The sequence below is a fragment of the Juglans regia genome, chromosome 4 (assembly GCF_001411555.2).
Source record: "Juglans regia cultivar Chandler chromosome 4, Walnut 2.0, whole genome shotgun sequence".
Taxonomy (NCBI): domain Eukaryota; kingdom Viridiplantae; phylum Streptophyta; class Magnoliopsida; order Fagales; family Juglandaceae; genus Juglans; species Juglans regia.
The window spans coordinates 11,789,412-11,861,500 of record NC_049904.1 but is presented as its reverse complement, the minus strand read 5'-3'; the positions used below and the strand labels follow the sequence as shown (position 1 = coordinate 11,861,500).

Genomic DNA, 72,089 nt, shown 5'->3' with positions numbered 1-72,089 from the left:
CGAAATCTCATGCCCTAAGAACTTTACTTCCTTGAGCCAAAATTCACACTTGCATACAAACTATGTTCCTTTAATCTCACTAGCACTTAAGCTGAGATGTTGCCTATGTTCCTCTATTTGAACCTTCAATGCCTTTAATTCTAACGGGGTCATACAATATGATGTTCTATTTGTGGCAGGTTCTAGATCTATAACGGACTCTGTTTCTTTATTAGGGGTAATACTGGTAAGCAGTCTGTGAACCTCAAGAAAATCCTCAACTACAGGTATCCCATAAATCTCCTTATCCCTACTGGTGTCTTCAACTATCAAAGCTAGATAGGCTACAATGATGTTAGCGATCAGTTTCTAAAACTAAGATCAAAAGGGAGGAATAGACTTTATAGTTCCTCCCAAAAATGGATCCTACCAACTTCAAGTGAGTCAACCACAATCTCTTTCCTCCAGCAATCTATCTTGGGATAGTGTTTAGATAATCAATCCATTCCTAATATCAAATTGAACCTCAATAGACCAGAAATAATAAGATCTACTTCCTAATCCTTCCATCTAGACTTAGAGGAAAATTCCCAAGGACTCGGGTACACTTGACTGTACTTACATAGGGAATTATACCTACTATGGTCTAAGGTAATGATTCTACCGGCAGGTTACTCGTTCGTCGCTGACACAAAAGACCTCGTCGTGCTAGAGCCAAATAAGGGACATGTTGTATAGAGCCAAATAATCATCATCTACCATCTACCTAATAGCCAAATCAAAAGGACTAACTTCTATAGAAAGAGAGGGTACTTAAGGAAAAATACCAATAACGACTTCCGTTTCTTCAACTCCTGGTGCTTCCTCATCCATATCATCGGGGGTAATAGCGTAAACGCAGGCTTAGGCAGGTGGCCTCTGATTCAGCTTGTTACTAGGGTTAGGAGCATTTCTGCCTCCTTGTGTACTCTAAGGGCATTCCCGAATCATATGGCCAGGCTGACCACATTTGAAGCATACCCCCAATACAAATTTGCATTCTCCACTATGGACCTTTCCAAACTTTTGATAGGTAGCAAGTGGGGTTGTCATAATACCTTTGCCCTTGTTGCCTCCATGTATAATCTTTCTTTTGACATTATTTCCTTCTGTAAAGAAGGAAAAAGTCCTCTTTCGCTCAAGGTTAATCTGGGCTACCACACTTCGTTGTTCTACTTCAGTTATTGCAGCCACGTTAACCAATTCCTATAAATTGTTGATGTAAAACCCAGCTACGTAACTGTGAATTCTGGGTCACAGTCCTCCTTGAAACTTCTGAGCCTGCATCTTTTTAGTGGCGATCAGATGAGGAGCAAACCTTCTCAGCTCCATGAGTTTTGCAACATTTTGTTCGACTGAGAGATTGCCTTGCACCAAAGTGGCAAACTCTTGAGCCTTCTGGGTCTTCATTGATTCAGGGAAGAATCGATTATCGAACTCCTCTTTGAACCTATCTTAGGTCAAAGCAGTGATATTGTCCAATTCTCTTATTAAAAGTTGCCTCTTGGTATCCCACCAGATACCAGCTTCTACTTGTAGAAGATGCCCTGCATACTGTACTTTATGCTCCTTCGTACAACCGTTGATCTTGAAGGTCTTCTCGAGATCTAGTAGCCACTTGAAGGTCCCATGAAATTGGGGTATCGGTATATCAGAAACTTTTCATACGATCACCCATAGTTCTCCTGCCATTCAACCTGTGGGCATTGTTGGTTTTGCCTCAAGATCACTTCCTGTTGCTATTTCATGGTCTCCATCATCTGACGAATTGCATTCGCCAAGTCACGTCCTCCATCAAAACATCAGTCCTGATCCCATTGGGCATTGGATCCTTTAGGGTTTATTTCCCTTCTTTCACGTGTCATGCTGCTTTAGTTCTCCAAATCCTGTGAGGCACATGTATCAGATCCAGTTCCTACTGCAAGATTTCAAGCCTAGCAAGTCTATAGATTAAATCCTATACTCTGACATATTGTTCCTAAGGACATGCGGGTTTACCCAAAGACGTAATTGTTCTGATACCACCCTGTGACGCCCCCAACCTCCGCTTGGGATGCTATGGAGACATAGAGCGTCGAGACATGTAATACAAGGTTACATACCCCATACATGACAGTTAATATACAATACATGCTAGTATGCAACTAGCAGTATACAATAATCGCAGCAGAATATGGGTGATTAGTTATAACTCATGCCAAAATGAACTAAAACATTCCAATAGCATTAATAACCATCATAAGTTCAAATTAAGGATATAATTTTCTTAATACAAAATACTTAATTCAAGTTCCATGGTTAGATCAACTATTTTATACGCTCTGAAGTATGAAGATGACAATGCTTATGAGCATCAAAATTATATATAATCTTCGCTCATGGTCCGACTCCTCTTCAACCATCTGTATCCAGCGGTCCTTCTTGTTCTTCCTCTACTAGTCCTGACAACTTCTATCAATCCGGGGGGAATGATAGTGGGTCCACAAGGCCCAAGGGTAAGATTTACTTGAAATCTCAGTAAGTTAAACAATCAACTTGCACAGAGATAAGATATGCATGATTAATGATAAACATAAAATGCATGCAATCATAACATTTTTGTAAATCCCCATATGCATCGTAAGCACTTGCTGGTAACCATAGCACAACTCATGTTGATACTACTTCTTTGTCTACATACATCATTCTCAATGCATTGATAATATAACATAATATCATTATAACATCATAACATATATACCCACCAGCATTAGGTGTCATAACATTTGACTTCACTCTAGCGTTCTTTAAAAATAACTCATTCGAAGCCTGTTGACTGTTCTTCATCAACTCAGGGGTTACTACTCCATTCTTAAACACTCAAGAATGGACAGAAGAGTTCCACTAGGATAATTCTCCATCCTAGCCTTTGAGGTTGTGGCAAAAATTATTTTCATGCAATGCTTTAAAAAATGTATTTCATGACATGTGCATATGTAACAAGTTTTCATGTAAAAATGACATTTATATGCAATATGCTAAAAATGGTGAAAATCTCACATGTCATGTAAACAAGTAATCAAATGTTCAATGCTGTATTATATGATGTTTCATACTCAAAATGACATTTAATATGAATGTTTTATACAATAATTATAAATAAATTATCTAAGAGTAAGTTAGGAGCTAACTTACAAACTTCCCAAGTTTGGAAATATCGTAGTGCATGTAATCAAATTTATACTAAGTTAGGATTTGTACTACTATGGAAGACATTCATAATCAAAAGGTTCAAAAATGGGTATTTATAAAAATACCCCTAAACTCTAAAAAATTGCCTCTAAGGCCTTAATTTTTCACTATTTGCAAACATATCTCAAATTCAACCAAACTTCATGGACCTCATAGTTTTCATATTCTAAAATCATCTATACTCTTATAAATGTAAAATTTAAAATGGAACTAGCTCAAACATACACAACCCATGGCATGCACTCTAGTTGACGCTTAAGTGCACTTTCAACTATTGATCCCTATGATTGCATGCATATACAATTTTCTTAAATCATAAATAATCACTATTGTCCTTAATGACATGATAGAGGCTAAATCTTAGGTGAGAAAGTTCATCCCAACACTTAATCATGGCTTAAAACCTTAATCTTCATTAATTATCCATTAATCAAGCATGATGCTCTTAGCCTAAATCACCAAGGCATGCTTTCAAAATTCACCCAAAACATTTATTTTCATTCTTATTCCAATCACAAGATCTTCTAAATGCTCATTGATCAAACCTAGGTGAAATAAATCAAAACTTCATAAAATAAGCATGATTTAATGAAAATCGTGCATGCTTAATGATCAACACAAAGTAGAATTAAAACCTATCATGACCTGTTTCTAATCTCAAAATCAAACCTTCAATGATCATTTTAAGACATTAACAAATCATATCAAAATATTCTAAGGCATGCCATAGCTAAAATTTTCACTTAAAACAATTTAAACACTTAATCCATCCTTAATGAACCCGATTTTGAATTAAGCATGGTAACTCATCTAAACTTAACCAATTTTTATTCTAACACTAGAAAACAAGACTTGACATGCAAACTAAGATCTAGGGAAAGAGAACTCACAAATTCCGTGGCCCACTCAAGTTTCCAACACAAGAACACCAAGAACGCAAGAACACTCAAGCTCACACACACTTTTCTGATTTTTTTCTCAAGAACTAAGGGGGAGGTGGCTCTCAAATGCTCAAGAGGAGCCAGATTTAAGGTGTGGAGGACATGAGGGGGTGAAGGGGCTTTTTATAGGCAGCCAAAGGGGAGGAGACGTTGGCCTAAACCCTTGGGATTGGGTGGTGGTGTAAGGTGCTAAGATTTCAAATTGCCTTCATGAGCTTGTGTCATCTTGTGCAAGGGTAATAGTGGCCTAAAATCACCATGACCTCATCAAGTCAGGTGCTACATTGAGTCTAAAGAATCTAGTCCGGTCGTGGTGCAGAAAAAAAATAAAGAAAAACAAACCATGGGGCTGACGGGTTCAAGGTGGTTTTCCTTGGACAGATTTGATCATGTCACTTGACTCATCCCTTTGTCTCTTCTTCAAGGCTGATTTGTGCAAGTGTAAGGTCATTTCTTGAAGGCTTTTTTAAGTGGTAGAAGGTGGAAGGTTTGTTGCCATGTAATCATGAAGGTGCAGCTCAAAGAAAATGATGCAATGTAGGGTGGTTGATGAAATGGAGTTGTGCACAAAGGCCATTCGGTTTTGGTGCCTTCTTTGGGTGGAAAGACCTGGTCAAAGGCTCATGATGGCCTCTTGGAGGTGGCGTGGGGTGGTGGCTTAACCATAGCAGATGGGAGGTTGAAACTCAACCAATTCGATTTCTATCCAACTAGCTTCCTAGGTGCAATCAGTTTTGGCTATTTGGTTTGGTTTTTTAAACCAATTTCATCCAAGGCTTAGTATGGGTTATAAGGGATTATATGAGGTGTTAAAGGACCATAGTGACCTTCAGAAAAAGGTATAAAAAGATTAGAATTAAGGGCAAAACATTCCATGCACACAATGGGCACACATTTGTGCCAATTGGTGTAGTTTTGGGGTTTGATATGTCATTTCCTCTAATGACATGTGTGAAGGTTTATCTAGGGTCTTAGTATGATCTTAGAGTAATATAATTGAGTAATAAAATAAGAAAATTTCAGATCAAAAGGTTAAAAAGATTAAGAAAGAAAATTAAGCTCTAAAACATGGTTTAAATATCACTAATGTTGGGTAAATTGATTAATGGTCTTAACCAATTTTAAAACTTAAATTGGGTACTTAGGGTATAACATGGGTGTAAGAAAACTCATGGTATGGTGTGTTGGGCTTTCAAATTAAAGAGTGAAATAGAACAAAACAAGGTTTTGGGCCTTGGGGGCTTAAAAGGGCCATGAGTGTGAGTGGGAGTTTCATGGGCTTTTGGTGTGGGTTGATGGGAGGTCTTTATTCCCAAATTTGAGGACTCATCTAAGGCTTCAAAGGCCTACCAAGTTTGGGTCTAAAAGACAAGTTTTCCTAAGGTTAGGCCAAAGCCTTCACTCTCACCAAGTTAGGCCCAAAGGCTTCAAGCCTTCTATACATTAGGCTTAACTTCTAAGTTCTACAGGAAATGTCCATATTCTTAGAGCTCCCAAATTGGTCTAGAGCTTATGGAACATATTCTTAGCTCATCACATCCTTAGTGAATTAGAGGCCCAAAGTCTTATGTTCATCAAGTAAAATCTTAAGTCCATCAAGTTGGGCCTAAGGCCTTAGTATCTCTCATAAGCCTTTATACCCAAAAAGTTTGAGCCCTTAATAAACCAATCTCTTGGGCCTTTCTTAACCCATCAAAATTTTAATCCAAATTACTTAGCCCAATAAGGTGGCAAAATCTTCAATATGTCATTTGTCATTCTAACATTGACCTCTTGGCACCTTTCCTCAAAATTAATTATGCACTAAGAATTCTCTAAAATAATACTACTAAACCAATTAAGATCCAAAAATCTTCATTTTTTTCAAAATTAATATTGCACTAGAATCTTCTAATAATTCTTCTAAACCAATATATACAACATTTTTGTCAACTCAAGTATCCAAACTAACTCTCATTCTCAAATAGTCAAACTCCTAATTAGCTAGGATTAAGGCTATTATGATCGAGGCCTAATGAGCTTTTTAGGTGGGGTGTTACATCTGGCGTTTCATAAGTCACAAATCGGGTCAAAAAAAATTTCTGGGGGCAGCCTCATTGAGACTCCATAAAAAACTGGTAATGAATCATTGTCAAGTTAGGTCATCAAAACGGGCCGCGACAAAACTAAATCAGGCTCGACAAACCCAACTTCTTATTTATAATGCATGACAATACTAGATCTCATATCACTTAAGTATCAACAAGATCATAATAGCATGTAATTTAAAGTTATGTAAAACGTATAATCATAGATATTCTATTAACACATGCAGGCTTTAACCGACCAGTCCGGTCTCCAATATTAGTTGACCGAAATAAGCATCCAAAAACTTTCTCCAAGGAAAACATGTAATAATTGTAAGAAAAGGGACCTCATTTACAAATTCCAGATTCTTAAGGGTCAATTGCAATATGTTGATGGACATATAAAGGCTCATTTGGATACATAAACTATCTCACCTCATCTCATCTCAACTCATCTCATCTCATCATTACAATTTTTTTAAATTTCAACACAAACTATAATAAACAATTTAACATTTTCAAATCTCAAAATAATAATAATATTAAAAAATAATATTCTAAAAATATTTTATTCAACTCATTTAAAATCATCTCATCTCATCTCACTATCCAAATGAGCCCTAAGTCTAGTTTGTAGAAGCCCAAACGAAGTTGAAGAGGATTGAAGATTACTTTTGGAAAGTATTTTTAGTTGAATGAATATAAGTATTTTTAGAAAAATATTTTAACCACGATGAGATTTAATTAAAATAAACTTACAAACTAACATAGATTGACGTGGTAAATTAGATTGTAAAATTAGTTTTATTATAAAGTATATCTAACGTATCACAAGTCACGTCAATTTATAAGTTTATTTTTTCAAAATTTATTGCATTTCTCATATATTTATAATCAAATCCTATGGTAGAAAATTGTGATCCCTATGGATCCCACATCTGAAGCTTATAAAACATAAGATAGGTAGCACAAGAGGTGGCTCGGATCAACTGGATTGGTAGGGTACATTTCTTTTACGACCAAGAGTGCATGGAATTTTGTAGGTGTAGTAGCTCCAAAAGTACAGTGGTCGGAGTGGATATAGCATGCTACTTTGCCAAAGAAATTTTCAATTTTGATGTGGAAAGCCTTATCACAAAGTCTAACTGTTGCTGAACGTATTAGGAGAATTGGAATTCCATTGTTGTAATATCTCGCTCCTTCATTTTTATGTACGCTCCTTCTTTTTGACATAAGCAACTTCGAGGATGGAAATTATGCAACAGTCTACCATTCTCTCTAACGACTGCAAGCCTCGTTATGCGTGCCAAACCTCGATGACATGTTTTCAAAGATACTATGTGATTTCTAAAGTATGCCCAGTGTTTTAAATGCATTGAAAATATTTATATGGAGTATTCCAGTGTTAGTGAACTAAGTTTGATTTTAAATACAACAATTATAATATTTTTGAAGAGCTCTAAAAATATTATAATTGTCGGAAATCATTTTAATATTATTATTAAATGATTTCAATTATTTAAAATATTATGAGATTTAAATTATGTTGAAAACTCTAATTAATCTAATGGTTTTATTCTTTTAAAGATATTAAACGAGACTTCATCATTTTATTAATGATGAAGGAATATTATTTTATAAACTAAAGTTTAGTTTAAATAATATTCTACCTTAATTCCTCTTAGTGCTTTTAATTAAGTTAATGTTTACGCATTTTCAAATCAGTATCTAAAGCTTATCGTTAGATCGTTTTGTAGATCCCAAGACGAAGGGGATCAGGATTAAAACCCAGACCCTCTCTCTTTCTCCTTCACTTTTCCCTCTCCTCTCTCTCTCCTCCCTCTCCCTTACGTCGCACGCTACCCTCTCCCTAGTCGATCCTTCCCTTGCTCAGCCCAGCGTCGCCGCACGCCACCTGGCCTCACTGCCACCACCACCGCCGTCTCCTCACGCTGGCGAACTCCCACTGGCAAACCCAGCTCCCACCTTGCAGCCGTTCTCCCCCACGCATGGACGCAACCTCTCACGCACTGTTTCACCATGCGCAGTGCCTAACACCGCTGTACGCAGCCACCCAGGCCACCGCACCTCCACCACCTCACACCGACGACCACCCCTTATGGACCTAGCCACCACGAAACCCCCATTTCCCTCTCCGTCACACGCACGCACCTAACCCATAAATGGGTTTCGCACGGCTTCAAGGCCACCGACGACCCTAGTGTCGCCGTGCGCCGGTTCCAACCCCACCGAATACCACCACGAGCTCCCCCTTCCCTTCCCCTTCCTCCTCCCCTTGGCCCGAAGCCCATAGTCCCTTTCTCAGCAGCACAGAGCTCCTTCGACGCACGGGTTCTCCATAAACACGGTGGAGCTCCGCCTCCCACAGCCACTGCACCACCACCAAGAGCTTCCCCTTCCACCGGTGACCTCCCCTAGCCACTCCCAAGTCCAGCCGAGCCGCTCCCTCACTCTCTCTCACTCTCCCACTGTTCCTCTCCACTTCACAGCTTAGATCCGCCGCCGTAGACCACCGTGGCGCCACCCTTGTGCCACCACAAGTTCTACCGCACCTCCCTCAGCTCCTCCATGGCCAACCATGACCAGCCGAGCATCCCTCCGAATTCCCATGTCGAGACCCACGGCCTTAGCTCCTCCACGAGCCGTCATGTCTCTAATGTGTGCCACCTCGGCACCACCACGAGACCACCACTCTAGGACCACGACCCGACCCTCCTACGCTAAGACTTGCACCTTTAGTCACCTCCAATGGCCAAGACAACCACTGTACGTGGATTAGCCACCACATACGACCCTTCCGATGTCATCAACTGTGACGGATAACGAACAACGCACGGGTTAACCCTGACGATGGTATAACCCTCTCTCCCTTGTTATTTATGTTAAATGTTAATTAACTGATTAGGTTGTGGACTGTGCTGTTAGTATTGTGGAGTTCGTTGTATTGTGATATGCTGTGTAGTGAAGTGTTGGGTGTAGTTGGAAAGTGTGTTGTGAAGTGTTGTGGACTATACTATGTAGTGTGGTTGTGGAATATGTGTTATAATGGTGGCGTGGTGTCATGTGGATTGGAAGAGAGTGTGTACTCTCGTGGCGTAGTGTGGGATAAGGAGAGTATATGTAAAATATACCCTCCTGGCGTAATGTGGAATGGGAAGAGTACACATGGGGTGTACTCTGTCTGGCGTAGCGTATATGAATGGAGTATATGTGGAGTGTACTCCATGTGATGGAGTGATGCACCATATGGCGGGTATGCCGTAGTGGTGATGTAGCGTAGCGTGTGTGAAGGGAGTACACGTGGAGTGTACTCTATGAGGTGAAGCGACACACAATGTGGCGTGTCGCAGAGATAAGAATGATTAAGTGATTGATGGGCATAGAGTGTGGTGAATAGTGTCGAGAATTGTGAAACAGTGTCCCGAAGTAGTTATGATGTGGTCTGTAGTCTGAGGTGACGAGTGTCACCGTGTAGTTGACTCATGGCTGGGAGTATGGGTGAAGTAGAAGAACAAGTGTAAGAGTGCGCAGCGGAAGCATGACTAGGGAATGTCACGAAGTGACATGGTTACTAGCAGGTGTGCTTATGATGGGTGAGGAGTTTTTGTGAGAATAGTGTAGCAGGAACGTGACGAGATGTCACACTGTGACAGGAGTACGTGAGGGACCGTACTCATGATGAGTTAGGACTTGTCGTAGAAATGACGTAGTGGGATGTCAAGTGATGTGACATGGTCATAGTGTAGCTTGGGAGTCGTCTCGAGCTATATGACGTGACGTAAGGCGTAGTGGTGAACGGAGTCTTGTCGTGTTAAGTGTTTGGATGAACTGTCATAAGGGACGGGTAGCATGAAGAGTTATGCTAGCCGGGTTAAGAGAAGGTTAGTATCGGAATATGACGCTTGTCCTTACGAGTAGATGATCAATGTGTTATATGTTGGTCTCAAGTGATAAAGGAGTAAGGTACATGTGTAATCTGGTGAGACATATGTACCGGACGGATTCACCATATGTAATGGGTACTCTATCCTATGCACAGTTACACGGTGCTTAAGCCTCAGAGTTGGCTTAAAGCCATGTGGCTTATATGGATGGGAATGAGGATTTAGTATGGGCTAAGATACATGGAGGCAGTGACGAGTGTATTGTTAGGATTGTGATGCGTGATTACGTCAGTCAGAATCATGCGTCGAAATGTGGTCAATAGAAAGAGTAAGACGGAAGTCCTAGTGTCTTAACCCTGAGGTGAATCATGGGTTCACTTTAGTGGATGAGCACTCAAGGTAAGAACATCGAGTTTGGAAGAAATAGGGACCGTAAGTGGTCCCCGAAGGTCTTAGCATAGTAAAGGGTACGTAAGAGCACGAGATAGAAGGAGACTGTTTCAAGTGAAGCATAGTTCTACTTCTAGTTTAAGTTGCTTATGCATTAGATAGAGAATTACATCAAGATTATGTGTATGCATGTAGGTTGTCATCTGACACGCACATGAATGGACTGCATGATATGAAAGTAGCATGGAGTCTAGATACTCTTCTAGAGTTTTCTAAATTACAAGAAATGAAAACGAAACGATTTTTCTTTACGACACGAAAGATGTTTTACAAAAGCATACTAAGTATAAGTGTTCAAAGGTATATGTATGTACGACCCTCCTTGGCAGCCCTTTTTTAGGCACCCAATAGTATTAATTGTACGCATGTGAATGGATGACTATACACAGTATCTATTGTATGTATTTTCTAAGAAAAGAAAAGAAATGTCGAGGCATGTGCCTCTAGCTTTAAACTGATGCTTTAACTGATGCAAAAAAAGTGTTTTAAAAGGTCCCTATGAACTGATGTTTTAATGCCCCTATGAACTAATGTTTTATGGATGCCATGAAAGACAATGTTTAATCCCATGCTTTTAAATGATGTTTTCCCCATGAATGAACTGAAAAGATAGAGCTAAAATGAACTGAAAAAGAACTGAAAGGACCAGACTGAATGAAAGAACTGAACGTTTAATGTATAAAAATACGTAACGGCCATATGTACGAATGCAAAGGGTACTAATGAAACGGGCAGATTGCAATGCCGGGTAAGTAGTACTGGTAGTGCACCCAGTGCTGCCCCTTGACTGAAAAGCGATTCCCAACCCGTGGCCACTGGAAGAGTCCGGGTCCAAAGGATGGCCGCTAACCCCACACACGAGGCGTAACAGTGTGTACCAGCCAATAAAAGTGATAAGAAAAAATGTATGAATGCATGAACGCATGAATGTATCGAATTCTTTAAGAAATCAAGGCACTGACGGGAGAAACGTTTTACGAAGATAAAATCTCATTTTTAAAGAAAAATCTCGTCCAGTGATGTTTTCAAACGAACGCACGTATGCATGTATGCATGTACGTATAGTATGTATGGAATGATTAATACATGAATAAAAACCTATGTTATTATATTTTAACTGTATGAAGTAATGCGTACGAGTTATCGACTCATTTTAGTTTTTATGCATGCCCCTCCCCCCCACAGGGACTGAATGAACTGCACGCGTCAGGACGGATACGGCCCATGGGGAAGAGCACGGAACTCTAGGCATGAGTATTTAAATGTATGAAAAGCCTTTTTTATTATTAAAATTGATGTTTTTCGATGTAAACCTTTTTCATTCTAAAAGTACATTTTATTTTATAACGTAGAGTCTTACACCCTGGGTATGGAAGTAAAAAGTTTTAAGTCGAACGGTAATTCCTGTCGTCTTTTCCAAAATCATTTTATAAAAAGTCCTACTACAAAGACAAGCGTTACAATTGTTCTCAAAATGTGAATGCCATTCAGAGGGTGATTTTGAAGATTTAAACCATGTTTTATATGGGGGGAAAATTTCTACGGCTATATGGAAACTTAGCTCAATTACTCTGGGTATTCCAAATGTGGCTAATCGGTCATGGAGAGATACGATTGTGGCCTGGTTTTGGCGTGCTTCTAGATCATCGTAGGTTGGTAATTTGCTTGGTCTAATTCCAAGTATCATCACTTGGAATTTGTGGTGTCGGAGATGTTTGGCTAGAATGGAAGGAAAAAAGGAATCCATTGATTCTTTGTGGCATTCTGTTAAATACTGGATTAATTGGGTTGGTATTAAGTTAAAGGCCGGTTCTCGGTTGGGGCGAAGGTATTCTGAGGTGCTGAACTTGCTGCAGTTGTCGGTTAATACAAGAAGTAAAGATAAACTCATTGATGTTTCTTGGCAAAGACCACGTCCTGGGTGGTTCAAATTAAATGTGGATGGTAGTAGTCTACATAATCCAGGTGAGCTAGGTGTTGGCGGGGTCCTGCGTGATGAATACGGAAACATGAAATTTGCATTTGCTGCTAGCACGGTTATGGGCTCTAACAGTCAGGCTGAGATGATGGCTCTTTTGATTGGAATTCGGAAATGCAAGAATATGGGATTTGATAATATTATTATTGAGATGGATTAGCTGTTGGTAGTCAACTGGTTTAAGAAAGGAAAATACAGTTTATGGTATTTGGAGGATTTTTGGGAGGAAACCAGCCGACTGTTATCAAGGATGAATTTTCAGAATCAACATGTTTTTTGAGAAGGAAATATGGCAGCAAGTTTTCTTGCTCGGATGGGAGGTAGTGGCTGCACTAAGGACTGGTTTAGACCAGAAGACATACCTTTCTTGCTTAAGGGTATTATGCGCACTGATCGAAGTGGTTTAGCCCAGCTAGGTAAGGTTCATTGATGTTTCATTTGTTTACAAAACTAGCGGATGCTTTCCAAAGCAACCTATCCCTGGACCATTTCACAAGCCCCCTTTTCAGGCAATTCTCTTCTTATAAGTTTGTTCGTCCTGGGAAGAGCATAGGCCAGATCAAGATCCATTTTCCCAAAAAAAAAAAAAAAAAAAAGACAGCAACAACATTATTCGGTGCATTCCATCGGTACACCACTAATATTTTTCTCAGTTTTTTCCCTTTTCTGTAGACCCCACCTCTCAATTTTTAAAATTAAATTTTATCATTTAAATAATATGAAATATATAATTTACACACTAATTTAATAATAAAATAACTCCTATATTTAATATTGAAAAATTTTATTCATCATTTTTACACGTTATACACTACACACTATATTTATTTTTATTTTATTTTTTATTTTTTTCTCTTACCAAATATGTGATGCATGGATGGTAAGTAGAAGAATTCAATTAATTTAAGAAAAATAAAATAAAAACAAAATTAAAATTAAAAAATAAAAATATAATATATAATATGTGAAAATGATAAGTAGTAAAGCTGATTGATTTTAATGAATTTCACACGTTAGGTTTATTTATTGAATGTGAGAGGTGCTGCATCCATTCGGGTTGATAAAAATAACATTTACTGATGCCCTTATAAATACTTATAACGTGAGTAGCCTTAGTTTGAGTATTGAAAAGAGCAATGCTAGGTACAGTCTCCACTTGGGGACTGCATGTGCAGGCCTAGGCTATTTTAAATATTTTCAGAATATCTTACTATTATTTATTATTTTATTATTAATTTTTACCTATATTTTACTACTATTTATTATTATTTAATATTCTATCATTACTTTTTCATTATTTTTTTACTACTATTTATAGAATACTTGAGAATAGCTCACTATCCAAAAACAACCAAATGAACAATAAATATCATAGAATATACTCTCATAAAATCTTGATCTTGATAAATCAATAGATAATCTGACTATTTTGTAATCAAAATATGTAAATTTGTAGTTAATGTGACATTTTTCTAGGGAAAAGTAAAATTTGGCATATCTACGTGCAAATATTTGGCTAGGGCTGAGTAAAAATTCGACAATCCGACTCTGTTCCGGCTCCAACTTGTCGGAGTCGGAGTCGGAGTTTTTTTCCTCTTGGAAGTCGGAGTCGGAGTCGGAATCGGAATCGGAGTCATTGATGAACCAACTCCAACTCCGCTCCTATCCGACTCCGACCCTCTGCCTCTGCCTCCGATCTTATACATATTTTATAAAAATATGTGTTTTTCTATATATTAATTATTTAAATTTTATACAATTATATCTTATATAGTTGGTTAAATTCAATAATATACTAGTTAAATAATATATTTATACTATAATATATAGACTAAATTGACTAATGATAGTTTAGTATATGGCTATATGTAAATATCATACTATTACAAATTTACAATATTACTACCATGTAACACTAAATTACTAATGTATAAATATAATAGCATGTAATACTAATGCATATATAATATATTATAAACAATAAGATGCATAATAACATCAACATGTAATATTGTAATACTAATGGATAAACACTAATATATAAATTTATAATAACATATATACTAATGTGTAATAACTAAAGTATTATTCATATAAATTTTATATAACAATATCTTGTATTAATTTTTTTTTTTTTGACTTAATAAATTCTCAACATATTCCTTTTGATAAATATATTAATAATTCTAATATACATTAGTATAATAATTAGATCTATGGCCTAATACTAATACTATTAGTAAACCACTTTAAGCCTAAATTACTATATAAATCACTATAGTATTAATTACTAATACTATATTACTATATGATACTATTAACTATAGTCTATAGTGATATACTAGTATTAGACATTAGTATACTAATACTATCAGTGATATAGTTAGTATAATATTTATACTAATACTATTATATAGTTATACTAAATTAATCACTATAGCAAATTCTAATATATAGTTATGCTAATTACTATAACTAATACTAATACTAATATAGTAATACTAAATCACTATAATTAATACTATTATAGTTATACTAATAATAACTATATATAGTATTAATATCACTATTAGTATAATATATAGTATTAATAATAACTAATACTAATATAACTATTAGTATAACTAATATCACTACTAGTATAACTAATATTAATACTAATACTAATATACTAATACTATTAGTGTATTACTAATATTTATATATATTAATATATATCAAGTATATTAGTGTATTACTAATATTTCGTATACGGTGCATTTTTTTTAATATTCATATATAATAGTATATATCATATATATTTTTTATGAATCTTCATATATATATATATATATATATATATAATATATAAAATAGATTCATACTAATTAGTATACTACTATACAATATGGAGCCGTTCTTATTTGTTAATAACTTAATAGTTAATCGTTTAGGGGCCGAGGGTTCCCGAGTTCCCCCCTCTTTCAATTTCATCTTCAATCTTCAGAATCTCAGCCCTCCCTTCTCTCGCGTAGCCCTCCTTCGCAGCTCCTCTCGCACAGCTCTCTCATGCAGCCCTCTCTCGCGCAACTCCTCTCGCATGTAGCCTTTCTCGCAGCTCCTCTCTCGCAGCCCTCTCTTGTGCAGCCCCTCTCTCGTGAAGATGATTGACAATTTGACATATTGAGCCTTTGAAGTTTGAGTTACTATCCAAAATACTAAATGCTTCATGCTGAATTCTGTTTCCTTTTCAAAGACAACTCTGCTATCTACTTCTACTTTGTTTATACCATAGGTCCATATTTATTTAAATTTCCGAGACCTTAGTTCAAAAAAGCTAAATAGATCCATTCCTCCTAATAGGCTTTTTGAGAATATTACAACTATGTAAGATTTTGCATCTTCCAAATAAGATGTAATATACATACTTTTTATGTTTGTTTAAATTTATTTTTCATATGATATTAAAGTTGGGTTGTTTTCCTTACTAATATTTTCATTTTTTTTTTAGGAACAACTTGAAAGTTGGAAGTTGGAACATTTAGAAGTTTGTAACATTTAATATATTTTGGTTCATTTGTTGGGTATTTAGAATATTGTAATTTGGAAGTTTGTAATTTATTTTATTTTGGTGCATTTGGAAGTTCGTAATTAAATATCTAAATATTGTTAGGAACATTTATTTTGGTTGGCTCTTAGAACATTTTGGATTTCTTTTGTTGTTATAATGATGTGGATATCAGGATATAGATGATGGGAGTACATGTAAAAATATGACTTTCTTTTTAATTTTTGAATGCATGTTATTGTAGTAGTGGTAAGTAAATATTATTATAATGGGTGTGGATGATGGATGGTAGGTGTGGTCTATGGATGTTTATTGTAGTGATTAATATTTAGTTGGATGTGGATATCAGGATATGGATGATGAGAGTACATATAAAAATAAGACTTTCTTTTTAATTTTTGAATGCATGTTAGTACGTTACTTGTTTTATTTAGTTGTATTTTTTGTTATAATAAAAAATTTAATTAGTTCAGATTGTAGTGTTGAGAAAATTGAAATAGCCCACGATTTTTTTTTTATATAAAAAAAGTGGGTTAAATATGAAGTTAAAAAAAATAAAAATAAAAAAATCCGACTCCACTCCGACAAGTCGGAGTCAGAGCGGATTCTGTACATCTCGGAGTCGGAGGTTGGATTCGACCTCCGACAAAGTCGGAGGTTGGGCCCTCCAACTCCGAAGTGGTCGGTGCTCAGCCCTATATTTGGCATTTATATCTTGGGACGAATATCTCCTCCCAAAAAAAATCTGATATTTTTAATTAATTTATTTCATATTTATGCGAAAAAAAAAAAGAATATTAGATGTTAATTTATTTAATCCTAAATATGTTTTATTCTTTGTAAATCATTTATATATGCTCATTGATTCATCATGTAAATCCAAAATTTTTAATTTGATTTATTATGTTATATGTATGTTTAAATTAGTTTTGAATATCATAATATGACTTTTCATGGGTCATTTTCTTTACCTTTTATTTAAAAAACTTAAGTTGAATAATACGGAGAAGCCAAAAACTTTAAATCAAAAACATTGTTGAGACTAGGTTTCAAAATTAAATTAAATTGAACAAACTTTTCAATTTTTAATATTTTGAGATAAGGTTTGGAAACAAAATAAATGACGACTTTCTTATAAATTATTTGTTAGTCTATATTGAGAATGAATGTGATAATTAATTAATGATCTTTATTTATTTATTGAAAGAACATAGAGATCAATTGGCATGCTAAATATTTTTATTTTTTATATTACATTCAAACTGGAAAATTGTTATATGCTTATGCACTCTTTTAAGTTATTTTTTAATGTTTATTATATACAAACTTTTATATATTCTACGGCCCCCCTACATAAATCTGGCTTCGTCCCTGTTTATATCATATGACATTGAATGCAATTGGATAACGGAATTATGAAGTTTAGATTTAGATTCGTTTGGTAATTCAATTAAAACAACATACAAACTGCCAGTTTGATAAGCCGAAATGAATAGTATACCTAGTAAAATATTTATATAGCATTTAAGTTGTAATAGAAATTTTAAAATTTGAGTATCACAAATCAAATCTTACCATATGTAAATAGTGTGCTCTACATCCCACTTGATAATAGAATAAGTCTCGTTTGGATGATTTTAGATGAGTTGAATAAAATATTGTTAGAATATTATTTTTAATATTATTATTGTTTTGAAATTTTAAAAAAAATTGAATTGTTTATTATATTTTGTGTGGAAATTTTAAAAAGTTATAATAAGGAGATGGGTTGAGGTGAGTTTCAAATCTAAACGGGGCCTAAATCTTTACTCCAAATAAAATTTTTTTATTTAGACCCCGTTTGGATTTAAAGTTGATTTCAACTTATTTCATCTAATCATTACAAATTTTTTAAATTTTCACACAAAATATAATAAACAATTCAATTTTTTTAAATTTCAAAATAATAATAATAATATTAAAAAATAATATTCTAACAATATCTTATTCAATTTTTAACTTTTATTTCAACTCATCAGTCTCATATAATCTCAACTCACTATCCAAACCTCACCTTATGGCTACGCGCCTTTTGAGTCAAATTTAAACATTGAGTTGGAAATAAAATGATGATATTATCCATATTTATCTCTTTATACTTAAAAGAGCCTATCGGCAGATGAACATGAATGAATAGTGTACACTTCTGTCTTCCACTTATGTCCCTGATCTGTACAACCTCACAACAATCACAGCAAGCATAGACCAACCTCACCGTAAATCGCCTCAAAATCACCGTAGGATGATCACAAAATCACCGTAAATTATCTTAATTCTACAAAATCACAAAATCATACTAATTGTACAAATTCACAAAATCACAAAATGAGAGATGTAGAGGCTCGACTGGGCATGGAGGAGTAGGGGAGGTGCCGTGGAAGGCTGGTGGTGGCATGGTGGGCTGTAGGTGGCAGATCTAGGCCGTCGTGGTGTTGCAGTGGTGTGGGGTTGGCTAACTGCGGTGTTACGAGGAGAAACTCGTGTGTGTAGAGGGGCTGCGTGGGTGGGGCTAGGGAGGAGCTACGGGTGGTGGGTTCCATGGAAGTGGTCAACCATGTGAGGGGAACTCGGTGGTGGTACTTGGTGGAACTGGGGTTGAGCCGCGATGACGCAAGGGTGGAGAACTCGTGCGTTGAGACCCATTTCAAGTTGCTCTTGTGCGGCTAAGGGAGAAGCTACCAAGGGGCTTCGATGGTGGGGTTTGGTCGCCGGTGAAGTGGTTGGTGACACCACAAGGTGGCACATGATGACGCTGGGCTGCTTGAGGAAGGAGATCGAGTGAGAGAGCAGGAGGACGTGGCTGCTAAAGGGGAAGGAGAGAGAGGGAGAAAGGGAAAGTGAGGCGAAAATGTAAGTTTTGAAGATTTTAATCCCAATCCTTCATCTTAAGTCCCCAGATTTGATCAAACAGTAGAAATTTAAACACTGATTTAAACTAATTTAAAATAGATAATTAAAATATAAATACCATATCATAGATAAAGTATCAAATTTAACTTATAAAATACTAATTTTTCATCATTAAATAAATGATGAAATTTTGCTAAATATTTTTAAGAAAGTAAAACCATATAAATAATTAGAATTTTTAACATAATTTAAATCTAATAATATTCTTAATTAACTAAATTAGGCAAACGTCCTTTTTTTTTTTTGAACAAGTTACTACTGATTCTCTATTAAACCAAAAAACCATAATACAACATCGAGAGTTTAGAACTCAATATCATAATTATACAGATAAAAGTCATTCCCGCTATGAAAAGACAATAAGGAGAGGGGAATTTGGATTAGGAAAATATTGCCATAGGCTTGCGTTGTCGCTGCCCATTGCGCCAAATCATGCATGCATCGGTTTTCAGACCGATGAATTTTCCTAGCTTTCCATGCTTCAAAAGAGAGGAGAAGATGCTTTTTATCCTTAATGATAGGCCTTATGATCCAGTCATCTTCATATGTAGAATTAATAATGGTTGTTATTGTGGTGCTTGAATCGCCTTCTAGAATGATTTTTTTCATCCCCAATCTTTTTGCTTCTGATACTACCATCAAGGTTGTCCTTGCTTCACTGAGATTTGGATTTACATTGGCAATGCGGTCCGTGAGTGCAAAGATGGTTTCCCCAGAATCATTCCAACACAAAGATGCAATACTATTGCCTTGATCTTTAACTGCCACGTCAAATTTAATGAGAAAAAAACTAGATGGGTGATCTTCAGCCTTCTTTGACTTTTGAGTATCAATTTTTGTCCAAGCTGCTAAATGATGATGAAGAGAATTTTTAACAGAGTCAACAAAATCAACAGGAGAAGGGGGTAAGGATCAGATTGTAGACTTTTTTATTTCTTAGTAACCAAAGATGATCCATTGTTATTGTAGCAAAGATTTGAAAATGATGAATGTCTTCCTCTGGAATTTTTAGAAACTCAGAAGGATTGAGGATATTTTTTATCCAAGAATTAAAAGGCTGCCCTGCAAAGGAGGATATGTCAAGTGGCCATTTTGAATGGCTCCAAAGAACTCTAGAATAGATACAATTAAGGAAAAGATGAGTTGTATCTTCAGCTTCAGTGTTACAAAGGGGACAGACCTTTTGATCTTCGTTAAGAGGAATGACATTACTAATCTTAGCTTTGGTGGGCAGAAAATTGTGGCTGACTTTCCAAAGAAATAATTTCAGCCTATCTTGCATTTTTAATTTCCAAAGACTTTTCCAGTTCAAAGGTTGATTGATTGGAGAGGAAATATTATCATCATTAACCAGAGCAGCACATGCAGACTTGACAGAAAAATTCCCTGAGGAGTGGTAAATCCATTTGATTTTGTCCTGAGTCTGATGAAAATTGTAATTTGCCAAAGGGATTTTTTGAATTTCTCTTGACGAGTGTTCCGAAAAAAGTGTATTCAGAATGAGGATATTCCAACGTCTTGGGTCTTCTAAGATAAGTTCAGAGACAGTCATGCTATAATCAGGAACAAAGGGAATGTTAGCATTTTGTTGGGGAATATGGCCAGAGATGGAAGGGATCCAAGGGTCAAGCCAGACTTTGGTGGAAGAGCCATTGTTAATTTGGAAACAAATTCAATCTCTTTGTTTTAACAAACTCTTCCAAAGCCATGAATCAGTTTGTTTGGGAGATATTTCTAGGAGAGACTTAAAGCCTAAATATTTTTTTGAAATAGCCTCTTTCCAGAGACTGGATGACCCATTGATGAGAGACCAGGCATGCTTGGTGACCAGAGCAGAATTGAAGAGAGACATATTTTTCAAGCCAAGGCCACCCATTGATTTGAGAATACAAATGGATTTCCAAGCTTTGGGAGTAAATTTCTTTTTCTCATGATCCTCATATCTCCACCAAAATCTACGGAAAAGAGTATCCATTTGTTTGGTTGTATTTTTTGGAAGCTAAGCGGAGGACATGACATAGGAAGGGATAGAGCTAGCCACTGCTCTAATGAGGACATTTTTTTGCATCTTGAGAAAGAATTTTTTATTTCCATCCTTGGAGCTTGGTATGTATTTTCTCCATTAAAGCAGTAAGAAAGTTCTTCCTATTAGGCCCATTCGAGCGGGGTAAACCCCCAAGTATTTAGAATTTGGAGGTGAGATTCTGAATTTGAAAATGTTTTGAATTTCTTGAATGGAGACCCGAGTGGTATTTTTATTGAAATGGAGGGAGGATTTACTCACATTGATACATTGGCCAGACCAGCTATTATAAATCTCAAGACATTCAGAAAGATGTTGAGCATTATGTACGGTGGCTGATCCAAAAAGGAATAGGTCATCTGCAAAAAGGAGATGAGAGATAGGGGGAACACCTCTAGAAAGTTTGATTCCCTTGATGCAATTAAGCTGTTCCTTATTAGCCAGGAGTCTTGATAGGACCTCAATTCCTAAGATAAAAAGGAAGGGTGAAAGAGGGTCTCCTTGACGAAGGCCCCTTGTTGGAAAAAAATGACCTTGAGGAGATCCATTGATGAGAATAGAATAAGAGACTATTGAAATGCATTCCTGGATCCAAGAAATCCATTTATGGCAAAAACCTGCATGTTTTAAAATTTCTAGGAGGAATGACCATTCCATTGAATCAAAGGCTTTTGCCATATCAATCTTGATGGCCATGTGACCGAGCCTGCCTATTCTTTTTTTCATATTATGAAAGATTTCCTGGACCAAGATGATATTATCATGAATAAGGCAGCTAGGAATGAAGGCTGCTTGACAATGGGAGATAATATTGGGGAGGACAGATTTGAGCCTGTTGGCTAGAATTTTTGCTATTATTTTATAGCAAACATTGGATAAACTAATTGGCTTAAACTGGTTAATCTCATTGGGATTATCAACTTTAGGGATCAAGACCAGATTTGTATGATTGAGTTCTTTTAGCAATTTCCCTTGGGTGAAAAAGCTTTTAACAACCGCTATGAAATCGCCTTTAATGAGTTCTTAGAAAGTTTTATAAAACATACCCGTCAAGCCATCCGGGCCAGGAGCTTTTGAGGGAGGGAGATTTTTTACGATGGTGTAAATTTTCTCCTCATCATGGATTTTGCAAAGAAAGTCGTTTTCAGCAGCTGAAATTTTATTGGGAAAAAGATTTTCAAGCTCATTCGACTAAGTGGGATGAGAAGTGGAAAAGATTTTTTGAAAATGCTCCTGAATTTTTGTGGAGATCAAATAGGGGTCAACTGTCCAGTGATTCTTACTCAGCTTAAGACAATCAATGGTGTTTCTTCTGCGTCTAATTGAAGTGGTGGCATGAAAGAATTTGGTATTGAGATCAGTTGTGGTGAGCCAAGTTAATCTCGATTTTTGCCTCCAAAGAGACTCTTCCCTTAAAAGCATCTCATTAATGTTTTCTTTCAAATCAGCTTCCAAATTAAAAGAAGAAGATTGGACTTCTTGTCCCTGTAAGGATTGCAGTTTAGACATCAAAGCATTTATTTGGAATTGAATGTGGCCACAGCTGTTGTGATTCCATTCCCTGAGAGCTTTTTTGGTGGCTTTGAGTTTTTTTGAGAGAATAAAAGAAGGGGTACCATTAAAGGGAGAGCTCCAAGCTTCCTTGATGATGGCGAAAACAGAATGATCACGAATCCAAAATTCTTCAAACTTGAAAGATTTTGGTAAGCTCTTCTTATTAGAAGTGTCAAGAAGGATTGGGGCATGGTTAGAAGTGATTCTCAGAAGGGTTGTGATTATAGCTTGAGGAAAAAAATTTAACCAAGAGATTATGGCTACTCCTCTATCTAGACACTCACAAATATGATGATAGCCATATATTATTGGACCAAGGAAATTTTGGTCCAGATGATCCAAGATCCACAAAGCCATGCTTATCCATGAAGAAATTTAGATCGTTCAGTTTTGAAGAGTTTCCAAGAGGTTTGCCCCCTGACTTTTCAGATTGAAAGAGAATGGAATTAAAGTCACCTATTGCAAGGATGGGACCCGAAAAAGATGAGGTAATACTGGCCAGGTGTTTCCAAAATGATTTTTTCTTTCTATAAGAAGCAGGGTAGTAAACCAAGTTTAACAACCAAGGAAAATGACTTGGATCAGAGTACACCAAAACAGAGATAATATTACTAGAGATATGAACAATTTCTATATTGACACATGGTCGATACAGAAGCAAAAGACCCCCCCCCCCCCAATTACCAGAAGGAGGGGAAAATACATAGGAGGCATAACCTAGCCTATTCACAATATTATCACAGTCATTAGAAACTAATAAACATTCTGAAAGGAAAATAATATCCGGATTAAGAGTTCTAATATTAGCCCTAAGAGATCTGATTGCACGAGGACGAGCTATTCCTCGACAATTTCAGGCCAAAAGTCTCATGGTTCTTCAGGTGGCATTGAGACCCTGTCACATCAGTCATTGGATTCAAAGGAAAAAGATTCATAGTTTGAGATTGGACTTTGTTACCCATTGCTTTCAGATTCTGAATTTGATAAGGTGCATAACGAACAATTGATGGGTTTCTCTTCCAATGCTTTTCTTGGTTCCTTCCCTTACTCGATTTTCGATTAGTGTTCTGTGGGACAAGTGCCTCCTCATCTTGTTGCTGGACTGCTTCTTCTTCTGGAGCTAGGATTGGGACCGGTGGATCTCCCAATTTAGGACTCAGTAGACATTGATTTTTAGGGGGGGACACTCTTCTCTATGGATGAGCTATTTCTCTTCTTCATAGTCTCAATTTGGGATATGGTTGGGTGGAGCGGCTCAGATTGGGAAGGGTTTAAGTCAAGAAACTCAGAGGGAGCCATTTGTGCTTCGAGGAAGGCTTTAGTCAAAGATTGAGGAAAGTCAATTTGGGAAGGACTTATCTGGTGATTTGGGGAAAGGATGTGAGTAGGACTCAACTGAATTGTACTAAAGGCAAAACATGCCTTTCCCGAAGGGCTAACAAGCAGCGAAACGTTGTGGCTCAGATTATGAAAATCTGATGGGCTTTTAAGCTCTTTGAGATGGGTTATGAGATGTTTGATGAAAGAGGATTGGGTTTTGGGCTCGGTAGATGGGCTCTTTAAATGGACTCGGGGAAGAATAAGTCATGGGATTAGAAACAAGACCAGTGGGAAATTGGTAGATATTTTCTAAATCAGGGGATTGCTCTGACATCAAAGTGGACACGTGGTCGAGATGGGGTATCTCAGCCAGCAAGAGTGATGGGGGGACATATATCATTGGGTTGACATTTAATGAATTGCTGCTCACCTTAAATGGTTATGACCGATCTGTCTGGATGTTTTGATTGTTGCCACATGGAATCAGGAACTTACTGTTTGGTTATTTGTTCATAGCTTACTTTTGAACAGTATCTCTATCAGAGATTTTGCTACTGCAACTTGACTTTGCTGAGAAGAGATTCTTGATACAAAATTCCTTTTGCTGTCCAGCTTATGTATTGATGATAATGGCTTTACCTTTCCCTAAGTGTTCAACTAGATTCCGTGTTTTTCCCATCCTAGTAATAATCGGATCTCCATATGAAAGAGAGTTAGAGGGCTCTTGGAAACGAACTGGTGGGAGTGATTTTAATGAGCGATTCATTTGATCCAGTGTGGTTAGAGTCTGAAGGTTTGGATATTGCATGTCTCTTTTAAATTCTTCTAGTCGAGATTGTCTTCTGGACTCTTGAGAGTCCACTCTCATCCATGGACCAAAAATTGGCTCGTCAGAGGAACTGGTGTAAATATGGCAACCTTGTTGAAGGTGCCCAAGTCTCCCACATCCATAACAAAATTTAGATAATCTTTCATATTTGAAACCGAGTTTTGCAGGTTGTTTGTTGGTTCGGGGCAGAATAAATCCTTCGTAAAGTGGCTTTTCCGTGTCAATATCAACTCTGATCCTAAGGCATTGTTTAATCCCATTATTTGGAAGGAAGTTTTGGTCTATTTCAAGTAAAAGCCCCAAGACTTGCCCAATTTTAACAGCGTTGGCTTCCATCATCATTTCTAAGGGTAACCCATAGATATGAATCCAAAAGGCCGAATGCGAGAGATCAATTTCTTGGATATTAAGACGAGGTGGCCATTCTTTCAGCACCATGTGAAACCCTTTAAAATTCCATGGCCTCTGAGTATAGACTCTGTGTTTATCAACTAGAGTGGAAAAGGTAAAAAGGAAAAGGTTTGGTGCCAAATCCTCTATGGTGAGACCGATTGTGAAACTCCAAACAACATGGATCGTTGAGTGTAAACTCCACTAAGAAAATCTTATAATATTATAATAAAATACCGCACGAGGGCCACGATAAGTGACCATCGAAAACTCTAATGTTGGTGGTCATTAATTTCTTTTCTTTTTTTTTTGTTTTTTTGTTAAGTTTAATGTTAATTTTATTACAAATCGCTAATCGCCATTTTATGTCTCCCTCAGGACCTGAGTTATTTGGGTTGAGAAATACTTTCAATTTATTTTATTTTATTTTATTATTATAATTTTTTTAAATTTTTATATAAAATATAATAAATAATTTAATTTTTTTAAATTTTAAAATAATAATAATAGTAAAAATAATATTCTAATAATATTTTATTCAACTTTTACTTAAAATCATCTCATCTCATCTCATCAGATCTTACCATTCAAACAGCTCATTAACTTCCAAATCAGATTTAGTGGCAACTCATGACAAAAAAAAAAAAACAAAAAAAAAGAAAATTTATATTGCATTCGTCACAGATTATAATATTAGCTTGGCTGCCTATAAATAACTACCATTAGATAAATATATAAATTCATTACTTACTTGTCTCCCACTCACTTCCTCCTATATACCTTAATTTACACCAATAAATCATATAATTTCAACATCTTTGACCACATGACTCTTAAACAAATACTAATGTTATCTGTTTATTTTGAAAAAAATCAGTTATGTTAAATGAAATATCACCACCAGCTGTATACTACATCTAGGGAAGGTAATTTATGTCGACCTAATTAGGTTCGGATCATCATTTAGTCAACCCTAATCAGACTTCAATAATTATAAGATCTCGTTTGTTTTCACAGATGAAATGAGATGAGATGAATTAAGATAAAAGTTGAAAGTTAAATAAAATATTATTATAATATATTTTTTTAATATTATTTTTATTTTAAAATTTGAAAAAGTTGAATTATTTATTTTATTTTGTATGAGAATTTGAAAAAATTATAATGTTTAGATGAAAATAGTTATGAAAACAAATAAGGCAGTGTGTGGATCCAACTCGGATCATAAGAGTTCATGTTGGCTTATCCTTCTTTTAATCACTTTCCAAATTGTAGACATATTGTCAAATTAATCTACTTCAATTACATCATTACTCTTTATTTTTTCATTCCATTAACATTTAAGGGTAATGCATGATTCACTAAATACTTATTTATGGAAAGACTTTGTGAAGGTTTGCATTATTATTTGTGTGAAAGTTTATACAATCAAAATTGCATATGTTTTGAATGGTTTATCAAATAAAAACATGTCATCTGAGATGACTTGCGTGTTAAACTGGTTGACCCGAAAATGACATGATTACTAATTGGTTCAAATCGATTCATGTTGGATTGATTTAAAAATGAAACGATAATTACTCGATTTAGTCTTATTATTTTGTGTTGGATTTTGAGATGGTGTCAATACTTGTTAGATCCACACCCAATCACATATTTCCTACACAAAACAACACCTCCACTAGCTCCACCCAAGCACATATTCCTACACCAAACAACACTTCCACTAGCTGCCCCCAAAACGTGTCTTGTTTATAGTCTGAAAGCATAGTCTAAACTCCAACTAGAAAGTATTAAAATCACAGAGTTTTGTTCTCGTTAAGATTTATAGAATTAAATATTATCTAAGGTGAAATATTATAGAATTAACCCTTTCTTTAATTATAAAATTTAAAATTTAAAATTTATTTTTAAATTTATAAGAATTATTGCATCCAATCACATGGATGCAGCAAACCAAATTCAGTCTTGTCGCATTGACAACCTTCGACAAAAACAACTGTGTCTGATGTGACGTCGTTGTACCATTTATTCTCCTCCCTCTTCCACTGCTCTCTGCTTCTACAATGGCGGAACAGCCGCAGCCTTTACGCGTGGAAGATGACGGGAGAGAACACTCGTCCTCGTCGCCCCGGTGGCCCACCACATTCACTCTTCCTCTCACTCGCTACGCCACTAGTCTGATCGCAGCCGACCGCTGTCCGGTCCTCCTGGCTGACAATTCCGAGCCCGCATCGGAAGACCTCAACTCCGGCGACGAGAGCGGTTGCAGGTACTACTATTACTTCTCCTACTCGAAACCTATTCTGGTGCTGGACCTGGTGTGGAACTTGGCCTTCCTAATCGTCGCCGTGGTGGTGCTCTTGTCCACCTTCGAGGAGAGGCCGTCCACGCCTCTCAGGGTTTGGCTCTGTGGCTATTCTCTGCAGTGCGTTTTACATGTCTCCTTTGTCTACCTTGAATATCTCAAGCGGATTTCTTCTATTCATGATCGTGCCCCTCAGTCTCCGCTCCGTTCACCCTCCTCTCTCACTTACACCAGGTATCTTTAACTTTTTATTTCCGTTCCATCCTTTTCATTTTCTTCTTATGCAATTAAAAATTTATTATCACCGAATTTTCATTTTTTTTGGGGGGCGGGGGGCGTGGTGTAGGATAGATTCGAAGCTTTTAAAGATAATTAGGCTGTGATTTGTTCCTTTTATTTGGTTGTTAATAATTACTGAATTGGTTTGTTAATAGTTTGTTGATTTCAAATAGCTTGACAATTCATTGTGTTTTACTGTTTTTTAATTGCATCACTTCTTCAGATTAGAATTTTCTATTTTCGTTCAGTTCCCATTTCTTTAATCCTCCATGTTTCATATTCTCTCACTACTTATTTTTCAACTTCCCAGCTTTCCGAGTGCATATAGGGCTGTGTGTGTGTATGTGTTGAGATCTTAATTCGCATTAGCAAAACTAAATGACACATTATGTTGATATAAGAATGTTGAGTTGATTGGGTTTTAGCGTAACAGTAGGGTAGGATATAGTAGGAAGAACAGACAGCACTGATGATTTCTCGCAGATTTTGTAAATTGTCATGAGGATAGTTTTGGTAACTACCCTATAACCTCAATGATCATCTGGAGAGTAAAGGAAAGATGAGGAGGGTGGGGGAGAATGGGGGAAAGAGAGGCACTTATCACGCCACTCTTGTCTCAGTTTGACATACATGATTGAGTTTGCTTCTACTTCCGTTTTTTATATGCTAAAATGGTGTGGGCAAAGGTGCAGTAAGTTGACATTGTTATAAGAAAGATAATAGATATTCACTTTGTTTGACGAATTTGCCTTCCTTTTAAGGAATTTTATGAGGCTTTACTTTTGGGTTTGAGATGGTGGATGGATGCTCTTTTTAGTTCAATATCGAGTGATTTTGTCTTAACGTATCTTGATTGTCGATGTGCTGAATTAAACACATTGTGGGAGAGGCAAGGTTCCATTATTTCGAGACGAAATAAAAGTTCTTCTCTTTTTTCTCTTCAATTTGCAGATGACTTTCCTTCAGTGATGCTTATAATTGTAATTTAGTATGCGAGTTGCAGTGCAGTCTAGGCATATAAGTTACATTGAGATATATGGCAATAGTGGGCATAATAGTAACAGTGGAAGAATGTCGTGGTGTCTATTATTTATGTTTTATTCTTGTTTGTTCAGCATTCTAAAGAAGATGGAGTCAGTAAATACAATGCTATCTTCCATCTGGTGGGTGTTTGGATTCTATTGGATTGTTATGGGCGGCCAAGAACTTCTGCAAGATTCTCCTCGCCTCTACTGGTAAGAGCCATCATGCTAAATTACAAACTAAATCTCCATGGACATTTCTAATAGATTTATTTAACGCACAGATGTTTGTTATAGATGAAAAGTGGACATCCAACAAATCTTCTTGGATGCATTTCTCTTAATATGAATAAAGTCAATGAAGTTTAATGCTATGTTGAAACACTTCTTCTCTTGGTGTGTCAACACAAGAATTTAGGATTTTTCTCTTGTGGATTTTGTACATTTTTTTAATCATCCTGCAGATGGGGCTTCAATTTCCATATCTGTAGACAAATAAGCCTGGCAGAATTCTCTTGAGGTCATTGTAGTCAACCGCTGTTTTGATTTTATGGATCAGAACTAAAGAAAAATACCCCTGCTTCCATTTCACTTTTTACATGCCCAAGTTCTGTTTCTGACGCTGTTTCACTTTTCACATGCCTGTACACACAAAAACCCACACCACACCCACACCATAGGAGCAGGCTTTGTGGATGCTTATGGAAAAGCCTTTTTTTTTTTTTTTTATCAGTGAATAAGAACTTTATTAATGAGAAAAGTTGGCATAGCCCAAGTACATTGGATACATAAGAGCAATGCCTATGCTTAGTTGTCTAGAGATACAGGGCGATTCATGAAATGATCATGCCATTAAATTCTATTACACTCTACCAATGGAGTAATCAGTAAAGTATTAAGAAAAAAACATTCTAAGCTCGTCCATTGTCCGTTCGCAATACCTCAAAGCTCCTTTGATTCCTCTCCATCCATATGCACCACCATAAACAAATTGGATTCATCTTCCACATAGCTGCAATTTGAAGATTACCTTAATTTGTATGGTTTATTATTATTTTTGGGCTATTCGGGCAAGTAGGGCGGGTGTAACGCCCCCAAACGGACCTTGGTTGGGAGGATTATCAGAAAAAACATTTACGCTAAATAACAAAATTATATTTTAATCAGTAATCAATATTTTCTTAAATCTGACTGATATTGTTTCATGACAGCAGAAGTTCAAAAAGGGTCCCAAAATTAAATAATAAAAATTCAAGATCATTAACTGAAGCTGTAGTTTGTCGCCTGTGCAAAGTATGCATTCTAACAAAAGAGAATTACCAATAATCCCAACTATGATATACTTTTATCTGTTTGTACTAAATGGGAACAATGTGCATGACTTTTTGTCTTTAATTTACCGTTCATAAAATGTAGTTAGGTGTTTCTTTTGTATGCCTCTTGTGTACACAGGCTATGCCTATTCCATTCTTATTTATAGAATTTATCTGTTACTTATAAAAAAAAATGATATACTTTTATCCGTGTACTGCATAATTTCCAAAGTATAAAGTTTTACTCTCATGAAGCTATGTCATCAACCATTCCACTATATTATTATAATGTCAATTTAGTAATATATAATTAAGTTGAACTTATAAGAATAAAAAATAACATATCTGATTCAATTACGAATTTTATTTAAAATTAATATTATTAATGGAAAATAACATATAATAAAGTTATTATTTAAAATTAGTAGTCTTTTATTTTCCTAATGCTTTTTTTTTTTTTCCTTAACTTTATGTTCTTTTACTTTGGCACACTAAATAAATAGCTTATGTATAACTAAACTAGCACTTCTAGGTGATACTTTTGTATATGTCCCATATGTATACTATGGCTCTTACCTATTGGTATGATCAATAAAATTTTGTTTACTGATCGAAAAATAAGTTAACTCTCGACCTCTCTCTCTACTCAAGCAAAATTTGTGAGGTTTTTGTCATTTACATATAAACAAAGAACAGTATGGGTGTATAGATCAAGGTTTCACCGCCAAAATTTTGAAGATCTAGATGCTATTATTAACATTGTTTTAAGTGTTCAATTTATTGTATGATGCATTAAGATTTGCTAACCTAATTACATAGAGTCTTTTTCATTTAATAAATTGAGCTATTCCTATTACATAGATTTGCTAACCTAATTACAAAACTTGTAGGTTTACAACTAGTTTGTTTTAATGTTCAACAAACATGTAGAACCCTCAGTGATGTGCCATGTTTATGATCTGCAGGTTAACAGTAGTTTTTCTAGCCTTCGATGTGTTCTTTATCATCTTTTGCATTGGGACGGCATTTATCATTTTCTTTGCTCTCTGCTGCTGTATTCCACTTGTAGCATTTGCCTATGCTATGACAATAAGACAAGGCGCATCTGAAGATGATATCAGATCACTTCCCAAGTATAGATTTTGCCAGGCCAATCCACTTGGGACCTTCGACAATGATAAAATGAAAGTAGCTGGGACAAGGATGGAGTCAGTGAACAGTAACTATACAAATGAGCGTCCTCTTCATCCTGAGGATTCTGTGAGCACCAATATATCTCATCCTCTGTTTTTATTCTGTTTTGGAAATATCGTATGTTTTGCTTCAACATTTTATCGTTTTTTATTTTTCACCCATATTTTCTACCCAGGACCAAGAATCTTCACATGATCCATGCAGTAACAATTTTTGAATCTGATCCTCCCTGCTAGTCTTAATTTAAGTGTTCCCCTATATGGATACATGAATAGCTTATTGTGGTACTTGGATTTGATTAGAGCTATTGTCTCTTTGATAATGCAATTATGAACTTCATTTTTACCGGTTTTCTTTTTGCTTTATTGGTGCATAATTTCCTGGGTGAGAAATTTTAGAAGTTAATTTACATATTTAGTTTGAAGCTTGATAGCTTTTATATTTCATTACCATGCACATATGGATTTCAAGATTTCCACCATAACAAAACCTGATGGCCTAATTAACTGAAGATGGTTTTTGCTAGTGAGATCATGCATTTATTTTGGGTTTTTATTCATTGATTAAAACAAGATGAGCAGATAATTTTTTTTTTTTTTTTTTTTTGGGGGGGGGGGTGGGTGGGTGTTAGTAATGTGCATGTAACCTCTAGTGTCCATGATCTTCTTCTTTCTATTGTAACCTCTAGTTAGGCGTTCTTCATGTACACTTCCTATGTACCTGAATTTTGCCTATTTCTATGAATATAATATCTTTGATTACCTATAAAAAAAAAAAAAAAAAAGGAATGTGCTTGTAATATTGATCCGAGAAGTAATAGTGGAAGCTTTTGGAATATTGCTTAGGAATGCTCATGTGTAGTTAAGAAATGGGAAAACTACATTGTTTGCTGGCATTTTTCATTATAAGTGAAAAGAAAAGAAAAAAATTATGGACTGGATTTGTATATACCAATCACTTGATTAAAAACTTCAAGTGGCAGTTGACATATCATACAAACTTTTTTCTTTCTTTTCTTTTTATTTTTTATTTTTTATTTATTTTTTTATTTTTTTACATATCATACAAACTTGATGAGTTTGATGAGTGCAATGAGAAATAATATAATACTTAGATGTGCAAAAATTATTCTAAATTAATACTGCTTGATTCATTGATGACGCAACTCATTATTCGATAGTGCATACAATAATGATAGCATAGAAAGGAAAGTTCCTTTTTTCTTTCAAGTGCTTTGCTTGTTGCATCTGCAAAGTTTATAGTACATTCAATTCAAACATGGGGTTCTGATTTGATTTTCTGTTTAAAAGGTGTGCTGCATCTGCCTTTCACAATATGTAGATGGAGTGGAGCTCTCTACCCTTCCCTGCAACCACCACTTCCATTGTGGATGCATCAGCAGGTGGCTCCGAATAAACGCCACTTGTCCTCTCTGCAAATTCAATATCCTTAGGGGTGATACTTTGGTTTGATCGTTTTCCCTGGACTCCTGATTTCACAAATACACCAGGGCTGGAATCATACATGGTTCCAGTTCCTAAAGCCTCTTTGTAAATTGATTGCATATTCAAGAATAGTTTACATTCATATTGTATATTTTGTAGTTGTAGCCAAACAAGCTAAGAAAGCAGAAAAATCGGTCACTAATGAATGCCATCCGCACTCCAACGATCTCATGGAAAGTGCTAAAGAGGTGCAGGGTTTGGCTAAATTTTAGGTTCCGTTTGAATATAGAAACGATTTTATTTTTATCTCATTATTATAATTTTTTTAAATTTTTAGTAATAAATAATTCAATTTTTTTAAATTTTAAAATAATAATAATATTAAAAAAATAATATTTTAATAATATTTTATTCAATTTTCATCTTAAATTGTAAGGTTCACTCAAGGATCTGCTGTAATTCTAGTAATTCACTAGAAGTCACAACCAAACACAGGAAAGGAATATTTTGATTAAGAAAGGAATAAGCAAGATTCCATTCGAGGGATTCTCAACCTCCAAACACAATTCTTTAAATGATCAATCAAGGAAAACAAAAGCTCAACCAGCACTGTTTATATACACAGGTTGAGATGAAGGAACCCAAAACGCCAACAACAAAAGATAAAACGCAACTATAAAATCTACAACATTCAAAACGTCCCGTTTCATTAAACTTCGTTCATGAAATGCAGCTGCTTGCACGTCGAACGACACCCCACATTAAGCTTCCAAACTCCCCGTTTTATTGAAGGCCCCATTCTGTTAATATCATTATTACTTCCCTCAAATTGCTTCTGCACCCAACTCCTTCAGCCTTCATAAGGATACTACAGTTCTTCAAGGCCAGCCACAAGGCACCTGTGACAATCCCTCCTTCTTCAAGACCTTGCCCACAAAGCACCCATGACAAATATTAAAGGATTGTACCCAGTAAATGTGGATACAAGGACCTTAACTTCCACAGAGATTCTCAAGAACTATGTTCAAGAGAAGTACCTAACCATTTTATCAAGACTTCAGTGGAGGCATGATTGCCTAACTTCTTTATCCTTTTGTCTAGAATCAACTCAGGTTCAGGTTGCACACTGGCTTCAGCATCTACTGGTGGTAATGTTGGTAAAGGAGAGATCTGGTCACCCAGCTTTTTCTTCAAAGAGGAAACATGAAAAACATGATATATTTTGGAGGAAAAAGGTAAGTCCAACTTATATGCTACTGTCCCTATTTTTTGTATAACTTGGAAGGGGCCATAACATCTCGGAGCCAGTTTCATATTGTGCCTCATAGCCACAGACTTCTGTCTATAAGGCTGTAGCTTCAGAAAAACCCAATCCCCCACTTGGAAAATTCTCTCAGACATTTTCCTGTTAGCATATAATTTCATCCTCTCTTGAGTCTTCCTCAAGTTTTCCTTCAAAAGGGACAATACCTCCTTTCTAGATCTCAACTGGTGATCCACTTCAGCATTTGTAGTAGTGTCTGGAATATAAGAAATCAACCGAGGGGGTGGAATTCCATACAAGGTCTGAAGGGGTGAAAAACCAGTGGATGAGTGTACAGTAGTGTTATAACACCATTCTGCCATTAGTAGCCACTTACTCCAACTTTTTGGCTTAGACCCCACATAGGATCTCAAATAACCCTCCACACACTTATTCAAGGCTTCAGCTTGACCATCTGATTGTGGATGATAGGCTGAGCTAAAAGCCAAAGTGATTTCCTGCATTTTAAACAATTACGTCCAAAAAAGACTAGTAAAGATTGCATCTCGATCAGAGATAATAGTCTTTGGTAGGCCATGGAGCTTGAATACACCAGTAAAAAAAACCTCAGCTACTTTACAAGCTGTATAGGGTGAGCCAATGGGAAAAAATGCCTAAACTTTGTCAATCTATCCACCATAGTCAAAATGACAGTCAATCCATTTGAACTAGGGAGACCAACAATAAAGTCCATGGCAATATCAAGCCATGGACTTTGAGGAACAGGCAAAGGTTGAAGTAACCCTACAGGAAGTACAGTTTCATGCTTATTCACTTGACAAATATGGCACTCCCTCACCAATTTTTTAATATCCTTCCTCATGCTGGCCAGAAAAAATCCATCTTAGCCTTTTGTAATGTTTTATGGTAGCCTACATGACTTGCTTCTGGACTGTGATGAATATGTTGTAGTACTTTAGCATGAAATGGTGATGAAGGAACTATCACCAATTTCCCTTTCCTGAAAAGGAGACCTTGTTGTAAAGAGAATTTCTTAGAAACTTGCTACCTTTGCTGCAAAGCCACAACCAGATTAGTTATGTCACTAGAAAAAGCATAACTTTGTTTAAGTTCTTCTAACCACAAAGAAGTGGGAAATGAGATAAGAGCCAATGTAGCTGAATCTTCTTCAGACTTTCTGGAAAGTGCATCAACAACTTTATTGTCCTTGCCCCTTTTATATTCTACACGAAAATCATAACCCATGAGCTTTGAGATCCACTTATGTTGAGCCTCAATGGCCACTATTTGCTCCAACAAGTGTTTCAAGGCCTGTTGGTCAGTTTTGATCTTGAATGACTGACTCAACAGATATGGTCTCCATTTCCCCACTGCACACACTAGTGCCAAAAATTCCTTTTCATAGGTTGACAAAAACAATGCTTTTCCTTTTAATGCTTTTCTAAAGAAGGCTATTGGCTGTCTTGCATCAATACAGCTCCCAACCCCACCCTCAATAGTAAACTCCTTAGAAAAATCAGGAAGTCTTAATACAGGGAGGGCTTGCAACAGCAAATTTTAACTCTTTAAAAGCCCCTTTAGCTTCAAGAGACCACACAAAGGAGTTCTCTTTCAGAAACAATGTTAATGGGGTAGCAATAGAACCATAGTTCTTGATGAACTTTCAATAGTAGTCAGTAAGGCCCAAAAATCCCCTCAATGCTTTTACTGTTTTGGGAACAGGCTAGTCCAACATAGAAGAAATCTTTGTAGGATCTGCCTTCACTCCATCTTCAGAAATAATATGTCCCAAGTAATCTACCTCAGTCACCCCAAATCTACATTTAGATTTTTTTGCAAATAATGTGTGCTGCTGTAAAAAGGATAAAATTGACTTCAAGTGCTCCAGGTGTTCACCAAAATCTTGGCTGTAAACTAAGATATCATCAAAGAAGACCAAAACAAATTTTCGAAGGAAAGGTCTGAAAACATGATTCATCAATCCTTGAAAGGTGGCAGGTGCATTGGTAAGCCCAAAAGGCATTACCGAGAACTCATAATGACCCTCATGAGTTCTAAATGCTGTTTTGGGAATGTCCTCTTCTCTTACCCTCATTTGATGATAACTTGATCTAAGATCAAGTTTAGAAAAGAACTTAGCTCCATAAAGTTCATCAAGTAACTCATCAATGACAGGAATTGGAAACTTGTCCTTGATAGTTTCTTGATTAAGGGCTCGATAATCCATACACATTCTCTAACTACTATCAGTTTTTTAACAAGCAAAACAGGTGATGAGAATGGGTTTTGGCTTGGTCTTATAACACCATTTGATAACAGGTCATGCACAATTTTCTCAATTTAAGATTTTTTATAATGAGGATACCTATAAGGTCTCACTGAAATTGGTGCACTACCCTTTTTCAACACAATCTGATGGTCAAAGGGGCAATCCCACTGGTTCCTCAAACACTGAGATGAACTGCTGCAGAACTTCTTCCAATTTAGGCTGAACTTCCACTTGCTTCACCTCAAGTTCTGTTGCTACCAACTGCAAGAACCAACCTTGCTTCCTAACAGAAGAAGCTTTAAGCACATTAACACCAGCTTCCCAATCAGTTACATGAGACATAAGACCTTGCAACACCAGCTTCTTCCCATCCACTTCAAACTGCATAGACATATCAATGAAGTTCCATTGGATAGGACCCAATGTTTTCAGCCACTGCACACCTAAGACAATGTCACAACCCCCCAAAGTAAGAACATGGAAAGGAACTAGAAACTTAGTTCCTTGGACAGTCACCAACTCTTCACATCTGTCCTGACTAAGTATTTTAGTACCATCTGCCACTTTCACCTAAAGAGCCTCATCCTTAATTACCTTTAAATTTGCAGCTTCTACCACCATTGGATCCAAAAAATTATGAGTACTCCCTGAATCCACAAGAATCTCAACAGAAGTTGAGCCAATTTTCCCAAACAACTTCATAGCATTATTATTGATGCATCCAGAAATGGCGTGGATTGAAACCTCTAACTCCTCAGATTCTTTCTCACTTTTTTCCTCCAATTCTGGTACCAGATGTGCCTAAGAACTATCAATTAAGTCCTGCTCAGCATTTCATGCCCCTTGTAAGTAATACACCCTCGGATTTTTGCAAATATGGTTGGGATTCCACTTTTCCTCACAATGATAACATAATCCCTTCCTCCTTTTATCATCGATCTGAGAAGAATTTACCTTCTTTAAAGGAAAAAAATTCTTTGGAGCTTTATTAGCTAGATCAACAAGTGCCACCTGATCTACTTGCCATTTATCAGCATAGTGATTATTTGGCCTCCAAGATTTTCTTGAAGACATTACATGCTCTTCCTGCAACTTAGCCAGACTGAAAGCAACCGCTAGGTTTAATGGATTAAACATTTTTACTGGTATGCGAATTTCATCCTTTAATCCACTAATAAAGCAACTCATTCTATGCTTCTCAGACAAACCTTTCAACCTATTAGGTAAGGTCTCAAATTGTGATGTGTACAAACTAACTGAAGTAGTTTGTTTCAACCAAATTATAGCCTCCATTGGGTCATCAAATGCAAAGCCACTACTAAAGACTCCCATGAATTAAACTGTCCAACATCTAAGACATTTTGGTACCACACCAATGCCTCACCTTCCATATGGTGTGAAGCCACCATTAACTTCTGATGGAAAGGTATTTGAAAACAATCAAAATACTGATTATCCTTAAAAGTCCAATCAGTAGGATCATTCCCACTGAAACGTGGAAAATCCAATTTAACACTTCTCTGAAAGCTACCTCTCTCTTCATGATGTCTAAGTTCATGAGAGACTTCTCTATCTCTACGAGTATTAACATTCATAGCATCAGCCAAAGATTTCAACATTTCTGAAACTTGATCTAACCTTTTTGTTATACTAGAAATTGCCTATTGATGATGCTCCAATTGTTTCTGCATGACTTCTTGATGTCGTTGAGAACCTTCAATCTAACCTTTTAATGATGCACGCGTGCCATCTGCCATCAGAATCACGATTGCAAGGATCGACTACTACTGATACCATTTGTAAGGTTCACTCAAGGATCTGCTATAATTCTAGTAATTCACTAGAAATGACAACCAAACATAGGAAATGAGTATTTAGATCAAGAAAGGAATAAGCAAGATTCCATTATGAAACTTGCAGAGAATCTTCAAGGGATTCTCAACCTCCAAACACAATTCTTCAAATGATCAATCAATGAAAACAAAAGCTCCCCCAGCACTGCTTATATACACATAGGCTGAGATGAAGGAACCCAAAACTCCAACAACAAAAGATAAAACACAACTATAAAAAACTACAACATTCAAAACGCCCCATTTCATTTAACTTCATCCATGAAACGCAGCTGCTTGCACGTTGAACGACACCCCACATTAAGCCTCCAAACTCCCCGTTTCATTAAAGGCTCCATTATGTTAATACCGTTATTACTTCTCTCAAATTCCTTCTGCACCCAACTCCTTCAGCCTTCATAAGGACACTTCAGTTCTTCAAGGCCAGCCACAAGGCATCCGTGACATAAATCATCTCATCTATCTCACTATCTAAACGGGGCAGAGTTATCCCTCTACCTTTGTATCTACCTCTCTTTTGTATCTGCCTATATAACTAGAAAAAGTCTAGATACAGTCGCCTGGGATAAGTGATGGGTAAGAGTTGTTGACATGGCAAAAAAATTGAAATGCACCGTTTTGTCCCCAACACGAACTCTCCCTCCCTCAGTTTTCATCTCCCTCTCTGCATTTCCATTCCTCTCTTCTTCTTCTCCATTATGCCGTCCTCTCTCTCTGTTTCTCTTTTTCTCTCTCTTTCCATTACCAAACTAGCCCACATCTCTCATTGCATTGCCGTCTCCATTTATTCCTCTCTTTCTCAACATGGTCTCTTTCTCTCTCTGCCCCGGTTTCTCCGTCTCCTCTATTAGTTTCTCTCTCTCTTTTTCTTTTTCTCTTCCCCTCGGCCTGATACCCTCACTATGCCCCTTCTCTTAGCGCGGCGAACACCAACAATAATAGCAAGGGTAAACAAAGATGAGGAGCTTCGCCTAAATGAAGACGATGGCTGTGTGGAAATATTTTTTTTTAATTTCTGTTTATTTTTTATTTCCTGGATGTAGATCTTTTTCTTGATTTGTGTTCATCGAAATCAATTTTTTGTTGTTGGGTTTCTCAACTGGATGTGAAATTTGTAGATCTCATCGAAAAGTGTTGGATGTAGATGTGGATGTTCGAGTTGTCTTGTTCTTCGATTTGGTAAAAATATGCGATTTCTATTATTGGAGCTGTTAATGTAGATATAATTTGAAGAAGATTGTAATATCTTCAGTCCCCTATTTGGGATTTTTTTTCCTCATGTAAGGAAGACGATGGTTGGGTGGGGGGAATTTTTTTTTTTCATCTATTTGTTTGATTTTTGTTCGTCGGAGTAGAATATTTTTTTTGGGTTTCCCGTTGGGAGGCTTCAAGGGAGGAGGCACTTTGAGGGAGGGAGGCACTTTGAGAGGACTTCGGCTTTGAGGGAGGGAGGAATGGAAATGTAGAAAAGGAAGATGGAAACTGAGGGAGGGAGGGAGAAGAAGAAGAAACGAGAAGACAAAGCACAAAGGTGATATATTCTTGTTGGTGGCTACAAAAGGCAGACGAGCCAACCAATTCCTCTATATTCTGGTTTCAGCCTTGTTCTTGATCTTCTTGGGGATATCAATCACCAGGAATGACGAGGAAAAGAAGACACCCACCAACGAAGAAGATGACCTCTCTTTGCGTTTCTCTTCTATTTTTATTTTGGTCTTTTTTTTTCTTTTATATTTATTATTATTATTTTTTAAAGTCATTTGCACACTGCTTACATAGGGCGACTGTACATAGTAGGTTTGATATAACTAACACACATGCACGCACACATGTGTAACAGTCCCCGAATGAAGGACATGGGCTATGGGCCTTGGGCTAGTTTAATTTCATTTACAATTTCAAATTCAACATGTATTTGAGATACAAGATAACTAGTGAGCCTTAGACCTTAGTTTTATTTTCTTGCATGCTTTTAGTTGTGTTAGCTTAGGCCATGTAGGGGTCATCTTCCTTATGTATGAGTCAAGGGCCCAGGCCATGTAGAGGTCATCTTCCTTATGTATAAGTCAAGGGCTCTAGGTTTCAGCTATCCATAAAGTTATTGAATATTCTTTCTCTCTCTTTTATCATCTTCTTCATTTCTTTAATGGAGGTGCTCCCCTCAAAGTGAGCAGTTTTTGTGTAATTTTGTAATGGACTGCAATACTCAGATGATGGAAGAGATAGAAGCATGAAGGCACTTAATGATGGATAAAGTTGTTAGTTAATTCTGTTAGCAGTCTATTGCAAGTGTCGTTTGTATGCAAATAGAAGTAGTAAGTGCAACATGGTCGTTTAGTTGATAAGTGAATAAGTGAAACGTGCGTTTTAATACAATTGTAAAACGATGTCGTGTTGTACATTCTGTAACTATAAAATCAGATTCAACGAAGAAGGAAATACAGAATATTATTCATGCAGAAACTCTCTCTTGATCTTCTCTCTTTTCCTCAATCTCTCTCCTTCTTCCTTATTCTTTACATCATCTTCTTTATCTTCTTACTTCTTTCCCTCCACAAGCTTAGTTGATAAATTGGGTCCATTACATTGGGATCCAGAGCCCATGGCAGAAGGCACACGTTCTTATGCTCAAGTGGTTGATTCATTGAACCAGCTTAGGCAGCAGCATGATTGTCAACAAAAACAAATCGAGGACACCATTGCTATCTTGGTTCAACAGCAAGAAAAGACAAGCCTTGATCTAGAGAACCAATATAAACAGTTTACAGAAATTTTGCAATAGATTTCCCAAAATTTCCCTCAATGGTTCAGTGGGTCAAGAGGAGGCTGCAAGGAATGTGAATGGCATGCCACATTTTGACAGGAACCATGACACACAAGGTAGTGGGGATTAGTGGGGATGAGGCACCCTTTCGAGAACTAGTTGACAGAACCATTTTAAGGGGCATCAAGATTGAGTTTCCAAGATTTTTTGGTAAGGATCCTTCGATTTGGGTGTATAGGGCTAATCAATATTTCTTGTACCACCAAATGCCACTAGGGCAAAGGATCTTTGTTGCCTCCTTCCATATGGATGATGAAACATTGGTGTGATTTCAAGATGCCAGTGAAGCAGGAGTCTTTCATTCTTGGGAGGATTTGACCCAAGCAATTCAAGTAAGGTTTGGCTTATCTCCTTATGATGATCCAATGGAATCTCTTACAAGGTTGAAGCAAGTGGGATCTGTCACAGCTTACAAAACAGAATTTGAGTTAATCTCAAATAGAGTGAGGCATTTCTGAAAAGAATAAATTGAGCTACTTTTTAAGTGGCTTAAAGGATGAAGTAAGGCAGCCTGTGAGGATGTTAAGCCCCCAAAGTTTAAATGATGCCTTTGGGCTTGCCAAGATTCAAGAGCAATATGTTGTGAGTACAAGAAAACCATGGCGAAACAGTTTCTTTGACTTAGAAGTTTAGTCACAAAGGCCAACTTAGACTTCTTCAATTTTGGGGCCTCCTCCATCCAAGGTGCAGTTTGCCCCTAAACTTTCCTATCAAAGGTTATCAGATACTCAGATGCAAGAACGAAGGAAAAAGGGGCTTTGCTTCTTTTGTGATGACAAATGGCAGCAAAGCCATAAATGTTCTAAGCCAAGATTGTATATCTTGGAGAGCATGGATTTGTCTCAGTTAGAACCATTGGATCCAGAGGAAGATTCTTACCAGCCTTTAACCATAGCTGATAAAGATATGCAGGATATGGCCACAATTGCCTCCATCTCTATACAAGCTATGGTGGGAACACCTAGCTTAAAAACCATGAGGGTTTTTGGTCAGTTAAAGAAGAGAAGGGTCACCATTTTGATAGATACTAGCAGTACCCACAACTTTGTGGATACTTCAATGGCAAATAAATGTGGCTTGCTGATTCAAGATTTTGTCCCTAAGCTAGTCAGTATTGCGAATGGTGACATAATCCATAGTGTGGGAAGATGTGAGGGGGTGGCTCTACATGTTCAAGGCACAACCTTCGAGACTGAGTTGCTGACTTTGGACCTGGGTGGCTGTGATGTAGTTTTGGGGATCCAATGGTTGCTATCTTTAGGTCCCATTTTATGGGATTTTGGTAAGCTTCACATGCAGTTTACTTATAAGGGCAACCTGACTTATTTAAAGGGCTTAGTTTCTACTTCTAGTAATTTAGTTGATGATATTGCAATTGCTACACTCTCCTTAGTAGAATATAAGGGTCTATTTTTGCAAATCACATCTATTCAGTCTCAAGAGATGACAACTAAGATACCTCAGAACATCTTAAACTTGCTAGACAAATTCAAAAAGGTTTTTGATGAACCTAAAGGCCTTCCCCCTTAAAGGTCTCATGACCATCAAATTATCCTAAAACAAGGCACAATACCAGTGAGTGTAAGACCCTATAGATATCCCTTTTATCAAAAGATTGAAATTGAAAAAATAGTCACAGAGTTACTGCAATCAGGTGTCATAAGGTCTAGTCAATCTCCCTTCTCTTCACCTGTACTCTTGGTAAGAAAAGGAGATGGTTTTTGGCGCATGTGTATAGACTATAGAGTATTCAATAAAGCAACAGTAAAAACCAAGTACCCTATACCAATGGTGGATGAATTATTAGATGGGCTTTTTAAAGCAAGTGTGTTTTCTAAGATTGATCTTAGATCAGGCTACCATTAAATCAGAATGAAGGAAGAAGACATTTTAAAGACAACTTTTAGAACACATGAGGGTCATTATGAGTTTCTTGTAATGCCCTTTGGACTCACTAATGCACCCTCCACATTTCAAGGCCTCATGAATGATATGTCTTTAGGCCCTTTCTGAGAAAATTTGTCATTGTGTTTTTTGATGACATACTGATTTACAGTCGAGATTTTCAGTCTCATTTGGGCCACTTAGCTTCTGTTTTGCATACCTTGGAGAGCCATCAGTTGTATGCAAAGCAATCAAAGTGTCACTTTGCCTATTCTGAGATTGAGCATCTGGGGCACCTCATTTCCAAGGAAGGGGTTAGAGCATATTAGAAAAAGCTGGACTCAATGTTACAATGGCCTATACCAAAAACTGTGAAAGCTTTGAGAAGTTTTAGGGCAGGTTTGGTAATCAAAACAAAATGCAAAATTTTCATCTCATCTCATCTCATCATTACACATTTTTCAAATCTCTATACAAAATATAATAAACAATTAAACTTTTTCAAATCCCAATACACCTTTTTCAAATCCCAAAACAATAATAATATTAAAACATAATATTTTAAACTTCAAAACAAAACACAAAATTCTCATCTCACCCCCCAAACCTACCCTTATTGGCTTGACTGGATACTACAGAAAATTCATCAAGCATTATGCCATCATAGCTGCCCCACTCACTGCTTTGTTAAAAAAGGAAGCCTTCAAGTGGACGGCTGAGGCAACCACTGCCTTTGAACACCTTAAGTAAGCTGTAACACAACCTCCTGTTTTATCCTTACCTGGTTTTTCTAAGCAATTTATAATTGAATGTGATGTGTGTGCTAGTGGTGTAGGAGCTGTGTTAATGCAGGCGCAAAGGCCATTGGCTTTCTTAAGTCAAGCCTTGAAAGGAAGACACCTGATGCTGTCAACCTATGAAAAGGAATTCTTGGTATTAATTTTTGCAGTAAAGAAATGGAGACCTTATTTTCTTGGAGACTCTTTCATTGTGAAGAATGATCATCACAGTTTAAAGTATTTGTTGGAACAAAAGATTGGCACCCCTACTCAACAAAAGTGGCTGTCAAAGTTGCTTGGTTATGACTTTTTTATCGAGTACAAGAAAGGTGTGGACAATAAGGTTGCTGATGCTTTGTCTAGGAGAGGTGCAAATGCAGGGGACTTAGTGTTACTCACCATAACTATTCCCAATCTAGTTTGGTTAGAAGAAATCAAGAAGGCTTATGAGGATGACCAAGTTGTCCAGCAGCAACTTCCTCAATTGCAGCAGACTCCCTCCACCAATGCTGTTTATTCTTGGAAAGGAGGGGTTTTATTCAGAAAGGGAAGGATTGACATCCCTGATTGTGCTGAGTTAAAATTAAAAATCTTGCACTTCATCCATGCAAGTCCTAATGCTGGTCATTCAGGATTTCACAAGTCATTACATCGAACTAGAAGTGACTTTTATTGGCCAGGAATGAAAACTGATATAAGAAGATTTATTAAGGAATGTGAGACCTGCCAAAGGAACAAAAGTGAGAATGTCGTTCCAGCTGGGTTGCTACAACCCTCACCAATTCCTCAACAAATCTGGACAGATATTTTCATGGATTTTATAGAAGGATTGCCTTCCTCTAAAGGATACTCAGTGATAAGGGTAGTTATAGATTGATTATCCAAGTATGCTCATTTTTTGGCCTTGAAGCATCCTATTACTGCAGCTAAGGTAGCTTCCGTTTTCATGAATAATATTTTTAGGCTGCATGGAATGCTAAAAGTATTGTTTCTGATAGAGGTTCTACATTTACAAGTTCTTTTTGGAGAGAATTTTTCAAACACCAAGCAGTGAACCTGTCATATTCTTCAGCATACCATCCTCAGAGTGATGGTTAGACTGAGGCTGTCAATAAGTGTTTAGAACACTTCCTGAGGTGTTTTTCAAGTGATAAACCAAGACATTGGGTGGAGTGGTTGCCCTTAGTTGAATGGTGGTATAACACCACATTCCATGCCTCAACTAAACTCACTCCATATGAGGCTGTTTATGGAGTGCCACCAACCAAGCTACAAGACTATATCCCAGGCCTGTCATCGAATGAAGCTGTGGAAGAATTTTTAAGAACTCGGGAACATATATTAGACACCCTGAGAAGTAATTTGGTGCTGGCTCAAGAAAGAATGAAGACTCAATTTGATAAGAGACATACTGAGAGATCCTTTGCTGTAGGGGATTGGGTATTTTTACGCCTTCAACCATATAGACAGAAGTCTTTGGCAGTCAGAAAGAATATGAAGTTATCTCCAAAATTTTATGAGTCTTTTCAAGTTTTGGACAATATTGGCCAGGTTGCTTACATATTACAATTACCACCACAATCTCAACTACATCCCGTATTTCATATCTCTTGTTTAAAGAAAGAAGTTGGACAACATGTGTCTCCCCTCTCAACCTTACCTCCAGTTAGTAGTTATGGAGAATTGGTACCTGAGCCTTAAGCTATTTTACAAAGGCGAACCAGGAAGCATAACAATTGACCATTAGTTGAAGTTTTGGTACATTGGCATGGAACTGCTCTCGACCACGCCACTTGAGAACCATACTGGCAGTTAAAACAATATTATCCTCACCTTATGGGCAAGGTGCTTTAAAGGGGAGGAGTGTGTAATGGACTGCAATACTCAAATGATGGAAGAGACAGAAGCATGAAGGCACTTAATGATGGATAAAGTTGTTAGTTAATTCTGTTAGTAGTCTATTCCAAGTGTCGTTTGTATGCAAATAGAAGTAGTAAGTGCGACATGGTCATTTAGTTGATAAGTGAATAAGTGAAACGTGCGTTTTAATACAATTGTAAAACGATGTTGTGCTGTACATTCTGTAACTATAAAAATAGATTCAATGAAGAAGGAAATACAGAATATTATACATGCAAAAACTCTCTATCGATCTTCTCTCTTTTCCTCAATCTCTCTCCTTCTTCCTTATTCTTTACATCGTCTTCTTTATCTTCTTACTTCTTTCCCTCCACAAGCTTATTTGATAAATTGGGTCCATTACATTCTTTTAAATAATAGAGGTGTGTTACAGCACGCAACTCAAATACCATGTATTCCATCTTGGCCATCTGAGTTTGCGTTCCGTGCAATTTTACTACGAGTTTCCCACTATCAAACGAAACTCAAGGAAACGAACACAATTTTCCTGAGAGCCGGCTTTCTTTTTAAAAAATCCTAAAACCTTGTACAGGGAATCACATTCTTCGCAATGCACAAAAGTAAAAACTATTTACTCTTACGAAAATGTAAGGAATAAGGGATAAATGCAATAAATATGTAAATTTAAATGTGTATGCAACCAAGTTAACCTTTTCAGCCTAGTCCAGAGGAAAGCAAAAACGTTTCTAGTTTTGCTTTATAGTAAATAGATGAATTAGGTTGGAAAAGAAACTAAAACTCAAGCTTTATGATCATATATTCATAATATATATCGTAATTAAGAATATTTCTGTAAGATTCGGGTACATTTTTCTTTTCATTCTTCATTATTTACGCAATCAATTACTTGATCACAATTACTCAGAACCTAAAGATATTTCCAACTTGATTAGGATTATACCCCTTTTGGATATTTAGAATATCTCAATATATCTCTAAATATTAGTGAAATGGTTTGAATTAAGATGTTTTATTGAGTTTTGAGAAAAGTGAGAAAATTTTGAATAAAAATATTATAAAAGTTAAAAAAATTGTTTAAATATAATTTTTATTTTAAAATCTGAAAAAGTTGCATTGTTTTTTGTTTTTTTGTTTTTTGTTTAGGAGTTTGAGAAAATTATAACGATTAGGTAATAATTAAATGAAAAAGCTGAGATTTAAAATTAAAAAGTATTTGTATTTGAGTGATGTTTGTGAAGGAAATATATGAGAAGGAAAACACTAAACTCACCGAGGGTTTGTCCTGACAATGGGTCCCGAGGTATTTTTTTTTACTTAAAGATTAAGGAAGTGTTTTTTAATGATATTGTGAATTTAAAAAAAATATATATTTAAGAGTATAAAAAATGTATGAAAAAAAAAATAATAAAAAAAAGGCCAAATGGCCTTCTCGAGAAAAGTTGTCGGGCTACACTCTCGATGGGTGTAGCACAACTTTTCTGGGAATACTTTAGAATAGTTATGTTGCCAAATGGGCCTAGTTTAACCGTATGCGACTTAGATTTCGAACTTTTTTTTTTAAAATTTTTTGATAAGTGTGTTGAATTTGGATAATTTAAATATGTCCAGATCTTATGTCAAACTGTTGTAGAAATTTGGTAAAGAGAGCTTAGCCATTAGAGAGAAGCACAACGGTTCAGTTTTTCACATTTAATATTCACTATTTATTTGATCTGTCATATCTATCATAGTATTCACCATCGCAGTCAGATCTACCAACTTTAATTTTCTTATCAAACTGATTTTCAACTTCAGCTTAATAAGCATTAAAAACGTCTAGTGATTGTGATTTTTCATATATCAAATATAGATGTCTATAATGAGAATTGTCATCTATAAAAGTGATAAATATCGTTGACATTCCAATATGCCATAGGGAATTGACCACAAATGTCAGTATGTATCACTTCTAAGACGATTGAATTCCTATTGTCACCCATTTTCCTTATATTTGTTTGCTTGCATTTTTTATATCCAATATAGATTTTAAAATCTAAAACATCAAGAGGACCAATGATTCTAATAGACATAAGCCTTTCAATTTTCTCTTTCAAAATATGTCCCAAACACTAATACCACAATATATTGGCATTCTCATTAATAATTAATCTCTGCTTTGTTCCACAACTATTTACATGCAAGGTTTAATGTGTCTTTAATTGAGAGGCATGCAAATCGAACAAATAAAGATTATCAATTAAAGAGTCAATACCAATAACATTTGAATTTTGGAAAAGATTGAATTTCTCATTTTCAAAGGAAAATGAACAAGAATAATCAGATTTGCCCAAACAAGAAACAAAAATTAAGTTCCGTCTAAATGACAGTACATAAAAACGTCTCTTCCAAATCCAAACAAAAATCAAACTCTAATTTTACTATATAGACTCAAAACTTTATTGCCATCTTCCAAGCAATTAATGGATTTTTCAATATTACTAGGTGTTAGACACTTTAGGTAATCCTGCATAGGAATATTTATGTGAATGGTAGCTTCCGAAACTATCCACCAAGTGTTAGGTGGAACAATGGCTAAACTAATTTCAGTGCAAACAAAAATAAGAAAAATTACCAAAACGAGAAAAATTCACCAGTCACTCCAGTCACTAAAAAAAAAAACAAATCAAAATATAATTTGAATGGTGAAAAACAACACAAATACGAGACCTTCTTGTACAAATAATAGAAACTGTATTTTTACAACGATCTGGCAATGAGACTTTGATACTACTTGTTAAATTTAGAGAATCCGAATATACCAAGATTTCATGTTAAACTGTTGTAGAAATTTGGTAAAGATGAGTACTTATAGCCATTGGAGATGAGAGCACAACAGTTTGGTCTTCCATGTCCAATATTCACTTTTTTATAAAAGAGTCAGACGTGATGCATAGAGTCAAGAATGAATCTGGAATGAGGATCATAACCTAGATATAATACTCGAATTCCAATTTTGCCCATCATAAAATAATTAAATTATATGAATTTTTAATGGGTCTCTACACATGAATTAGGCCCGAACAACTTTAATGTTCATGATTTAACCAAAATCATATCCTTTTAAAGATGTGTCAATAGCTTAGTTATGTTATTTTATTGATCACACTTAATGAGTATAATAGACATTACCAAAACCTTGTATTTGACAATTATAAAATATATGATTTATGATCTATGTAGGTCCATTAAATTTTATTTATGTAGGTCATTAAATTAAAATATTTCTAACAAAATGTTTTAATGAATTCTATTTTTCGATTGGATTGTGAAATATCTTCCAAGCGAATTAAGTGTTTGGAGTTATTGCATGCTTGTGCTTATAAATGTGGCATCAACAATAAATATATACTTTTGTCTGTGGCAATTAAGGCTGATAATATTTGACACGATCCATAAACACGACATGAACGTAACACAAAATAATAAGATTACGGTTGTGCATAATAGAGTTTGGGTAAATCAATGTCAACCTAAAAATGACAAAACATTAATTGGGTTAGATTCGGATTGATCCAATAGATTCATGAGTCAACCCATATGTCCCGATTTTATTCAAATATTTTTATAAGAATATGTATCATACCTTTTATATACATATATATACATATATACACACATATATAGATGAACTTAGGATGGATAGAATGCGCATAAATGCAAAGTTAGACATTTTGCATTTTGAAAAAGGAAGTAAATTTCGCTATCTCGAAGCATTTTTTGGCATGAGATATTCTTAAGTCTCGTTTGTTTTCGAATAAGAGATGAGATTAAAGTTAAAAGTTGAATAAAATATTATTAAAATATATATTTGTAGTATTATTTTTGTTTTGAGATTTAAAAAAGTTGAATTGCTTATTTTATTTTTTGTGAGAATTTAAAAAAATTATAATGATGAGATGAGATGAAATGAGTTGAAAGAAGTTATGAAAATAAACGAGACTACTTTCATAATTAAAGTTTATTGAAAGTGAATGTTCGTTTTTACTTTCTTATAACTTCTTAGATTTAGTAAGGTGAAACAAATAGTACTCAACTCAAAGAAAAAGATTAATGATAAAAGATCATTTCTCATCTCTCACACGGGAAAAGATAAAAGGTCCAAGTTTGTACTTGATAAGTCAAAGAAAAAAATATATAAAACAATTTACTGCATTAAAGTTTCAAATAAAAAATTTATATTTTATTGTCAGTTTCAATTATGAGAACTGTTATAATTACAAAAGGATTCACAAAAAACTACTTCAAAAAGTGATGTGGCATTATGGTACATTAAATTTGCTTTATAATAAAGAAAGCTTTATAATATAAAATACCATATCATGTTACATCACTTTGTGAGCTAGTTTTTGTGAATCTCTTTGTAGACTAATTATTTTCCTTCAATTAGTTACTAATCAATAAGTGCTAATGTAGAAAGTAGATCTTTTTTTTTTTTTTTTTTTCATGCATTGTAACAAATTTAAGCATATGATAATTATGTTTTTACATAGATTCACTGGAAAATGTATTTAAGAGCATGAAAACTGAGGAAAATAGGTTAACCCGACACGAACCCGGCTGACGCATACTTGAATGACTTATTTTGTTATTCGAGCTGGGTTAAGGTTGGCTCTTTCGTGACACGAGTTCGAATAACCCGACACAAATCCAAATTTCACAACACGAATTGCCATCCCTAGACTGGCAATGAAAGGGGCCGTTATCCGGGCAGCTCCTATCCTTTAAACCATTATCCAGCCCAAATAGACATGGATGGCAAATCTGGGTTTCTTTACACATTTCACTACCATAAAAAGATGCAAAAGGAAAAGAAGAAAAAAGAAAATATCTCCTTTGTTATTGTTAGGGTAGCAAATGAGAACTAACAGAAAATATAACGAGAGAAACAATTCAGTGTTTTCCTTGCAAGAATGCCAGGATATGTTGGCAAAATATTTCTTCACTTCAATTTCTTCCATTCATTTCAAATAATAAACAGAGACATTACTATGTAGCCTGCATCTGCAAAAAGAAAGTAGACGCAGTAAACTATGAAGGATTTGTCCCACTAGGCCCTCCTATATGGTACAATGTTCTTCTTGTGTAATGTTGTTCAGTGATTCAAAATTGCTATAGTGCATCTTAAGGGTGCTACAAGCACAAATTAAAGGCCGAAGAAAGTAGATTTAGTGCTCTGAAACTACAATCTAACAAATTTATCGAAGATTGCATTGAAATGTAAGTACTGTGTTGAGAACTCGTTCGAAAAAAAGGGTCTGCTAATTCCTGACCTAAATAACATCAGGTTAACTGTATATTCCTAGGAAATTATCAAAGAATAGTTCATGGAAAACTTGCTTCTACCCATTAAAGAGAGAAAATGAAACCAACTATGTTTAATCAAGAATTTCCCAAACTTAATGATTAAAGAACCATAAGTCCTAATAGTTGTTCGACGATCCCATTCGACATGAATGACCTCACTTTTGGAAGCAATGAAATTAATATGAAACCGAGTTTTTACCTACCGGAATGTTTTTTTTTCAATATAGAACGATGAAGAGTCATTATAGAGGAAGTTCACATGATCTGGCCCTATATTCAAAGTGCACGTTTAGCAAGCTGTACTTAATCTATACCCATTGTTATCATCCAGCTACCTATCAGCCCCCATGTGCCAACCTCCCTGTTTTCACATGTGGTGAGTTTGAGCTTACTTAACCCCCAGAAGTAGACTATAAGAGAGTTTGAGCTATGAAGCCAAGTAGTAGTGATTGGTCCTGATCTGAGAACTAAAGGGGAAGTTTGGATAGTGACTTGAGATTAGATGAGATGAGATGAAAGTTGAATAAAATATTGCTACAATATTATTTTTGTTTTAGAATTTGAAAATGTTGAATTGTTTATTGTATTTTGTGTGGGAGTTTGGAAAAGTTGTAATTATTAGATAAGATGAGATGAGTTGAGAGGCTTCTGGTATCCAAACAACCCCTAAAGCTAACGACAATAGTATATATATTAAACAAAGGCATTCTGAGACTGCTCGTGCTAAGTGCTCACCATTAGCAGGTTGACACAGTATACAGCACAAATCTAAGATTCATAAATGTTTCTACCACAAATGCCACAAGAATCTATGTGAAACCAATAAATCATTTCACACAAAACTGTCAGATGCTATATACAATGTAAATGCTAGTCCTAATTGGTGTTGAATCTTGCCCATGGCTTCCCTGCCCCACTCTGGTACGAACCAAACCAAACCAACCTTCCACAAAGTCATGCAAAACCTATCTAAAAGTTTGCTCTAATGGCTACTGCTATCGACTTCACCAGAGGATCAGAGAGGATACATAGCAATAGATCCCAAACTCAAATTTCATACCGGTAAAGTCTTAAAAGGATTGGTTCATTTTGCCCATAAAGTTATCAATCTATTTCCTGCCATAGTCAACCCTTAGGGATTCAAAAGGCAATTAAATCTGAATCCTGGAGTGAATACAGGACTTTAGACAAGAACTAAAGTTTGGAAATATATGCAACTTAGGTCATCTACGGCCTGTATGCTTTCGACTCTGAATATCATGATGACGCAACAAAGCTCTGGGGTTTATGTAGCATCCGGTGCAGAGTTGGTGGCTTATAACCAAAATACCTATCTTTATTAAAAGGTCCCTGAACTCTCAGACGCTTTTGAGTTTTACCTCACAGAACTGATTAAGCACCCGACACAAATTATAGAGAACTCTGATGTAATTGGATATATTTTAGGATAATGGGGCTATTTAATCAACCTATAAATGCGTATATTTCTTCTACCAGGATGACTAAAAGAGCTTTAAACCTTCAGCAATTCGACTTCAGAACAAACTGGGAAAATGTTACAACCATTGAAGTCCTTTGAACAAATAAGATACACTGGTACAATCTAAGCTCCAAGAAGCAAATTAAAATTACGCCAAAAAGCATTAGAGTCAGCACAAAACCTGCAAATCAGCGTAGGGCAAATTTCAGACATTCTTTAGCTTCTTCATCTTTGAGGGGGGCCACCGGCCCTTCTTCCGCAGTCTCCTCTTTCGGACAAGCCTATTCCTCCTAAGCCTTACCTTCTTTGCCAATTTCATCTTGAGCTTCTGCTCCATCCTCTCTTGCAGCTTCGACTCCAAAGGGAGTTTGTCAACTGGCACAACCTCCTCCTTGTTCTCAGCGTCTTCCTTGCTATTGGAAGTAGGCTCACCAGCCGTTGCATCAATGCCAGAGGAAGCATTGACAACTATCGAACCCATCTTCTCAATGACACCAGTTCCTTTGAAAAATTTTGGGTGCAGACCAATTGGTTTCACGTGCAACCTGGAGACTGAAACCAATGGCATAAGATTTGGAATGGGAAAAAAAACTAGAAGAACACAGATGAGTTATTGGAAGCAAAACCCAGATAACATTTCGTGAGCTTTACTTTATTTTGGATAGGTAAAAAGGAATTTTATTAAACCAAGTAATTAGGCATAGCCCAAGTACGGATTATACAGGAGAGAAAATCTAATTACAAGCTACGAACATTTCGTGAGCTATTTTAATCAAACAATATAAATGCAGATTAAAGTGAAGCTGATATGTTTGAAGAAAAACCCGACCCAGTTTATGCTTGAATACTCTGTAAGATCCGATTGCTACAAGAGATGGCTTTCGAGAATAAAATTCACAATACCAAATCGAGATTGCACTAAAAAAAGAACCAGCAAGAGTGAGGGGGAGAGTCTTACTTGAGGTAGCAGTGATGTGAAAGGCCGATGATGATGCTGTTGATGAATGCGAAAATGAAGACGAAAAGGACGATGAGGATAAGAAGATAGAGGTGAGAGGATTGGAGTAGAGAAGAAGAGCCATTTTCCAAGGCTGGCCCTGTTCAGTCTCTTTGAAAATTTGACGTTTGGATTCGTAGTGTGGATAAGGCTTATTACGTCCTGCTTATCGAGAGTGTCAGCGTCTCGCCTCTCCTCTTTCCATCCGATAAGGTATTCACATTCAGCATGCTTCAAGATTACTTTATCCGGCCCGGACCGGAAACCGTATTTCTGGATGTGTGCGGGCGGTTATCCGGACCATATAACCGGACCGGTTACCCGTACATATCTGTTAGAAGTGTCAAACAAAGCATTCACAGCTTCCGCAGAATATGTAGCATGTCATAAAGTTGCTATGCTTGGCTTATTATGGTTATGGAATTTTATTTCAAAGGTTGACTCTATTTTATTTTACTCATAATAAAAGGTTATTGATAACTTCCTTGAAGAAAAAAATAAGAAAATGCCCAAATAGTAAAGTCGCTCGACGTGCATTAAACATTAGCTTAAGTACACTCCATACAGTGAGTTCACTTGATATCCGTCTTATATTTGCTTGCATGAAACTTAGATAGAGATTTCCCTCACGCTTGAGCAAAGTCCATAAAAAGAGTTTGATAAACACTTGTGTGACAATTACTCAAGGGAATGTCATGTAGAGAGTTTTTCATGCGGGAGATGTTGGCTCAAGTGAAAAGTGATGCGTTGAACAAGTTAGCTCGAATTTGAACTCTCGAAGAACCCTATGAAAACCCTAGGTACATGTAATCTAATATGCATGATGTTTAGAGTTAAGTGAGTAGCGGCAACAACTTCTTTTTTTTTTTTTTAATTCTTGATAGAAAACTCTAGAGAGATCCATTGAGTCTTTAAGACATTTTCTCTCCCGATAAATAGACTTCCATCATTTTATGTACACGTTGGATTATTGGTGAATTTATCGACGTAGACAAGTTCATTACTGGAGATATTATAGTAGAGCCGGAGGTTTGCATCTACCAAAATGTAGAAATCGAGTGGGTCACTCTTGATATTGTAAACCAGATTTAAATACTTCAAAAGTTTTGTAAGGTTTTCTCTATTTGTTGTAATAGTTTAACTTTAGAGTGAACTTTAGGCGGTGACTAACATTTGGGATAGTTTTAGAATTTGAAAATGTTTTTCAAATGATTTTTTTATTTTACTAAAAGAAATTGTTGTGTTTATTTCTTATTATATTTGTTGATTTCATATATTGATTATTTTCGAATTGTCGCACTATACTTTTTAAAAAACAAGAAAAGCACCCCCTTTAGGTCCACTCAAGATCTTATCCGTTGAGATTTCTGTTGGTATCAAGGTGGGTCCACTTTGTTAGGATTCAATGAGTGTGATCTATGAAGTGAATCATTCAATAAGCTATTACGATTATAGATAAAAATAAACAATGTAATTTGAACAGTAAAGGTGTAAATGTGATATTTTTGGCCATTTGTAATAACAAGTTTAAACGTAACTCCATGTGTGAAACTAGTAAAGAGATAGTCACCCATTGAGGAACTAGGTAAGTTAAAATCAAGTTACAAATTTTGCCTACCATTTTTTTTGAAATTAAGATCAAAGGTAATCAAAGGTAATGAATTATTGTGACACACCCAACTCCCGTTTGGGATTAGACGGTGACTGAAGAGTCGAGATATATAACTCAAGGCTACATACCCCTTATACATAACATATAAGATGCAATACAACTATTAATCTAGCAGTATGTAGTAATTCGCAATGAAAAAATTCTTTTACTACACAAGACTAGTGGTAATGTAATAATCGTGGTACCGAACTGTAAGCATCCCAAAAGTTTAAATTTTATTAGATACTTCTAAAATAAAATTTTTTTCAAAAGTCTCCCAAAACAATAGACTATTAAAACTCGTTTTCACAAAAAATCTTAAGAAATTTTCTTTTCTTTTTTACCACTAGCTCATGCTTACTAGTACCAAGGTTCCCATCATCAGCTAAACTTAAAAAGATTCTCCTTGTACATAGGGGCTCCAGCTCCAAAAGTCCCAACTCGGGAACGACTTCGTTTGCTTAACCAAGGAATCTCGGGCTTGCTTGAGATACCTAGTCACAAAATCCATATCGCTCTTCAGTTTAGAAACCTTTTCGGGGCCAAGAGAAAAGGTCTCATCGTCAGTCTTACTAAGAGTCCCAAAAAATTACTTAAGTAGCTGTGCTGTAACCTTCAAAATATCAGTAGTAAAGTTGTAACGAGCTTCTACTATAGACTCTTCTTCTACTAGCTTGTTAATTACATTCATGGTTCTAAGGGGCCTTGTGTACCTGCCACAACTTCTACCATTCTAGATGGGGAATGGTAGTAGAAGCTACCACAGTGAGATTTTGAGAAATCTCAATAAGTAAATAAGCAACATACAATAGATAACATAAGCATACAAGAGCAAACCATAATGAATGCATAGACATGAACTTTGACTTATGCAACATTGACTTTTACAAAATTAACACGTAATAGAAAATTTATGACCTTTTTTGAGAAAACGTCTTTTCATCTTTGGTTCTTAAACATATAACATATCATTTGAGTTTGAGTTTTTGGTCATTCACACATAACATAACATATATTGGAGCTCAATGCCTTAATCATTTCATAATCATATGGTAGGATACCTCACGGCTCTCCTATGCACCCTGTGTTCCCCGCTAGTTACCGCATCAACCAACAGCCCACTTGACCTAGGTGACCACATCATATTCTTAAACATACTTATTACGGCAATTCGCATTTTTGCCTTCATCGTATGAAATCCACTAGCTTTAGGTGTAATTCCACTCCGGTATCATTTCCACAAGGATCCATTCGGGGCCTGTCGACTGTACTTCATCGACCTAGGGGCTACCACTCTATTTTAATTACTCTCGAGTGGATAAAGGAGTTCCATTAGGGTATTCCTTCGTCCTTGCATTTGGGGTCGTGACAAAATGTTTATTGACTCTTCTATTAAAAAAAGTGCACAAACCCAATGCATGTGGTATGGACTTATGATGCTTTGCTCCTTTCATGAATCATGTAATCATGTGCTGAGACTTATGTAAATCATATGACATGTAATCATATGCAAAATTATACTTCCCGCATTACGGCTTGAAAATATTAGAACATACAATTACTTACTTAATTAAACAATGGAATTCAACATTCGATCAAGAATAAAACAAGTTCTCATCATCAAATACTATGCATGGCCGAAACATACAAGTGCTTGTATACACAGTTATTCAACAATATCATGAACTTAGAACTTCTAGCGTATTCGATAATGCATCATTAACAAACATAGCAACATAAACATGTAGATCCGAACACAAGATGTAGCATTACAAAGACATTTTCATGGTAAAACCGAATAGCATACATTAGGATAATATTCAGCAAATAACATGGCAACATATATTTAGATGAAACCGAATACATAACATGATAAGAAATTTCATCCAATCAATTAACAAGTAATGCAAGTTCACACGTCATATACACATATTATCCAAGAGTAGGTTGAAGGTCTACTTACAAAAATCCAACATTTACAATTAGTAAGCTGAAAATGCATATCAAGATCCATTAGACATGGTCATCCGAAACCCTAAATCTCATGTGAGAGTGTGTGTTGTGTTCTTGGTTCATAAAACTTATTCCCAAGACAAGAAATGCTCTCTAACATTCAAGGTCCCCTTCTCAAATCCAAAACTCATGTGGACACAAAACTCTAGCTTAACCAAGTGTAATGGCCATGGCATTCCTTCCTCTCAAAGGTATCATACCTATGTGCTTAAGACAAGTGATGGTTCGGGTCTCCATCTCTTTTTGAAGAGAAACCCTAGCCTTCCCGAGGGTGTGTGTGTGTTTGTGCATGTGTATATGTGAAGAACTTCATCAATCTGAAACCTTGTTCTTGTTTTCTCTCTTTGGCCATGTGTGTGAGTAAGGAATGAGTGGATGGTTCTCACCTTGCGTGGCCTTCTTCCTTGGATGGTGTCCCTATCCCTTAGTGTAGTTAGAATGTTGGTTGGAAGAAGGTGGTAGAGGCGTGGGTGGTGTTTGGATGGAGAGAAAATAGTGGAAAGTGAGAGAGAGTGTAGTGTAGCCCTATGACTCAAGGAAGAACTCACAAAATGACCAAAGGATTCTATATTTTCGGCTTTTGCCCTTATATAGGTGTGTATTCCCTCCTTGGAAAACCGAAACCTTGGCGCATGTATGCCACTTGGCATCCTAGCCGTGTGCCCCTTCCCTTCCTCATGATGTGTTGTGTTGGAAATCAAACATAGCTTTTTGGACAAGTGGCATGATATGAACCCGCGGAAATGAAATCCCTTGAACCCACAGTCAATTTGAAAACTCCCCAAGAAAGCCAAAATCAAGTCTATGGATGGATAATCTAGACCCGATGAGAACTCGTTTCAAGAACCTAGATTATATTAAAATCTAGACCCGTTGAAGAACCCGTCTCAAGAACCCAGATTACAAAGGAGGAACGCCACAAAGGTTGTGATTTACCTTTGATAAGTTCAAAAGTTCAATTAAGAACAAGAGGAGTAAAACTCAACTCACAATGAATAAATTCATCAAATTTCATAAACTTCATAATACTAATTAGAATGAAGCTACATAGAGTATTTAAAACAAAACCTAATTAAAACCCTAGATAAAATAAAACCCCATCTTCCAAAAATACCCCTCAGTGAACAGTGCCGCGGCTACAGTATGGTGCTACAGTAACTCGGCTACAGTAACCCTAGCCCTAGTTCAATAAAATAATAACTTTCCCAACATGCCCTTACATAGACATAAACCCAATTATTCTAAGCAAATAAAATAGGTCCTTGAAATTAATTAAATAAGTTGAAAGCCTTCAAGTGCCCAAAGCCTATAAGTCATGTTGTTGCCCTTTCTATAGCTTATGAAATTAATCAAAGCATAATCTTCATCGTTTAAGCCCTTGAACTTGTATTTGGTTCATCTGGAACTTGTAACATATCTTTAAGACTGGGCCCACCTTGGTTCCCATCTTTCCCCCTCTCCTCAAAAGGATTCGACCTCGAATCTCCACCTGGATCAAAGGGAAAAATGTTAGTAACATTATCATTAATTTCATATGCATTATCATTAATTTTTTCAAGAATTTGAGAAAATCCATTGAAGCTACTCCTGTTGGCAACAGATAAAGATATTAAATCTAAAGGAGTAAATGGATTAAGTCTATAAACAATTTCAAAAGGAGAATATAAAGTGGTAGTATGCATGGTCCTGTTATATGCAAACTCTATAAATCCATCCATAACCACAAAAATAGAATTTCTACTCCTTTCTTTCCTAGGCAGTCCCAAAACAAAGTCCATAGATATGTCTACACATGACTCACTAGGAATAGGTAAGGGCGTATGCAACCCATGTGGCAAAAGTATAAATTTGGCCTTTCTGCATGTAATGCACCTGCCACAAATACAATTGACATCTCTTTTCATCTTAGACCAACATAAATGTTCATACAAAATGTCTAATATTTTCTTGACTCCAGAATGACTACTCCAAATATATGCAAACTCAATGAAAGGCAAATGATAGTCCCACAAACGTTCATGCAACACATCAATGAATGGCAATTGATACTTCCACAAACGTTCATACAACACGTCATTGAAAGGCAAATGATATTCCCACAAACGTTCATGCAACACAACAAAAGTCTTCCTTACACCATGGTTACCCAACAAACCACCATGTCCATCGCACACAATCAACTTACATATAAAACTAGTAGGTACATAAAATCTATTCTTTATAAACAAGTACCAATCTAGTTTATAGAACTTACCAAACGATGCTTTCTCACATGTTCCATATACAATAGCAAAGTCATCATCATTATTAGCATGCAATTCCTTATCATATTCAAGTTTCAACAATTTTGCATCTAAAATGAAGATAAGTACATACCTTCTTGCTAAAGCATCAACCACAAAAGTTTCCATACCTTGTGTGTATTTGAATACATGAGCAAAAGTCTCAATTGAATCCTCCCGCTTAGCACGCATTATAGTCAACAACTTACCTTCTCCCTTTAAGTGTGTCAATGACTCATGTTCTTCCAAGAAAGGTCGGTTAGGAATTGTTGCACCTGGCACAAAATCAATGTAGTGCTCTATCTCCCTAATGGGTGGCAATCCACTAAATACACCACTTGGAAACACGACCTCATATCCCTGCAACAAAGAGACAACAATACTAGGCAAACATACGTCAAGTTCGTTAGGATTAAGACTTGCCTTAGCATAAAAACTCACTTTTCTCTTTGTTTTTCTCTCACTTTCTTCACACTCTCTTTTCTTTCCACTCTCTTTTTCTTTTTCACTCTCTTTTTCCCTTTCACACTCTTTTTTCTTTTCACTCTCTTTTTTTCTGTCACTCTCTTTTTCTTCATCTTTTTTTGTACTCTCGACCTCATAATTATTTTTCAACTCATTCTCTCTTTTGCTTGAGGTCTTAGTCTCACCCTCTTCTTTTTTCTCTCTCATTTTTCTCTCTTTCTCCATTTCGGTCTCACTATTTCTTTTCTTCTCAATCTCACATTCACTCTTGCTTTTCAGCTCAATCTCACTTTCACTTTCACTCTCACCTTCACTCTTGCTTTTCAGCTCATTCTCACTTTCACTCTTCCTTGTTTGCTCAATCTCCTTTTCACTTTTTCTTTTTTGATCACTCTCACTTTTAGTCTTTCTTTTTTTATCACTCTCATTTTCACTCTTTCTGTTTTGAGCAACCTTACATTTAAGCTTCAATTGATCCCCATGGACCTGTTTTGGAGTTAAAGGAGCAAGTTTGATTGTTTTTCCATCTTTTTCAAAACTGTACATGTTCCTTAACCCATCATGGATCACCTTCCTATCATACTGCCATGGCTTTCCCAACAAAATATGACTAGCATGCATAGGCACTACATCACAAAGCACCATATCCTGGTATTTTCCAATTGAAAAAGAAACTAGCACTTGCTTATTTACCCTAACCTCCCCACAATCACTCAACCAGTGCAACATGTATGGTCTAGGGTGTTTCAAGGTACGTAAATTCAATTTCTCAACTAAAGTAGTGCTAGCCAAATTAATACAACTCCTCAAATCAATGATCATACTACATACCTTGTTGTTGATGTGGCATCTAGTATGAAAAATATTCTCACTCTCTGCTCTATATCATCCATCTTAATTTTTGTATTGAGTGCATGCCTGGTAACAAGAGAATCACCATACTCTTCATTCTCATACCCATTTTCAACACTAAACTCGGGACGCCTCCTATCTCTCCTGCCATGAAGATTTCTAATTACCACATCTTGATGATCCATCCTATCCCTCACTTCACCCAACACTAAGTTCAACTTCTCAAACTGTTGTTGCATGACTTGCAACACAAAGGATGTGTTATCTACCATCTCCTTTGGTGATGAGTCACTCCTATGAGACATCATAATGTGCTGCACAAAAAGAATGTTAGTGAAAAACCTCACACACTCCCTTACGTGTTTACACTCAAATAATGACACTCCACTCGTGTGTAACTCTGAATTGGCTTTTTACTCGATAATAATCTCACACTCTCTTGCCTTTTACCTCAAGAGTTTTTCCACTCAAGTTCTTTAAGAACTAGTTGAACTAAATCAAGACAATACAACCTTGTATTATCCCAACTAGTAATTAGATCCAGGAAACAAGAACAAGAGAAACATGAAGGAATAAAAATGACATGAGAATCAATGAAGTTATACGAATGAAAGAGTAACAATAAGACAAGATACCAACTTGAATGATGTATGCAGCAGCCCCTTTGATCATAAGGTTTAATCAACAAATTTCTTTCTTTCTCTTTGTTGTAACTATGTAGCAACTTTTAATATGCTACCTTCTCTTTTCTTCATCCTCTTTTTTTTTTTTTTTTTCAAATTTTCTTTTCTTTTCTTTTCCTTTCCTTTCCTTTCCTTTCTTTTCTTTTCTTTTCCTTTCCTTTGTTTTGTTTTCTTTTGTTTTCTTTTCTTTTCTTTTCCTTTCTTTTCTTTTCTCTAATTCATCCACAAACAGCAATAGTCAGTTGTGAAAACCAACCAATTGAATTCAAACACACAAGCATGGACAAAGAAGTAGAAGAGAATCAATGGAACGTGATATGAACCCGTGGGAATGAATTCCCTTGAACCCACAATCAATTTGAAAACTCCCCAAGAAAGCCAAAATCAAGTCAAGGATGGAGAATCTAGACCCGATGAGAACTCGTTTCAAGAACCTAGATTATATTAAAATCTAGACCCGTTGAAGAACCCGTCTCAAGAACCCAGATTACAAAGGAGGAACGCCACAAAGGTTGTGATTTACCTTTGATAAGTTCAAGAGTTCAATCAAGAACAAGAGGAGAAAACTCAACTCACAAATAAAATTCAATATTGTCTAGATCTCAAATGAGGCTACAAAGAGTTTTTAAAGCCAAACCTAATCAAAACCCTAGCCAAAATAATGCCCCTTTTACCCAAAATTACCCTTGATGAACAGTAGCAGCTACAGTACGCGCGGCTACAGTAACCCCAACAGTAAATTGATGAAACCCTAGTTCCTAAAATGTAATTTTCCAAATAAGCCATTGGCCAAAATACAAGGCCTTCCCAAAAACATAGTTCAAAAGAAATAAGACATGTGAGTCAAGCATCTTCAAGCCCACTTATTCTAAACTAATAAAATAAATCATTTAACCAAATTGGAAGCCTCCAATAACAATAGGCCGTATCTTTAAGTCATGTCTTCCACAGCTTGAATAAAGTGGATCAAAACTGGTTCTTCTTCTTTCAGACCCATCTTCAGTGTTGGGCTCTTGCTGGCTTCATCCCAAGTGGATTGCACCAATCCTTGCATTGCTTCCTTGATCTTCTTGGCCCTTGATCTTGTAATTGGCCCATCTGGAACTTGCAAAGGATCTTTAAGAGTAGGCCCACCTTGGTTCCTATCATTCCCCCTCTCCTCAAAAGGATTCGACCTCGAATCTTCACCTACATCAAAAGGAGAAAGATCAGAAACATTGAAAGTTGCAGAAACTTTATACTCACCTGGAAGATCCACTTTATATGCATTGTCATTAATTTTCTCAAGAATTTGGAAAGGTCCATCTCCTCGAGGATGCAACTTAGTCCTTCTTGGGCTGGGAATCTTTCTTTGCGCATGTGAACCCAAACCCAATCTCCTGGTTCAAAGATGACACGCCTTCGTCCTTTATTGGCTTGGGAAGCAACCCTTTCATTCTTTTGGGCAATTTGAAGCCGTACCCTCTCATGAAGTGACTTCACCAACTCCGCCTTCTTTTGTCCATCCAAACTACTCCTGTCATCAACAGGTAAAGGCATCAAATCCAAAGGAGTAAGTGGATTAAATCCATAAACAATTTCAAAAGGAGAGTATGAAGTAGTAGTATGCATCGTCCTATTATATGCAAATTCTATAAATCCATCCATAACTATAAAAATAGAATTTCTACTCCTTTCTTTCCTAGGCAGCCCCAAAACAAAGTCCATAGATATGTCTACACATGACTCACTAGGAATAGGTAAGGGCGTATGCAACCAATGTGGCAAAACCTTAGATTTGGCATTTGTACATGTAATGCACCTTCCACAAAAACAATTGACATCTCTCTTCATCTTAGACCAATATAAATGTTCATGCAAAATGTCTAATATTTTCTTGACACCAGGATGACTACTCCAAATATATGCAAACTCAATGAAAGGCAAATGATAGTCCCACAAACGTTCATGAAACAGGTCAATGTATGACAAATGATACTCCCACAAACGTTCATGAAACACACCTAAAGCTTTTTTTACAACACAATGACCAGTCCAATTATATGAAAACTCGATGAATGGCAAGTAATACTCCCACAAACGTTCATGCAACATGTTAATGAATGACAAATGATACTTCCACAAATGTTCATGTAACACTTCAATGAAAGGCAAATGATACTCCCACAAACATTCATGCAATACATCAAGGAATGACAATTGATACTTCCACAAACGTTCATGCAACACTTTGAAAGGCAAATGATATTCCCACAAACGTTCATGCAACAAAACAAAAGTCTTCCTTACACCATGGTTACCCAACAAACCACCATGTCCATCACAAATAAGCAACTTACGCATAAAACTAGTAGGTACACAAAATCTATTCTTTCTAAACAAGTACCAATCTAGTTTATAGAACTTACCAAACGATGCTTTCCCACATGTTCCATACACACTAGCAAAGTCATCATCATTAGCATGCAAGTTCTTATCATATTCAAGTCTCAACAATTTTACATCTAAAATAAAGACAATGACATACCTTCTTGCAAAAGCATCAACCACAAAATTTTCCATACCTTGTTTGTATTTGAATACATGAGGAAAAGTCTCAATACAATCTTCCCGCTTAGCACGCATTCTAGTCGACAACTTACCTTGTCCCTTTAAGTGTGTCAAAAACTCATGTTCTTCCAAGAAAGGTCGGTTAGGAATTGTCGCACCTGGCACAAAATCAATGTAGTGCTCTATCTCCCTAATAGGTGGCAATCCACTAAACACAACGTTAGGAATCACGACCTCATATCCCTGCAACAAAGAAACAACAACACTAGGCAAAGAGTCGTTAAATTCGTTATTATAAAAGTTTGTCTTAGCATAAAAACTCACTTTTGTATTTCTATTTCTCTCTGCAATCTCTCTTTCTTTTTCCTCTTGTGGCTCAACTCTTTTTTCTTGACTCTCAAATACCTCTCTATTTTCTTTTTCACTCTCTCTTTCTTTTGATGTTTTGGCCTCATTCTCTTTTTTCCTCTCATTCTCTTTGTTCTTTTCACTCTCTCTTTTTCTTTCACTCTTCTCTTGTTTTGAACTCTCGGTCTTACAATTGTTTTTCAACTAATTCTCTTTTTCACTTTTTCTTTTTTGATCACTCTCATTTTCACTCTTTCTGTTTTGAGCAACCTCACTTTTATGCTTCAATTGATCCCCATGGACCTGTGTTGGAGTTAAAGGAGCAAGTTTGATTGTTTTTCCATCTTTTTCAAAACTGTACATGTTCCTTAACCCATCATGGATCACCTTCCTATCATACTGCCATGACTTCCCCAACAAAATATGACTAGCATGCATAGGCACAACATCACAAAGCACCTCATCTTGATACTTCCCAATAGAAAAAGTAACTAACACTTGTTTATCCACCTTAACCTCTCCACAATCATTCAACCACTGCAATTTGTATGGTCTAGAGTGTTTTAAGGTTGGTAAATTCAATTTCTCAACCAAAGTAGTGCTAGCCACATTAGTACAACTCCCTCCATCAATGATCATACTACATACCTTATTGTTGACATGGCATCTAGTATGGAAAATGTTCTCTCTCTGTTGCTCTGCATCATCCACCTTAATGTGTGCATTAAGAGCACGCCTGGCAACAAGAGACTCACCTGTCACAGGGTATACCACTCCATCATCATCACTAGCATCATCCAACTCGGGCACCTCATCACTATCATCCTCACTCTCAGTCATCACCTCCCCATTGTCACGCATAATCATCACCCTCCTATTTGGACATTGAGAAGCAATGTGCCCTGAACCCAAACACTTAAAACATTTGATATCTCTATTCCGTGAAGGTTGGGATTCTACCTTGGGTTTGTTGCTAGTTCCCTCATCTTTTCCCTTAGGTGGTTCGGTCTTTCTCTTTGCTTCAGCTGGATCATTCCTATCCCATTTTGATTTCCAAGTAGTGCTAGAAACCGTAGTGTACCTTGCTGTCCCTTTTCTCTTTAATTGCCTCTCCACCTTCATAGCCATGTGCACCATGTCCTCTATCTCCACATAATGCTGCAATTCAATTACATTGGCTATGTCCCTATTCAACCCACTCAAAAATCTAGCCATGGTGGCCTCTCGGTCCTCCTCTACATTAGCCCGAATCATCGCCACCTCCATCTCCTTATGGTAATCCTCCACACTCCTAGACCCCTGTGTAAGATTTTGTAATTTCTGGAAAAGGTCTCTATAGTAATGGCTAGGAACAAATCTCCGCCTCATGAGAGCTTTCAACTCTCCCCATGTCTCTATAGGCCTCTCATAATTCCTTCTCCTATTGGTCACTAATTGATCCCACCAAATAATAGCATAATTAGTGAACTCAATTACCGCCAACTTCACTTTCTTCTCCTCAGAGTAATTATGGCAATCAAACACCAACTCTATTTTTTTCTCCCACTCTAGATAAACCTCAGGGTTAGTTCTACCTTGGAAAGATGGAATTTTCATTTTGATGCTACCAAGGTCCCTATCTACACCATCCCGACCCCTTAGATTCCCCTCATGTCCTCTTTCATGCCTAACTCCTCTATTTCTACCCGACCCAACGTCAGATGCTATATCTTCCTTTTCCTCACCATCTCCTTCATTCTCATACTGATTTTCAACTATATGCTCACGTCGCCTCCTATCCCTCCTATCTTGTAGATTTCTAATCGCTGCTTCTTGATGATCCATCCTATCCCTCACTTCACCCAACACCATGTTTAACCGCTCAAACTGTTGTTGCATGGCTTGCAACACAAAGGATGAGTTATCTACTCTCCCCCTTGGTGATGTGCTACTCCGATGAGACATTATCAGGCGCTACACAAGAGAAAGTTAGTGGCAAAAAAAAAAAAAAAAAGTAAACCTCACACACTCCCTCACGTGTTTACACTCGAATAATGACACTCCACTCGTGTTTCACTCTTAATTGGCTTTTTTCGATAATAGTCTCACACTCTCTTTGCCTTTTACCTCAAGAGTTTTCCCACTCAAGTTCTTTAAGAACTAATTGACTCAATCAAGACAAAGCAACCTTGTTTTATCCCAACTAGTAATTAAGTCCAAGAAACAAGAACAAGAGAAACACGGAAGGAATGAAAAAAAAAAATGGCACGTGAATCAAGGAAATTATACGAATGAAACAGTAGCAATAAGACAAGATATCAACTAGAATCACCCCCTTTGATGATAAGGATCAAGAAAAAAAAATCTCGAATTTTTTTTTTTTTTCACGATTTTTTTTTTTTTTCTTTTCCTTTCTTTTCTTTTCTTTTCTTTTCTTTCCTTTCACCAACTGATTTGATCACAATCAAGAATAAGCAGTTGAGAAAAACCCTAACAATAACTCAAAAACCCTTGGGCAAGTGATATACGGCAGCCCCTAGAACAAGAGATTTCAGCCAACACAAACCCTAGAACAATGAATTTCAGCAACCCTACTAACCACCACTATTTTTTTTTTTGTAATCAATCCTAGAACAATGACGCCCTAGAATTAAATATGCAAGAAATAAAAGATAGAATAAGACCTGATTGGAAACCTTGCTCTGAATACCAAATGATATGAACCCGTGGGAATGAATTCCCTTGAACCCACAATCAATTTGAAAACTCCCCAAGAAAGCCAAAAATCAAGTCAAGGATGGAGAATCTAGACCCGATGAGAACTCGTTTCAAGAACCTAGATTATATTAAAATCTAGACCCGTTGAAGAACCCGTCTCAAGAACCCAGATTACAAAGGAGGAACGCCACAAAGGTTGTGATTTACCTTTGATAAGTTCAAGAGTTCAATCAAGAACAAGAGGAGAAAACTCAACTCACAAATAAAATTCAATATTGTCTAGATCTCAAATGAGGCTACAAAGAGTTTTTAAAGCCAAACCTAATCAAAACCCTAGCCAAAATAATGCCACTTTTACCCAAAATTACCCTTGATGAACAGTAGCAGCTACAGTACGCGCGGCTACAGTAACCCCAACAGTAAATTGATGAAACCCTAGTTCCTAAAATGTAATTTTTCAAATAAGCCCTTGGCCAAAATACAAGGCCTTCCCAAAAAACATAGTTCAAAAGAAATAAGACATGTGAGTCAAGCATCTTCAAGCCCACTTATTCTAAACTAATAAAATAAATCATTTAACCAAATTGGAAGCCTCCAATAACAATAGGCCGTATCTTTAAGTCATGTCTTCCACAGCTTGAATAAAGTGGATCAAAACTGGTTTTTCTTCTTTCAGACCCATCTTCAATGTTGGGCTCTTGCTGGCTTCATCCCAAGTGGATTGCACCAATCCTTGCATTGCTTCCTTGATCTTCTTGGCCCTTGATCTTGTAATTGGCCCATCTGGAACTTGCAAAGGATCTTTAAGAGTAGGCCCACCTTGGTTCCTATCAGAACGACACTCCAAGCAATTGACAAATTTAGAGATGCAGAAAATCCTAGAATTTTGAAACCCTAGGTAATGCAAATTTCAGCCAAATCCAAAACCCTAACAATTTCGGCAGCATACTTTTTGTTTCTATTTTTTTTTTTTTTTTTGGCAACCCTAGAACAATGAAGCCCTAGAATTAAATTTAAGAATGCTAAAATTAAAAGATAGAATCAGACCTGATTGGAAACCTTGCTCTGAATACCAAATGATATGAACCCGCGGGAAAGGAATCCCTTGAACCCACAGTCAATTTGAAAACTCCCCAAGAAAGCCAAAATCAAGTCTATGGATGGAGAATCTAGACCCGATGAGAACTCGTTTCAAGAACCTAGATTATATTAAAATCTAGACCCGTTGAAGAACCCGTCTCAAGAACCCAGATTACAAAGGAGGAACGCCACAAAGGTTGTGATTTACCTTTGATAAGTTCAAAAGTTCAATTAAGAACAAGAGGAGTAAAACTCAACTCACAATGAATAAATTCATCAAATTTCATAAACTTCATAATACTGATTAGAATGAGGCTACATAGAATATTTAAAGCAAAACCTAATTAAAACCCTAGATAAAATAAAACCCCATCTTCCAAAAATACCCCTCAGTGAACAGTGCCGCGGCTACAGTATGGTGCTACAGTAACTCGGCTACAGTAACCCTAACCCTAGTTCAATAAAATAATAACTTTCCCAACATGCCCTTACATAGACATAAACCCAATTATTCTAAGCAAATAAAATAGGTCCTTGAAATTAATTAAATAAGTTGAAAGCCTTCAAGTGCCCAAAGCCTATAAGTCATGTTGTTGCCCTTTCTATAGCTTATGAAATTAATCAAAGCATAATCTTCATCGTTTAAGCTCTTGAACTTGTATTTGGCTCATCTGGAACTTGTAACATATCTTTAAGACTGGGCCCACCTTGGTTCCCATCATGGCATGTGCTACCTCGAAACCAAAACCATATTCCTCTTATGCCCTTCTCCATGTGTCTAGGTTCTTTGAATCTAGTGGCAAAAGAGTCAATTTTCAAACCCTAATTAACCTTGAACCACTACACGTGTGCATGCTTGCCATGTGGCAAATGAAGTGTGTGTCTGTGTGTGTGTGTGTAGTTGCCGAAATGATCTCCATCTTCCCAAGAAGATCTCTTCTTCTACCAAGATCTTGGGCAATGTGTGATTGGCTCTTGGTGGGTGGCGTGCATAATTCCCCTTGCCCTAGTTGTCCACCTAATGTTCTTTCTTCACAAAAATTCTTCTAGAAGCCTCAATAGGCGTGTATGTCCCTTTCCAAGCAAATATTTTCCTCTTCCCCATGGTCTTCTTTCAAGGGTTTGACAAGCAAGTGACAAGTGTCATTTTCTTGAGGGAGAGTGGGTTAGCCGAAACCTAGGGACTAGGTTTTTGCCTCTTCCCAATGCCACTCAATCATTGCATGCTTCTAGAGAGTCATGCATGGGTGACACTTGACAATTCCCCCTTGAATCCGAAAATCCAACTCTAGTGTGCCGTGCCCTTGCCTTTTGGTTTCCCCTAGGTGCCACTTCCCAATGTGTCTCATTATCTCCTTCCTTTAGAAGTCCTCTAGGCTAGTGAAAAGTGTCAAAAAGTGTTTCTCATCAAACGAGGCCTTATGCATGTGTAACAAGTGGCAGAAGGTAGGTGAGAAGTCTTTTAATAGGTGTGTGGGGTTTCTTAGGTTACCTAACCCTAAAATCTCTCACCCCATTTTCCCCATATCACGTCTAGGTTTCATTGCACCTAGTGTAGGACACAAGTAGATGACAAGTGACACTAAGTGATGGGTTGGGCGTGTGCTCTAAGGTCTTGTAGGGTTTCTAAGCCCTAAACCTATGTTGAGGCCGAATTGCATGGGCCTTGTGGGCCTCACTTGTGGGCTTGGATGCCTAGTGCATCAAGTCGAAAATTTCTAAGTGTTTTCTACCTTCTTGCATGGCCCAACAACCATGCGTAGCCCAACAACGTAACATGCACAAAGACTTGGCTAAGTTTGGGTCATCACATCCCCCCTTAAAATATATTTCGTCCTCAAAATCGGCACCGTAGCCATCAACTAAGAGTAATTGATAGCAAATAGAAACTTGATCATTACCTCTAGCACTAGTTGCCATAGAATCTTCAAATGATGGTAGGGGTGGTATGTCATTTTCCTCCTCTGTCCCTAAATCTTGCGATAAATAGAATATCACGTCTAGATCATAGTCATAATATATGTTCACACACATTTCATTCAACTTATGCTCTATCTCGAGTTTGTGATAGGTTGACCCTCTTCAATGAAACAAATACGATTGGTAGACGTGTCCGAGGTCTCAAAAGGCATATATCTACTTGCGCGAGCTTCTACAATGCGACTAGACTCTACCTCTTGGTTGAGTTAGAGCAAGCGTATTCTCTCGGCGTCCTTCCATACCATCAGGTTGTGCGGAGGTTGCCGCTCTTCACGTGGTAATGCTTGTCATAGGAAAATATTTCCTCAAAAATTCAAATCCATCACATGGGTGCAATAATGCTCAAACTTCTTCATTTGTCGACAGTGAGTAGCCATCATTTGATCTCTTCTCTCATGCCAGTTCCTGCGATTGCATTCTTGTCTTTCTCTAATTTGTGCCATTGAGGAAACAAACATACGTGGGGCTTTTCTAGTTCGTGCCATGCCCTGTTTCAAGGGTATGGTAGGTGCATACAACATCACCAAGAGATTAATCAAAATCAAACAAGAATTTGTATAAGACAACCAAAGTACAATCAATCATACACAAATTTTTTTAAAATACTCAATTCTAAGATACAAACAAATGAGGGTATTTAGTCCTCATTAAGTCCTCTCTTTCCCAAGTTGCTTCCTGAAAGTCTGGATTATTCCAAAGCACTTTCACTAAGGATATCTTCTGATTCCTCAGTTCTTGCTCCTTACTATCCACAATCTGCATTGGCCATTCCTCATAGGATAAGTTAGGTTGAAGTCGAATACTGCTAGGCTCCATTACTAGGGGTCGTCTTTCTCTAAAACTCTTCCTTAAAGATGATACATGAAAGACATCGTGCACTCCTTGCATTTTGGCTGGTAGATGTAGTCAATATGCCACTACACCAACTCTTTCTATGACTTCATACGGTCCTACATACCAAGAACTCAATTTCCCTTTCTTACCAAATCGTACGACTCCCTTTATAGGTGAAATCTTAATATATACCCAAAGGTTTTTAAAATACTTGTGCAGTGTCTTCATGCTTCTTTTTCTTGCATTCATTTTCTGCTTCATGAGACTCCCCCTCAAGATGGGCATAGATATTGAGTATTCCCATCTTGGACAATAAGAATTGAAAAACAGAAACTGTCAAGGCCTTAGTGAAGATGTCTGCTAGTTGGAATTTTGAGGCAACGTGGACAAGTGTGATGACTCCAACCAAAACCCTTTCTCTAACAAAATGGCAATCCAGTTCTATATGTTTAGTTTTCTCATGGAAGATAGGGTTCTTTGTGATATGGATGGTTGCTTGATTATCACAGAGCAAGAGAGCAGGTTATGTATGGTCAATGCTGAGTTCCTTTAGCAGACCAAGGAGCCAAACAATTTCACAGTTTGTAGAGGCCAATGCTCTATATTCTGCCTCTGCTGAGGATCTAGAAACAGTCACTTGTTTCTTTGATTTCCAACTTACCAATGAGTCCCCAATAAAAATGCAAAAGCCTGTGACTGATCTCCTAGTTTCAGGACAAGCAGCCCAATCAGAATCACTATAGGCTTTCAAGTGTAGAGATGATTTTGATGACAGAAAAATGCCCTGGCCTATAGAACCTTTTGGATACCTGAGGACTCTATATGCTGAATGTAGGTGAGCTTGTGATGGTCTGTCCATAAACTGGCTAAGCACATTTACTGCATATGTAATGTCTGGCCTGGTAATGGTCAGATAGATGAGCCTTCCAATGAGTCTTCTATACGTTGTAGGGTCTTGTAGGACCTCATTTGTGGTATGACTCAATTTGTGATTTAACTCAATAGGTGTGGATGCAGGTTTGGTGCCAAGTAACCCTAAGTCTTTCAAGATTTCGAGGGTGTACTTCCTTTGACAAACATTTATTCCTGCTGATGATCTTGCAACCTCTAGTCCTAGGAAGTATTTGTGGGGTCCAAGTTCCTTGATTTTGAATTTTCCATGGAGATGAGCTTTGAGCATATCAATTTCCTTTTGAGAATTGCCTCCTATTATGATGTCATTCACATAAACTAAGAGTGCTGTGAAGGGTCATTTTTTATTCCCTTTGGTGAATAGAGAGTAGTCAGATTTGGATTTACTAAAACCAAAGGAAGTGAG

At 36.6% G+C, this 72,089-nt stretch overlaps 2 protein-coding genes across 2 annotated transcripts; one reads left to right on the top strand and one right to left on the bottom strand.

Moving 5' to 3' along the window:
* The first annotated feature begins 27,156 nt into the window (after nt 1-27,156).
* LOC108992608 (E3 ubiquitin-protein ligase At4g11680-like) lies at nt 27,157-32,979 on the top strand. Its single transcript, XM_018967209.2, has 4 exons — nt 27,157-27,743; nt 28,904-29,023; nt 31,089-31,383; nt 32,628-32,979. Exons 1-4 carry the CDS (start codon nt 27,268-27,270, stop codon nt 32,787-32,789), a joined length of 1,053 nt encoding a protein of 350 aa, XP_018822754.1. The 5' UTR covers nt 27,157-27,267; the 3' UTR covers nt 32,790-32,979.
* A 19,339-nt stretch (nt 32,980-52,318) lies between these two features.
* On the bottom strand, nt 52,319-53,547 carry LOC108992607 (50S ribosomal protein 5 alpha, chloroplastic). The gene is made up of 2 exons (XM_018967208.2): nt 53,298-53,547; nt 52,319-52,891 (listed from the first exon to the last, which is right to left on the bottom strand). Exons 1-2 carry the CDS (start codon nt 53,419-53,421, stop codon nt 52,545-52,547), a joined length of 471 nt encoding a protein of 156 aa, XP_018822753.1. The 5' UTR covers nt 53,422-53,547; the 3' UTR covers nt 52,319-52,544.
* Between the last annotated feature and the right edge of the window lie 18,542 nt (nt 53,548-72,089).

Coding starts and splice junctions, on each gene's coding strand:
- LOC108992608 (XM_018967209.2), top strand. CDS start 27,268: ATGGCGGAACAGCCGCAGCCTTTACGCGTGGAAGATGACGGGAGAGAA. Junction 27,744..28,903: donor TCCTCTCTCACTTACACCAG/GTATCTTTAACT, acceptor TTGTTTGTTCAG/CATTCTAAAGAAGATGGAGT. Junction 29,024..31,088: donor GATTCTCCTCGCCTCTACTG/GTAAGAGCCATC, acceptor TATGATCTGCAG/GTTAACAGTAGTTTTTCTAG.
- LOC108992607 (XM_018967208.2), bottom strand. CDS start 53,421: ATGGCTCTTCTTCTCTACTCCAATCCTCTCACCTCTATCTTCTTATCC. Junction 52,892..53,297: donor TCACATCACTGCTACCTCAA/GTAAGACTCTCC, acceptor CATTGGTTTCAG/TCTCCAGGTTGCACGTGAAA.